The 72,089-nt window shown below is 43.6% G+C and overlaps 1 protein-coding gene across 2 annotated transcripts; it reads right to left on the bottom strand.

Annotated features, from left to right (window-relative positions):
• Window positions 1-38,623: 38,623 nt before the first annotated feature.
• On the bottom strand, window positions 38,624-69,069 carry LOC106561846 (cholesterol side-chain cleavage enzyme, mitochondrial). 2 transcript variants are annotated; one of them, XM_082957491.1, is made up of 9 exons: window positions 68,693-69,068; window positions 56,183-56,338; window positions 55,105-55,304; window positions 52,600-52,803; window positions 51,133-51,293; window positions 50,654-50,820; window positions 46,574-46,652; window positions 46,274-46,465; window positions 38,624-41,993 (listed from the first exon to the last, which is right to left on the bottom strand). In XM_082957491.1, exons 1-9 carry the CDS (start codon window positions 68,953-68,955, stop codon window positions 41,871-41,873), a joined length of 1,545 nt encoding a protein of 514 aa, XP_082813617.1. In that variant the 5' UTR covers window positions 68,956-69,068; the 3' UTR covers window positions 38,624-41,870. The 2 variants fall into 2 exon arrangements, with proteins under 2 accessions (XP_082813617.1, XP_082813618.1); XM_082957492.1 differs by lacking the exon at window positions 56,183-56,338 and having other exon boundaries at window positions 68,693-69,069.
• Between the last annotated feature and the right edge of the window lie 3,020 nt (window positions 69,070-72,089).

The following is a 72,089-nucleotide window of genomic DNA, read 5'->3' as shown; positions in this document are numbered from 1 at the left end:
TTAAACGTTTAATATTAACTACTTTAGAACACATTTCGTTGATCAATATTTTTCGACACATTGAATATTAACTTTTTTTTTTTATAGCTAATCACATTTATATGCTCCTTTGCCGTTTTGTGCTGTATCTGCCATGTTTTAAACTGAAATTGTTTTGAAACTCTGCCCATTTTCTGAAGAATTGCTTTGTGGGGCGAAATAGTATGGAAATAGTGTCCATCGCTTGTATATTTCATATAAAAGATATATAAAAGTAGTACATCATCCGGGCACTTTTGCACAATAAACATACCTCTGAGGCTCCTCAGATGAGGAAGGGCAGGACCATCCTCCTCAGTGAATTTCAGAAAAATAAAATAGCTAAACATTTAAAAAGTTATCCTTTTTTGATAAAACTATACTAAATATGTTCATGTCACCAGATAATTGATTAAAATAAACTGTTTTGCTTTGAAGGTCTACAGTATCTTCAGTAGCACTCTGTAGGGTAGCACCATGATGCAGCTGGAGGACAGCTAGATTCCGTCCTCTTCTTGGTACATTAACTTCAATACAAAACCTAGGAGGCTCATGGTTCTAACCACCTTCCATAGACTTACACAGTAATTATGACAACTTCCGGAGGATGTCCTCCAACCTATCAGAGCTCATGCAGCATGAACTGACACATTGTCCACCCAATCAAAGGATCAGAGAATGAATCTAGTACTGAAAGCTTAAGCTACAGCTAGCTAACACTGCAGTGCATAAAATGTGGTGAGTAGTTGACTCAAAGAGAGAGAAAGACAATAGTTGAACAGTTTTGAACAAATTAATTTAATCAAAAATGAAGGAGAAGCAAGAGATAAAGAGAGACAGCTGGCTATATTTGTACAAAATTTTTCACTTTTACTTTCACTTACAAAGCTAGCGAATGCAGCTAGTTAGTTTATACCTGGCTCAAATAGAGAGGGATGCTATGTTAGCTAGCTGGCTATGACGATCAACAAAAGGTAAGCTTTTGGTTTTATTAATTTATTGCCACCAGGGCCAGCCGGTGTAACTGCTAAACTGCTTGCTAACTGTACACTGTACTGCATGATTGTAGAGGGTTTACTAAAGCGTTATTTCTAGTAGCTATGTTGTTGAATTAGCGTTAGCTAATATGGTGACAATGATGTAGGCTGTGTGTATCAGTTAGTGGTTATGATATGAAGGTTTGGCTTGGAAAGGTTATTTCGCCTGGTCACAGACAGCTGATGTGTTGTGCGCTGAAGTCCACAAGCGATGTGAAAAGGTGAGAGGAATCAAGCGCTTAGATGCGAGAAGGAATTATACAACAACGAGGCTGCTATGAAAGTAAACTGTGTTTGCATGTGATCAGGGGTGTATTCATTCAGGCGATTCTGTTGACTAATATTTCTTAAACATAGGCAAACGGAACGAAATGGGGATAAACATACCTGAATTTGTCCAATAGAAACTTTGATTTGCAACTGTTGGACTAATGATTACACCCTACATCAGCTAGATGCAGGCAAGAGTGTACAAGGAGGTATTGAACGTGTCACTGTCTGTCACTCAACATTCTCTTAACCTGTGTGCACCTACGTTGTAATCTTTCATTCATAGGTTGTAGCAACCTCATGATGGGTAAAGGGAGAATTAGAGTATCATGTAGTAGCCTAAACCCATCACTGTTACATTGAACTGGGTGAATGGAATATGAATGACAGTCATCCAATATGTTGTAATAGAAATAAGGCCATGCTCATAAAAAAATGTTTAAAAAAAAAAATCCTCCCTCATCTTACACGCCACGCCACCTAGCGCTACTGCTACACAGTCAAATGATGTCACAAATAGTAAGGTTAGTATGAGAAGTATACCATTTTGAACACAGGTTTTGTTTTGACTGCATGGGGTCAAAAAAGGACAGAGGGTTTTAAATCATTACTGGCTCTGAATTATTCCTCTCTTTCTTTCTTTCTTTCTACCTCTCTCACTCTCTCTTTAGTTGAGTCTCTCATTCTGTTGAAGTCATCACTGATTGGCTGTCTGTCCAGAGCAGTAATGAGCTGATTGGTTATCTGTCTGTTCCTGATTGAGTTCTAATAAGGTGGACAGAGTCGTGGTTCTGGGGGAGAAGCTTTGATTGGTTGATCTGATTGAAGAATCCTCCTTAGATAAGGAACGCTAGCTCTGCTAAAAATGTGTTAAAACAGTACAATATTCCCATTTTAATATGGAAGGCCTAATTCACTGTTTGGGACATTCATTGGATTATTTATAGGATAAAGCAAAAGAAAAGTGAAAATATTTAAATGAATGCTTTTTACATCTCATGTACAACACCAAAACATTACAAAATAGAGGATTCCACAGACAGAGAAACAATGCTTTTTGAGAGTGATTGAATGTCACTGGCATATTACTCAGAGTGAAGCAAATTTAAGGGTTGGTGTGACATCAGCCCCTTGCTGTAGGTAGTGATGGCAACAACTACTCTCTGAGGGAAACAACAGGACAGACAACAGGACAGACAGCAGCAAATCCCCTAGACCTGGTAACCAGCAGCCAGTCAGTCCCTAGCAGCTTGTCTCCTAGACCTGGTAACCAGCAGCCAGTCAGTCCCTAGCAGCTTGTCTCCTAGACCTGGTAACCAGCAGCCAGTCAGTCCCTAGCAGCTTGTCTCCTAGACCTGGTAACCAGCAGCCAGTCAGTCCCTAGCAGCTTGTCTCCTAGACCTGGAAACCAGCAGCCAGTCAGTCCCTAGCAGCTTGTCTCCTAGACCTGGTAACCAGCAGCCAGTCAGTCCCTAGCAGCTTGTCTCCTAGACCTGGTAACCAGCAGCCAGTCAGTCCCTAGCAGCCAGTCAGCAAGTCAGTCAGTCCCCTAGGCCTAGATATCACCAGTCAGTCAGTCAGTCCCCTAGGCCTAGATATCACCAGTCAGTCAGTCAGTCCCCTAGGCCTAGATATCACCAGTCAGTCAGTCAGTCCCCTAGGCCTAGATATCACCAGTCAGTCAGTCAGTCCCCTAGGCCTAGACATCACCAGTCAGTCAGTCAGACTATAACTTCAACTGTAGTGGACTAGAACTATGGTGGACTAGAACTATAACTATAATGAACTAGAACTATGGTGGACTAGAACTATGATGGACTGGAACTATGGTGGACTAGAACTATGGTGGACTAGAACTATAACTATAATGAACTAGAACTATGGTGGACTAGAACAATGGTGGACTGGAACTATGGTGGACTAGAACTATGGTGGACTATAACTATAACTATAATGAACTAGAACTATGGTGGACTGGAACTATGGTGGACTAGAACTATGGTGGACTAGAACTATGGTGGACTATAACTATAACTATAATGAACTAGAACTATGGTGGACTGGAACTATGGTGGACTAGAACTATGGTGGACTAGAACTAGAACTATGGTGGACTAGAACTATGGTGGACTGGAACTATGGTGGACTGGAACTATGGTGGACTAGAACTATGGTGGACTAGAACTCTGGTGGACTAGAACTCTGGTGGACTAGAACTCTGGTGGACTAGAACTCTGGTGGACTAGAACTATGGTGGGCTAGAACTATGGTGGACTAGAACTGTGGTGGACTAGAAGTATGGTGGACTAGAACTATGGTGGACTAGAACTATAGTGGGCTAGAACTGTGGTGGACTAGAACTATTGTGGACTAGAACTGCGGTGGACTAGAACTATGGTGGGCTAGAACTAGGGTGGACTAGAACTGTAGTGGACTAGAACTACGGTGGACTAGAACTATGGTGGACTAGAACTGTAGTGGGCTAGAACTATGGTGGGCTAGAACTATGGTGGGCTAGAACTATGGTGGACTAAAACTATGGTGGACTAGAACTATGGTGGACTAGAACTATGGTGGATTGGAACTATGGTGGACTTGAACTATGGTGGACTAGAAATACAACAATAATGGACTAGAACTATGGTGGACTAGAACTAGAACTATGGTGGACTAGAACTATGGTGGACTAGAACTATGGTGGACTAGAACTAGAAATATGGTGGACTAGAACTATGGTGGACTAGAACTTTGGTGGACTAGAACTTTGGTGGACTAGAAGTGTGGTTGACTAGAACTGTGGTGGACTAGAACTATTGTGGACTAGAACTGTGGTGGACTAGAACAATGGTGGACTAGAACTATTGTGGACTAGAACTGTGGTGGACTAGAACTAGAACTATGGTGGACTAGAACTATAGTGGACTAGAACTATGGTGGACTAGTACTATGGTGGACTAGAACTATGGTGGACTGGAACTATGGTGGACTGGAACTATGGTGGACTGGAACTATGGTGGACTAGAACTATGGTGGACTAGAACTGTGGTGGACTAGAACTGTGGTGGACTAGAACTGTGGTGGACTATTACTATGGTGGACTATTACTATGGTGGACTAGAACTAAGGTGGACTAGAACTATGGTGGACTAGAACTGTAACTATAGTGGACTATAACAATGGTGGACTGGAACTATGGTGGACTAGAACTATGGTGGACTAGAACTGTGGTGGACTAGAACTGTGGTGGACTAGAACTGTAACTATAGTGGACTATAACTATGGTGGACTGGAACTATGGTGGACTAGAACTATGGTGGACTAGAACTATGGTGGACTAGAACTATGGTGGACTAGAAATATGGTGGACTAGAACAATGGTGGACTAGAACTAGAACTATAGTGGACTAGAAATGTGGTGGGCTAGAACTATGGTGGACTGGAACTATGGTAGACTAGAACTATGGTGGACTAGAACTATGGTGGACTAGAACTGTGGTGGACTAGAACTGTGGTGGACTAGAACTATGGTGGACTAGAACTGTAACTATAGTGGACTAGAACTATGGTGGACTAGAACTATGGTGGACTCGAACTAGAACTATAGTGGACTAGAACTGTGGTGGGCTAGAACTATGTTGGACTGGAACTATGGTGGACTAGAACTATTGTGGACTAGAACTATTGTGGACTAGAACTATTGTGGACTAGAACTAGAACTATAGTGGACTAGAACTATAGTGGACTAGAACTATGGTGGACTAGAACTATGGTGGACTAGAACTATGGTGGACTGGAACTATGGTGGACTAGAGCTATGGTGGACTAGAACTATGGTGGACTAGAACTGTGGTGGACTAGAACTATGGTGGACTAGAACTATGGTGGACTAGAACTATTGTGGACTAGAACTGTGGTGGACTAGAACTATGGTGGAATAGAACTATGGTGGACTAGAATTATTGTGGACTAGAACTGTGGTGGACTAGAACTATGGTGGACTAGAACTAGAACTATAATGGACTAGAACTATGGTGGACTAGAACAATGGTGGACTAGTACTGTGGTGGACTAGAACTATGGTGGACTAGAACTAGAACTATAGTGGACTAGAACTATGGTGGACTAGTACTATGGTGGACTAGAACTATGGTGGACTAGAACTGTAGTGGACTAGAACTATGGTGGACTAGAACTATGGTGGACTAGAACTGTGGTGGACTAGAACTGTGGTGGACTAGAACTATGGTGGACTAGAACTATGGTGGACTAGAACTATTGTGGACTAGAACTATGGTGGACTAGAACTATGGTGGACTAGAACTATGGTGGACTAGAACTATTGTGGACTAGAACTATGGTGGACTAGAACTATGGTGGACTGGAACTATGGTGGACTAGAACTATGGTGGACTAGAACTATGGTGGACTAGAACTATGGTGGACTAGAACTATGGTGGACTGGAACTATGGTGGACTAGAACTGTGGTGGACTAGAACTATGGTGGACTAGAACTATGGCGGACTAGAACTGTGGTGGACTAGAACTATGGTGGACTAGAACTGTGGTGGACTAGAACTATGGTGGACTAGAACTATGGTGGACTAGAACAATGGTGGACTGGAACTATGACTATAGTGGACTATAACTATGGTGGACTATAACTATAGTGGACTAGAACTATGGTGGACTGGAACTATGGTGAACTAGAACTATGGTGGACTAGAAGTATGGTGGACTGGAACTATGGTGGACTAGAACTGTGGTGGACTAGAACTATGGTAGACTAGAACTATGGTGGACTAGAACTATGGTGGACTAGAACTGTGTTGAACTAGAATTATGGTGGACTAGAACTATGGTAGACTAGAACTATGGTGGACTAGAACTATGGTGGACTAGAACTAGAACTATGGTGGACTAGAACTATGGTGGACTGGAACTATGGTGGACTAGAACTATGGTGGACTAGAACTATGGTGGACTAGAACTATGGTGGACTGGAACTATGGTGGACTAGAACTATGGTGGACTAGAACTAGAACTATGGTGGACTAGAACTATGGTGGACTGGAACTATGGTGGACTAGAACTATGGTGGACTAGAACTATGGTGGACTAGAACTCTGGTGGACTAGAACTCTGGTGGACTAGAACTATGGTGGACTAGAACTATGGTGGATTAGAACTATGGTGGACTAGTACTATAGTGGGCTAGAACTCTGGTGGACTAGAACTATGGTGGGCTAGAACTGTCGTGGGCTAGAACTAAGGTGGACTAGAACTGTAGTGGACTAGAACTGTAGTGGACTAGAACTACGGTGGACTAGAACTGTATTGGGCTAGAACTATGATGGGCTAGAACTATGGTGGGCTAGAACTATGGTGGACTAAAACTATGGTGGACTAGAACTATGCTGGACTAGAACTATGGTGGACTGGAACTATGGTGGACTAGAACTATGGTGGACTAGAAATACAACAATAATGGACTAGAACTATGGTGGACTAGAACTAGAACTATGGTGGACTAGAACTATGGTGGACTAGAACTATGGTGGACTAGAACTAGAACTATGGTGGACTAGAACTATGGTGGACTAGAACTTTGGTGGACTAGAACTTTGGTGGACTAGAAGTGTGGTGGACTAGAACTGTGGTGGACTAGAACTATTGTGGACTAGAACTGTGGTGGACTAGAACAATGGTGGACTAGAACTATTGTGGACTAGAACTGTGGTGGACTAGAACAATGGTGGACTTGAACTAGAACTAAAGTGGACTAGAACTGTGGTGGACTAGAACTGTGGTGGACTAGAACTAGAACTATGGTGGACTAGAACTATAGTGGACTAGAACTATGGTGGACTAGTACAATGGTGGACTAGAACTATGGTGGACTGGAACTATGGTAGACTGGAACTATGGTAGACTGGAACTATGGTGGACTGGAACTATGGTGGACTAGAACTATTGTGGACTAGAACTGTGGTGGACTAGAACTGTGGTGGACTAGAACTGTGGTGGACTATTACTATGGTGGACTATTACTATGGTGGACTAGAACTATGGTGGACTAGAACTAAGGTCGACTAGAACTATGGTGGACTAGAACTGTAACTATAGTGGACTATAACAATGGTGGACTGGAACTATGGTGGACTAGAACTATGGTGGACTAGAACTATGGTGGACTAGAACTGTGGTGGACTAGAACTCTGGTGGACTAGAACTGTAACTATAGTGGACTATAACTATGGTGGACTGGAACTATGGTGGACTAGAACTATGGTGGACTAGAACTATGGTGGGCTAGAACTGTGGTAGACTAGAACTATGGTAGACTAGAACTATGGTGGACTAGAACTATGGTGGACTAGAACTGTGGTGGACTAGAACTGTGGTGGACTAGAACTGTGGTGGACTAGAATTATGGTGGACTAGAACTATGGTGGACTAGAACTATGGTGGACTAGAACTATGGTGGACTAGAACTATTGTGGACTAGAACTAGAACTATTGTGGACGAGAACTATAGTGGACTAGAACTATAGTGGACTAGAACTATAGTGGACTAGAACTATGGTGGACTAGAACTATGGTGGACTAGAACTATGGTGGACTAGAACTGTGGTGGACTAGAACTATGGTGGAATAGAACTATGGTGGACTAGAACTATTTTGGAATAGAACTGTTGTGGACTAGAACTATGGTGGACTAGAACTATAACTATAGTGGACTAGAACTATAGTGGACTAGAACTATGGTGAACTAGAACTATGGTGGACTAGAACTGTGGTGGACTAGAACTATGGTGGACTAGAACTATGGTGGACTAGAACTATGGTGGATTAGAACTATGGTGGACTAGTACTATAGTGGGCTAGAACTCTGGTGGACTAGAACTATGGTGGGCTAGAACTGTCGTGGGCTAGAACTAAGGTGGACTAGAACTGTAGTGGACTAGAACTGTAGTGGACTAGAACTACGGTGGACTAGAACTGTATTGGGCTAGAACTATGATGGGCTAGAACTATGGTGGGCTAGAACTATGGTGGACTAAAACTATGGTGGACTAGAACTATGCTGGACTAGAACTATGGTGGACTGGAACTATGGTGGACTAGAACTATGGTGGACTAGAAATACAACAATAATGGACTAGAACTATGGTGGACTAGAACTAGAACTATGGTGGACTAGAACTATGGTGGACTAGAACTATGGTGGACTAGAACTAGAACTATGGTGGACTAGAACTATGGTGGACTAGAACTTTGGTGGACTAGAACTTTGGTGGACTAGAAGTGTGGTGGACTAGAACTGTGGTGGACTAGAACTATTGTGGACTAGAACTGTGGTGGACTAGAACAATGGTGGACTAGAACTATTGTGGACTAGAACTGTGGTGGACTAGAACAATGGTGGACTTGAACTAGAACTAAAGTGGACTAGAACTGTGGTGGACTAGAACTGTGGTGGACTAGAACTAGAACTATGGTGGACTAGAACTATAGTGGACTAGAACTATGGTGGACTAGTACAATGGTGGACTAGAACTATGGTGGACTGGAACTATGGTAGACTGGAACTATGGTAGACTGGAACTATGGTGGACTGGAACTATGGTGGACTAGAACTATTGTGGACTAGAACTGTGGTGGACTAGAACTGTGGTGGACTAGAACTGTGGTGGACTATTACTATGGTGGACTATTACTATGGTGGACTAGAACTATGGTGGACTAGAACTAAGGTCGACTAGAACTATGGTGGACTAGAACTGTAACTATAGTGGACTATAACAATGGTGGACTGGAACTATGGTGGACTAGAACTATGGTGGACTAGAACTATGGTGGACTAGAACTGTGGTGGACTAGAACTCTGGTGGACTAGAACTGTAACTATAGTGGACTATAACTATGGTGGACTGGAACTATGGTGGACTAGAACTATGGTGGACTAGAACTATGGTGGGCTAGAACTGTGGTAGACTAGAACTATGGTAGACTAGAACTATGGTGGACTAGAACTATGGTGGACTAGAACTGTGGTGGACTAGAACTGTGGTGGACTAGAACTGTGGTGGACTAGAATTATGGTGGACTAGAACTATGGTGGACTAGAACTATGGTGGACTAGAACTATGGTGGACTAGAACTATTGTGGACTAGAACTAGAACTATTGTGGACGAGAACTATAGTGGACTAGAACTATAGTGGACTAGAACTATAGTGGACTAGAACTATGGTGGACTAGAACTATGGTGGACTAGAACTATGGTGGACTAGAACTGTGGTGGACTAGAACTATGGTGGAATAGAACTATGGTGGACTAGAACTATTTTGGAATAGAACTGTTGTGGACTAGAACTATGGTGGACTAGAACTATAACTATAGTGGACTAGAACTATAGTGGACTAGAACTATGGTGAACTAGAACTATGGTGGACTAGAACTGTGGTGGACTAGAACTATGGTGGACTAGAACTATGGTGGACTGGAACTATGGTGGACTAGAACTATGGTGGACTGGAACTATGGTGGACTGGAACTATGGTGTACTATTACTATGGTGGACTAGAACTATGGTGGACTAGAACTATGGTGGACTATAACTATGGTGGACTATAACTGTGGTGGACTATAACTGTGGTGGACTAGAACTATGGTGGACTATAACTGTGTTGGACTAGAACTGTGTTGGACTAGAACTGTGGTGGACTAGAACTATTTTGGACTAGAACTATTGTGGACTAGAACTGTGGTGGACTAGAACTAGAACTATAGTGGACTAGAACTGTGGTGGACTAGAACTATGGTGGACTAGAACTATGGTGGACTAGAACTATTGTGGACTAGAACTGTGGTGGAGTAGAACTAGAACTATAGTGGACTAGAACTATGGTGGACTAGAACTATGGTGGACTAGAACTGTGGTGGAGTAGAACTATGGTGGACTAGAACTATGGTGGACTAGAACTATGGTGGACTAGAACTATGGTGGACTGGAACTATTGTGGACTAGAACTATGTTGGACAAGAACTATGGTGGACTAGAACTATGGTGGACTAGAACTATGGTGGACTGGAACTATGGTGGACTAGAACTGTGGTGGACTAGAACTATGGTGGACTAGAACTGTGGTGGACTAGAACTATGGCGGACTAGAACTATGGTGGACTAGAACTATGGTGGACTAGAACTATGGTGGACTGGAACTATGACTATAGTGGACTATAACTATGGTGGACTACAACTATAGTGGACTAGAACTATGGTGGACTGGAACTATGGTGAACTAGAACTATGGTGAACTAGAACTATGGTGGACTGGAACTATGGTGGACTTGAACTATGGTGGACTAGAACTGTGGTGGACTAGAACTGTGGTGGACTAGAACTATGGTAGACTAGAACTATGGTGGACTAGAACTATGGTGGACTAGAACTGTGTTGAACTAGAATTATAGTGGACTAGAACTATGGTAGACTAGAACTATGGTAGACTAGAACTATGGTAGACTAGAACTATGGTGGACTAGAACTGTGGTGGACTAAAATTATGGTGGACTAGAACTATGGTAGACTAGAACTATGGTAGACTAGATCTATGGTGGACTAGAACTGTGGTGGACTAGAACTGTGGTGGACTAGAACTATTGTGGACTAGAATTTTGGTGGACTAGAATTTTGGTGGACTAGAACTATGGTGGACTAGAACTATGGTGGACTGGAATTATGACTATAGTGGACTAGGACTATGGTGGACTGGAACTATGGTGGACTGAAACTATGGTGGAATGAAACTATGGTGGACTAGAACTATGGTGGACTAGAACTATGGTGGGCTAAAACTATGGTGGACTAAAACTATGGTGGACTAGATCTATGGTGGACTAGAACTGTGGTGGACTAGAACTGTGGTGGACTAGAACTGTGGTGGACTATTACTATGGTGGACTATTACTATGGTGGACTAGAACTATGGTGGACTAGAACTATGGTGGACTAGAACTAAGGTGGACTAGATCTATGGTGGACTAGAACTGTGGTGGACTAGAACTCTGGTGGACTAAAACTGTAACTATAGTGGACTATAACAATGGTGGACTGGAACTATGGTGGACTAGAACTATGGTGGACTAGAACTGTGGTGGACTAGAACTGTGGTGGACTAGAACTGTGGTGGACTAGAACTGTGGTGGACGAGAACTGTGGTGGACTAGAACTGTAACTATAGTGGACTGGAATTATGGTGGACTAGAACTATGGTGGACTAGAACTATGGTGGGCTAGAGCTGTGGTGGGCTAGAACTATGGTGGGCTAGAACTATGGTAGACTAGAACTATGGTAGACTAGAACTATGGTGGACTAGAACTATGGTGGACTAGAACTGTAACTATGGTGGACTATAACTATGGTGGACTAGAACTGTGTTGTACTAGAACTGTGTTGGACTAGAACTGTGTTGGACTAGAACTATGGTGGACTAGAACTATGGTGGACTAGAACGATGGTGGACTAGAACGATGGTGGACTAGAACGATGGTGGACTCGAACTGGGTTGGACTAGAACTATGGTGGACTAGAACTGTGTTGATCTGGAACTATGGTGGACTAGAACTATGGTGGACTAGAACTGTGTTGGACTAGAACTATGGTGGACTAGAACTATGGTGGACTAGAACTGTGTTGGACTAGAACTGTGTTGGTATAGAACTATGGTGGACTAGAACTATAGTGGACTAGGACTATGGTGGACTAGAACTCTGGTGGACTAGAACTATGGTGGACTAGAACTATTGTTGCCTTACTGATTAATATTCTCACATTGTGTTTCTTACTAGCCTGTCCAGTTCCGTTGAAAAAAGCTTGATAAAAATGTAGGCTATATAATGTTGCTCCTCCAGTCCTGTTGAAGCTTTAGGGAGACTCTCCTCTTAGGCCCCTGGCATAATGTAACTATAGACTGGTGTTCCAGTCAGCTGTCCTGTTGAAACAACAAGGAGACTCTCCTCTTAGGGCCCTGGCATAACGTAAGAGATGCCACTGGGTTGCCTAGAGACCCTGTGTTTGCTCTGTAGAGACAGTGAAGAGTTCAAAGCGAGTTCACATGGTGAGCCAACTCTCTCTCTGCCTCTGTCTCCATCTTTGTCTGGTATGAGAAGTCTCTCTGTCTCCATCTGAGGCTGGTATGAGAAGTATTTCTGTCTCCATCTGAGGCTGGTATTAGAAGTCTCTCTGTCTCCATCTGAGGCTGGTATTAGAAGTCTCTCTGTCTCCATCTGAGGCTGGTATGAGAAGTCTCTGGCTCCATCTGAGGCTGGTATGAGAAGTCTCTGTCTCCATCTGAGGCTGGTATGAGAAGTCTCTCTGTCTCCATCTGAGGCTGGTATGAGAAGTCTCTGGCTCCATCTGAGGCTGGTATGAGAAGTCTCTGTCTCCATCTGAGGCTGGTATGAGAAGTATTGTGACTCGTGGGTTCACACCTTTTTTTTAAATCTCCATTTGTCTTGCCTTGATTCCTTACCTCCTCCAACCGCATTGGAGGAGAACAGCCAAAGTCCCTACCCTCAGACTTTCTCATCCAATGTATGTTGAAAAGGAGGGCAGGAGTGTGGATGCTTCCTCTGTGAATATTTAACCTTTATTTTAACACGGATGCCAGATTGAGACCCAGGTCTCTTTAACAGGGATGCCAGATTGAGACCCAGGTCTATTTAACAGGGATGCCAGATTGAGACCCAGGTCTCTTTAACAGGGATGCCAGATTGAGACCCAGGTCTCTTTAACAGGGATGCCAGATTGAGACTCAGGTCTCTTTAACAGGGAAGACATATTTAGTCCCAGGTCTCTTTTTCAAATGTGCCCTGTATAATACAACATAAAAATACACATTATACATAATATATATACATAATATAGAGACCTGGGTCACAGTATACATATATATATATACACTGAAGCAGGTGTGGCAGAATGTAAAGGACAGTGGCGGCTCAGGTGAGACATTATCAAGGACCATCCACTTTGAACACGTGCCATTAAAAGGACAAACTGAAACACGATCTGAAGAAGAACATGAAGGAACGCCAGGAAAGGAGGAGCGAGTGCCGGGAGGGAGGGAGGGAGGGGGCGGCTAACCGTGCCCGTAATTGATTTAGGCTTATCCAAGTTTATTTGGGGTATCAGGTTGATTGTGGAGTGTCTGCACACTGCAAAATGTATAGTAATTTAGACTAAGAATGCATTGAGATACCAATCTGTCATTACCACAAAGTGATGAGACAAGTTCATGCTAGAAATGATAAGATGATACTGTATGTAAATGTAAATATTCATTCTGCCAGTATCGGTGTTTGCTAAGTTGAGGGTCTTCAATTAAAGTGATAGAACTAATGTGAAGCACTAAGGACCTTCATTCTAAATTTAGGTTGGATAACTTATCAACGGTTGTAATTATGATTTGGAAAAGCGAGGCTTCTGGAGACTGAGATATACATTGCCAATGTCGCTAAGAATAATTCCCAGCAACCAGAGTGGACGCCTGCAACTGAGCTGGAATGTCACAAACCTCTTCGTCAGAAGATATGTTGAAATCGCTGTCGGACAAAGTGGACCAATATGCAGAGGATTGCGTGCTCATCATCATTTATTTTAAATGTGACCACGAGGAAAAAACAATAAACAAAACTCACGACAGGATAACAGGCTACTTACGAACGAACAAACAAACAGCAGTGTTAACTCAACTACCCACAAACAACAAGACCAAACACACCCTAATATATAGGACTCCCAATCAAAGGCAACTAGAAAACACCTGCCTTCAATTGAGAGTCCATACCCCAATTAACTAACATAGAAACAGAACAGAGAGAAAACCCATAGAAACACAAACATAGAAAAGAAACCCAAAACCCCGGAATACATAAACTAACTACTCTCTGCCACGTCCTGACCAAACTACAATAACAAATAATCATCTATACTGGTCAGGACGTGACATGGAATCCCCATTTGGAAGTTGGGAATCCCAAATGGTCAAATGGGCTGCAGCGTGTGTTTTTTTCTTCGTTTGTCTAAATTTTGTTATTTAACATGCTGTTTATGTGTGTGTATTTTTGATAAATTCACTCTCATTAATAGAAGTATAAAATGTATTATGATGATACTAATTAGATTGTATAACCCAGAATGAAGGGCTTGACATTATGAAGTGTCGGGTTTTTTCTGTGTTGATCCATAGCACGTTGGGTGAGGCGGGTTGCAGGAAGCTATATTTCATTCCAAAATGGAAAAAAGAGATTGAAATATATTGTAACGCCCTGGCCATAGAGAGGGGTTTTTGTTCTTTATTTTGGTTAGGCCAGGGTGTTACAATGGGTGGGCGTTCTATGTTCATTTTTCTATGTTGGTTTGTTTCATTGATTTTGGCCGTGTGGCTTCCAATCAGGCACAGCTGTAGAGTGTTGTTGCTGATTGGGAGTCACACATAAGGAGCATGTTTTTCCGTTGTGTTTTTGTGGGTAATTGTTTGTGTTTAGTGTTTTGCACCTGACAGGACTGTTTGGCTGTTCGGTTTTCTTGTTTTGTTTCGTATATTGTGTTCTTTCTGTTATTAAATTCAATGATGAACACTAACTCCGCTGCGCCTTGGTCTACTCTCCCTCCCGACAGCCGTTACATATATACAAAAACCCCCCAAAAACAGAATATTTACATGGGACAAAACAACACACGTCTTACTGTTACGCCATCTTGGATCATCATGGGAGTATAGAATATGATGATATAGAAGCTCAAATCTAAATGCGTACATTAAAATGTAATAATTGTTATCACACAAGTGATAAGAGTGTGATGGAAATGTTATGTTTGTGTTTTTCTATAAACCAATTTCTGTGTTCATGCAATTGACTGATTGAACGAATCCTCACTGTCAGTCCAGGGATATCTCAGTTTCAAGGTCTCAGCTTAGAGAGAAGAAGCCTTGTGAGCTATTGGTCTGTTACATGTTATGAACCAGTATTGGTCTGTTATGAACCAGTATTGGTCTGTTATGACCCAGTATTGGTCTGTTACATGTATGACCCAGTATTGGTCTGTTACATGTTATGACCCAGTATTGGTCGTCACATGAATGAAGCAAACATTAATGATGAATAAGCTAAAATCCTGCTAATATAACTTGGCAGTATATAAGGGAACTAACGGGACTGCCCCGGTAGAGCTCCTGATCAACATGCGCTGACAATAAACAAATGACTCATTTAAGATCGACTTCAAATGGCCCTTTGTAAAAATGTCCAGGACAATTCATTGTTTTTTTTGTTGTTTTTTTTACGTACTTTTAGACTTATATTGGAACGATCAAATATTATTAAACTTTAAAGCTTTAGGGATAATGAGTTGAAAATAATATATTGTTTTACACACACATACACACTAACACCCTACTCACACCATCACACACACTCACTAACACCCTACTCACACCATCACACACACACACACACACACACACACACACTCACTAACACCCTACTCACACCATCACACACACACACACACACACACACACACACACTAACACTCTACTCACACCATCACCATCACACACCCACTAACACCCTACTCACACCATCACACACCCACTAACACCCTACTCACACCATCACACATTTCACACACACACGATAACATACGCACTATACACACACGTACACATGGATTTAGTACTGTAGATATGTGGTAGTAGAGTAGGGGCCTGAGGGAACACAGTGTATTGTAGATATGTGGTAGTAGAGTAGGGGCCTGAGGGAACACAGTGTATTGTAGATATGTGGTAGTGGTGGAGTAGGGGCCTGAGGGAACACAGTGTATTGTAGATATATGGTAGTAGAGTAGGGGCCTGAGGGAACACAGTGTATTGTAGATATGTGGTAGTGGTGGAGTAGGGGCCTGAGGGAACACAGTGTATTGTAGATATATGGTAGTAGAGTAGGGGCCTGAGGGAACACAGTGTATTGTAGATATGTGGTAGTGGTGGAGTAGGGGCCTGAGGGAACACAGTGTATTGTAGATATGTGGTAGTGGAGTAGGGGCCTGAGGGAACACAGTGTATTGTAGATATGTGGTAGTGGTGGAGTAGGGGCCTGAGGGATCACAGTGCATTGTAGATATGTGGTAGTGGTGGAGTAGGGGCCTGAGGGAACACAGTGTATTGTAGATATGTGGTAGTAGAGTAGGGGCCTGAGGGAACACAGTGTATTGTAGATATGTGGTAGTAGAGTAGGGGCCTGAGGGAACACAGTGTATTGTAGATATGTGGTAGTAGAGTAGGGGCCTGAGGGAACACAGTGTATTGTAGATATGTGGTAGTGGAGTAGGGGCCTGAGGGAACACAGTGTATTGTAGATATGTGGTAGTAGAGTAGGGGCCTGAGGGAACACAGTGTATTGGGAAATCTGTGAATGTATTGTAATGTTTTAAAATTGTATGAACTGCCTTAATTTTGCTGGACCCCAGAAAGATGGGGATCCATAATATATACAGATACAAATACCCTTCTTACCCCCACACACCCTGTCATCATATAGCCTCCCCCACACACCCTGTCATCATATAGCCTCCCATGGCACAGGGTGACAGCCATCTGTTTGTGATGTGATTGTCCTGGAGCTACAGAGAGGAGTGTCGCAGACAGGCCCCATCATGTCTTCAAAGATGGAGAGAGAAGAGAAGATCCCCAATAGGGGGAGGGAGAACTATAGGGGGAGATGGGAGAGAGAGAAAGGGTCAAAAAGAGCAAGGAGGGAGGGCCTCTATTTGACCCAGATGGGCATTCCAGGGTACAGGACCCCCTCCCTATCTCCCTCCCTCTACACCCCCTCCCTATCTCCCTTCCCCTGCCTCCCTCTACACCCCCTCCCTATCTCCCTTCCCCCTCCCTCCCTCCCTCTACACCCCCTCCCTATCTACCTTCCCCCTGCCTCCCTCCCTCTACACCCCCTCCCTATCTCCCTTCCCCCTGCCTCCCTCCCTCTACACCCCCTCCCTATCTCCCTTCCCCTGCCTCCCTCTACACCCCCTCCCTATCTCCCTTCCCCTGCCTCCCTCTACACCCCCTCCCTATCTCCCTTCCCCCTCCCTCCCTCTAAACCCCCTCCCTATCTCCCTTCCCCTGCCTCCCTCTACACCCCCTCCCTATCTCCCTTCCCCCTGCCTCCCTGCCTCCCTCCCTCTACACCCCCTCCCTATCTCCCTTCCCCTGCCTCCCTCTACACCCCCTCCCTATCTCCCTTCCCCCTCCCTCCCTCCCTCCCTCTAAACCCCCTCCCTATCTCCCTTCCCCCTGCCTCTCTCCCTCTACACCCCCTCCCTATCTCCCTTCCCCCTGCCCCCCTCCCTCTATACCCCCTCCCTATCTCCCTTCCCCCTACCTCCCTCCCTCTACACCCCCTCCCTATCTCCCCTCCCCCTGCCTCCCTCCCTCTACACCCCCTCCCTATCTCCCTTCCCCCTGCCTCCCTCCCTCTACACCCCCTCCCTATCTCCCTTCCCCCTGCCTACCTCCCTCTACACCCCCTCCCTATCTCCCTTCCCCCTGCCTACCTCCCTCTACACCCCCTCCCTATCTCCCTTCCCCCTGCCTCCCTCTCTCCCTCTACACCCCCTCCCTATCTCCCTTCCCCCTGCCCCCCTCCCTCTATACCCCCTCCCTATCTCCCTTCCCCCTCCCTCCCTCCCTCCCTCCCTCTACACCCCCTCCCTATCTCCCTTCCCCTGCCTCCCTCTACACCCCCTCCCTATCTCCCTTCCCCCTGCCTACCTCCCTCTACACCCCCTCCCTATCTCCCTTCCCCCTACCTCCCTCCCTCTACACCCCCTCCCTATCTCCCTTCCCCCTGCCTCCCTCCCTCTACACCCCCTCCCTATCTCCCTTCCCCCTGCCTACCTCCCTCTACACCCCCTCCCTATCTCCCTTCCCCCTGCCTCCCTCCCTCTACACCCCCTCACAATCTCCCTTCCCCCTGCCTCCCTCCCTCTACACCCCCTCACAATCTCCCTTCCCCCTACCTCCCTGCCTCCACACCCATCCTCCCATTGTCCCCTGTCTCATCTACAATATGATTGTCACCTTGTGCGTGTCCTTTCAATTAGACGCTCAATTTCATCCCCAGGTCCCAGGAGGCCACTACCTCCTCACATCTCCCCTCCCCCTAATCCCACCTCCTTCTGCCATCTCCTCGTTACTCATTGTGTATTTTTTCCTGTTGTAATTACAAAAAGGGATCCTCCCTTTGTTGCTATAACAGCCTCCACTCTTCTGGGAAGGCTTTCCACTAGATGTTGGAACATTGCAGCGAGGAATTGCTTCCATTCAGCCACAAGAGCATTAGTGAGGTCAGGCACTGATGTTGGGTGATTAGGCCAAGCTCGTAGTCGGCGTTCCAATTCATTCCAAACGAGTTCGATGGGGTTGAGGTCAAGACTCTGTGCAGACCAGTCAAGTTCTTGCACACTGATCTCGACAAACCATTTTTGTATGTCTCTCGCTTTGTGCACGGGGGCATTGAAATGCTGAAACAGGAAACAGCCTTTGCCAAACTTTTGCCACAAAGTTGGAAGCACAGAATCATCTTGAATGTCGTTGTATGCTGTAGTGTTAAGATTTCCCTTAACTGGCAATAAGGGGCCTGAACCATGAAAAACAGCCCCAGACCATTATTCATCCTCCACCAAAGTTTACAGTTGGCACTATGCATTGGGGCAGGTAGCGTTCTACTGGCATCCGCCAAACCCAGATTTGTCCGTTGGACTGCCAGATGGTGAAGCGTTATTCATCACTCCAGAGAATGCGTTTCCACTGCTCCAGAGTCCAATGGAGGCGAGCTTTACACCACTCCAGCCGACGCTTGGCATTGCGCATTGTGATCTTACGCTTGTGTGCGGCTGCTCGGCCACGGAAACCCATTTCACGAAGCTCCAGAGGAACACTTATTGTGCTGACGTTGCTTCCAGAGGCAGTTTGGACCTCGGTAGTCAGTCTTGCAACGAGGACAGATGATTTTTATGCGCTGCATGCCTCAGCACTCGGTGGTCCCAGTCTGTGAGCCTGTGTGGCCTACCACTTTGTGACTGAGCCGTTGTTGTTCATAGACATTTCCTTTCATTTTGAAAACATTTTTATTAGCTTTTTTTCTCCCCAATTTCGTGGAATCCAATTGGTAGTTACAGTCTTGACTCATCGCTGCAACTCCCGTACGGACTCGGGAGAGGCAAAGGTCGAGAGCCTTGCGTCCTCTCGAAACATAACCCAACCAAGCCGTGCTGCTTCTTCAAATCAAATCAAATCAAATTTATTTATATAGCCCTTCGTACATCAGCTGATATCTCAAAGTGCTGTACAGAAACCCAGCCTAAAACCCCAAACAGCAAGCAATGCATGTGAAAGAAGCACGGTGGCTAGGAAAAACTCCCTAGGAAAAACTCCCTAGAAAGGCCAAAAACCTAGGAAGAAACCTAGAGAGGAACCAGGCTATGAGGGGTGGCCAGTCCTCTTCTGGCTGTGCAGGGTGGATATTATAACAGAACATGGTCAAGATGTTAAAATGTTCATAAATGACCAGCATGGTCAAATAATAATAATCATAGTAGTTGTCGAGGGTGCAACAAGCACGTCCGGTGAACAGGTCAGGGTTCCATAGCCGCAGGCAGAACAGTTTAAACTGGAGCAGCAGCACGGCCAGGTGGACTGAGGACAGCAAGGAGTCATCATGCCAGGTAGTCCTGAGGCATGGTCCTAGGGCTCAGGTCCTCTGAGAGAAAGAAAGAAAGAGAGAAAGAGAGAATTAGAGAGAGCATATTTAAATTCACATAGGACACCGGATAAGACAAGAGAAATACTCCAGATGTAACAGACTGACCCTAGCCCCCCGACACATAAACTACTGCATCATAAATACTGGAGGCTGAGACAGGAGGGATCAGAAGACACTGTGGCCCCATCCGATGATACCCCCAGACAGGGCCAAACAGGCAGGATATAACCCCACCCACTTTGCCAAAGCACAGCCCCCACACCACTAGAGGGATGTCTCCAACCACCAACTTACCGTCCTAAGACAAGGCCGAGTATAGCCCACAAAGATCTCCGCCACGGCACAACCCAAGGGGGTTGTGATCACAATTCCCACGTAACCCGGAAGCCAGCCGCACCAATGTGTCAGAAGAAACACTGTACACCTGGGGTCCGTGTCAAAGTGCACTGCGCCCGGCCTGCCACAGGAGTCGCTAGTGAGTGATGGGACAAGGACAACCGTGCCGGCCAAACCCTCCCCTAACCCGGACGACACTGGGCGAATAGTGCGCCGCCCCATGGGTCTCCTGGCTGCGACAGAGCCTGGACTCGAACCCAGAGTTTCTAGTAGCACTGTGACGCAGTGCCTTAGACCACTTCGCCGCTCGGTAGGCCCGTTCCTAGGCGTTTCCACTTCACAATAACAGCACTTCCAGTTGACTGGGGCAGCTGCTATAGCAGGGCAGAAATGGGACGAACTGACTTGTTGGAAAGGTGGCATCCTATGACGGTGTCAAGGTGAAAGTCACTGAACTCTTCACTAAGGCCATTCTACTAACAATGTTTGTCTATGGAGATTGCATGGCTGTGTTCTCGATTTTATGCAACGGGTGTGGCTGAAATAGCCGAATCCACAAATTTTAAGGGGTGTCCGCATACTTTTCTCTATGTAGTGTATTTCTTATCGCAGAGACACACTGCTACAACAATAGACAGATGCATGTCACAGGGACACTCTGCTACAACAATGAGAGACACATGGGCCAACAACAATGGCCCAGTGTTAATGCGGCTGAATGCGGCTGAATGCGGCTGAATGCAGAGGCCATGGCAACAGTATTAGTCTGGTCGTAGACATGCTGCATTCACACTAACAGAGGAAAGACATGCTGCATTCACACTAACAGAGGAAAGACATGCTGCATTCACTCTAACAGAGGAAAGACATGCTGCATTCACTCTAACAGAGGAAAGACATGCTGCATTCACACTAACAGAGGAAAGACATGCTGCATTCACTCTAACAGAGGAAAGACAGAATAATATAATAGTATTAGAAACAGTGAAGATAATCTGCTACAGTCAATCTGTTTGTATTGTATTCATACTTAGATTGGAGAAGTGTAGCTCTGACAGAAAAGGAAGGAAACCTTACATTCAATGAAATCTTCATTTTCTTTTCAGCTCTTTGACATGCTCAGACTAAATGACCATTACAGTGTTCTGAATGAGGCTCGTTAAGGAAAGACATGTGTGTGACTGGGCTTGAGTGTGTGACTGTGCTTGAGTGTGTGACTGGGCTTGAGTGTGTGACTGTGTTTGAGTGTGTGACTGTGCTTGAGTGTGTGACTGTGCTTGAGTGTGTGACTGTGCTTGCCATGTGAACTGAGGTAGAGAAGGGTGATTATTTTGTGTCTGCCATGTGAACTGAGGTGGAGAAGGGTGATTATTTTGTGTCTGCCATGTGAACTGAGATGGAGAAGGGTGATTATTTTGTGTCTGCCATGTGAGCTGAGGTGGAGAAGGGTGATTATTTTGTGTCTGCCATGTGAACTGAGATGGAGAAGGGTGATTATTTTGTGTCTGCCATGTGAGCTGAGGTGGAGAAGGGTGATTATTTTGTGTCTGCCATGTGAGCTGTGTCTCTCTCTCTGGTTTTGAGAGGCTCCATGCATGATGCAACATGAGGGTTTATCTCAACGCACAAAAGGTACAGGGTGGGGTTTAACAATCAGAGGTGTAACGGGGAGGGTTACATTGTACCTCAGCCAGACTGGCATTTAACACAATTCTCCATGCGTAAAGACATCAAGGACTCTGAGAAAAGTGATATTAATTATGCAGAACTTATGCCTTGTGACAAATTGTTTTTCTGTCTGTAGCTGGTCTGGTTGGTTTGTTTGGTGCAGTGAGACCAGAGAACACAGAGAGACTTGCTGATACTTCATACTGTAGGCCTGTTGCAGTCTGACAGCAGAAACCAGTGCTCTGGTTACATCTAGTGGTGGTCAATGGCATTACACATAGCAACATGGAACTCTGATGACATCTAGTGGTGGTGAATGGCATTACACATAGCAACATGGAACTCTGATGACATCTAGTGGTGGTGAATGGCATTACACATAGCAACATGGTACTCTGATGACATCTAGTGGTGGTGAATAGCATTACACATATAGATTATGATGACATTCAGAACACCAGCTTCTCCTTCACCCAAATCCATATCGCAGATGTTCTGAAAGAGCTGCAAAACCTGGACCCGTACAAATCAGCTGGGCTAGAAAATCTGGACCTTCTCTTCCTAAAATTATCCGCCTCCATTGTTGCAACCCCTATTACTAGCCTGTTCAACCTCTCTTTCATTTCATCCGAGATCCCTAAAGATTGGAAAGCTGCCGCGGGTCATCCCTTCTTCAAAGGGGGTGACACTCTAGACCCAAACTGTTATAGACCTATATCCATCCTGCCCTGCCTTTCTAAAGTCTTTGAAAGCCAAGTTAATAAACAGATCACTGACCATTTAGAATCCCACCGTACCTTCTCCGCTGTGAAATCCGGTTTCAGAGCTGGTCACGGGTGCACCTCAGCCACTCTCAAGGTCCTAAACGATATCATAACCGCCATCGATAAAAGACAGTACTGTGCAGCCGTCTTCATCGACCTGGCCAAGGCTTTCGACTCTATCAATCACCACATTCTTATTGGCAGACTCAATAGCCTTGGTTTCTCAAATGACTGCCTCGCCTGGTTCACCAACTACTTCGCAGACAGAATTCAGTGTGTAAAATCGGAGGGCCTGTTGGCCGGACCTCTGGCAGTCTCTATGGGGGTACCACAGGGTTCAATTCTCGGGCCGACTCTTTTCTCTGTATATATCAACGATGTCGCTCTTGCTGCGGGTGATTCCCTGATCCACCTCTACGCAGACGACACCATTCTGTATACATCTGGCCCTTCTTTGGACACTGTGTTAACTAACCTCCAAACGAGCTTCAATGCCATACAACACTCCTTCCGTGGCCTCCAACTGCTCTAAAATGCTAGTAAAACCAAATGCATGCTTTTCAACCGTTCGCTGCCCGCACCAGCCCCCCCGACTAGCATCACTACTCTGGACGGTTCTGACCAAGAATACGTGGACAACTACAAATACCTAGGTGTCTGGTTAGACTGTAAACTCTCCTTCCAGACTCATATCAAACATCTCCAATCCAAAATCAAATCTAGAATCGGCTTTCTATTTCGCAACAAAGCCTCCTGCACTCACACCGCCAAACTTACCCTCGTAAAACTGACTATCTTACCGATCCTCGACTTCTTCGATGTCATCTATAAAATAGTTTCCAATACTCTACTCAGCAAATTGGATGCAGTCTATCACAGTGCCATCCGTTTTGTTACCAAAGCGCCTTATACCATCCACCACTGCGACCTGTATGCTCTCGTCGGCTGGCCCTCGCTACATATTCGTCGCCAGACCCACTGTCTCCAGGTCATCTATAAGTCTATGCTAGGTAAAGCTCCGCCTTATCTCAGCTCACTGGTCACGATAACAACACCCATGTTTTGGGTGTTGTTAGCTCCAGCAACATAGCTCCAGCACGTATATCTCACTGGTCATCCCCAAAGCCAACAACTCCTTTGCCTGCCTTTCCTTCCAGTTCTCTGCTGCCAGTGACTGGAACGAATTGCAAAAATCACTGAAGCTGGAGAATTACATTTCCCTCAATATCTGAGCAGCTAACCAATCGCTGCAGCTGTACATAATCCATCTGTAAATAGCCCACCCAATCTACCTACCTCATCCCCATATTGTTTTTATTTACGTTGCTGCTCTTTTGCACACCAGTATTTCTACTTGCACACCATCATCTGCTCATCAATCACTCCAGTGTTAATCTGCTTAATTGTAATTACTTTGCTACTATGGCCTATTTATTACCTTACCTCCTCATGCCATTTGCACACACTGTATATAGACTTTCTTTTTTATCTATTGTGTTATTGACTAAATGTTTGTTTATTCCATGTGTAACTCTGTGTTGTTGTTTCTGTCTCACTGCTTTGCTTTATCTTGGCCAGGTCACAGTTGTAAATGAGAACTTGTTCTCAACTAGCCTACCTGGTTAAATAAAGGTGAAATAAAAATAATACAAATGTAAAAAAATGTGTAGACACCTGGCTAGAGTGGCTATGGCAAGGTTTGGAACCAGTTCAGGGAACTGAACCGAAAACCAGAAAATAACAAAATTACCTGAGCAACAGAACTGAACCTGAAACTAAAGTGATCTATGCTATTCCGGGAACAGAACAGTTATGTTAAAACCATGGGAACTGGTTAATAACATCAGCCAGCAGCATATCACCCTGCATCCCACTGCTAGCTTGCTTCTGAAGCTAAGCAGTGTTGGTCCTGGTTGGTCCCTAGATGGGAGACCAGATGCTGCTGGAAGTGGTGATGGAGGGCCAGTAGGAGGCACTCTTTCCTCTGGTCTAAAAAAATATCCCAATACCCCAGGGCAGTGATTGGGGACATTGCCCTGTGTAGGGTGCTGTCTTTCAGATGGGATGTTAAACAGGTGTCCTGACTCTCTGTGGTCACTGATGGCACTTATTAAAAGAGTAGAGGTGTTAACTCTGGTGTCCTGGCTAAATTACCAAGCTGTCCCTCATACCATCATGGCCACCTAGTCATCCCCAGCTTACAATTGGCTCATTCATCCCCCCATCCTCTCCACTGAAACTATTCCCCAGGTTGTTGCTGTAAATGAGAATGTGTTCTCAATCAACTTACCTGGTAAAATGATGTCCTGGTCATTTTTTCCCAGTCCCACAAAAATTTAAACGAAAAGTCTATGCAAAGCCTTCACTCTGTCACTCAGAAAGTGTCTCTCTACTTGCTGGAAATCTTTACCAGTGGGTGTGTAGGCTACCTGCCCCTCCCCTCTGAAGCATAAGTTACTGTAGCCTACTGAACATGTTGAAGCATGGTTCATAAATTAGGGAGAGATGTTTAATTAGAGAATAGGTCACCTTTTCAATGCTAGTTAAGGATACTAAAGTTAGCATGTTTCACATTGTATTTATCTGCACACACAAGCTTGTTAGTTAGCTAGCTAGCTAACATTTGCTCTGGTAAAATGTTAAACCAACACGGAAGTTCAAAGTTTCTCCATAGAAGCCGCACCTCCCTAGCTATAGTTCTGTGGGCCTAATGTCATAACAAGATGCCCAGGCTTCAACGCAAGTTTCCTCCATCCTCTTTCACTCTCTCCTCACCTGCAACATTTCAGTTGCATCTCGTGCCCTACATTGTGACTGGCAGTACAGTGTGTGTTTGTCTTTCATTATGATTAAACCATGCTATTACGGCAAAATACAATTTGCTCTTAACGACTTTCCTTTCTATATACAGTTGACCACGTCAAACCGTTAAACCACGTTGCACATGACTGACTGACATGAGAAAGATGCTGGCACCCGGAAAGGACTTTTTTTTCCCGATCATGGATAACTACAAAAATACTCGGATCATAATGGTATCCAGAAAATTGCCACATTCATCGTAGGAAGGCAAAGTTCAGCGTGAGTATCGTTCCACATCTGTTATTTTAATGTGAAACTTTGCAAAATAAACAATAAACTACAAACAAAACACAAACTGTGACAACAGAGGTGCAACATGAACTAACTCAAAATAATCTCCCACAAACACAGGTGGGGAAAACAACTACTTAAATATGATCCCCAATTAGAGACAACGATGACCAGCTGCCTCTAATTGGGAATCATACAAAAACCCCAACATAGATAAAATTAACTAGAACACAACATAGAAATAAATAAACTAGATAAACCCCCCCCCCCCCCCCCCCAGTCACGCCCTGACCTACTCTACCATAGAAAATAAGAGCTCTCTATGGTCAGGACGTGACACACATTCTAGCATGCATTTGCATATTGTCACACCCTGATCTGTTTCACCTGTCCTTATGATTGGATTGGATATTGACAAGGACCTCTGAGTTGGACCACAGAGTGAAGGTAAAGCAGCCAACAAGTGCTCAATATATGTGGGAACTCCTTCAAGACTGTTGCAAAAGCATTCCTCATGAAGCTGGTTGAGAGAATGCCAAGAGTGTCACACCCTGATCTGTTTCACCTGTCCTTGTGATTGTCTCCACCTCCTCCAGGTGTCGCTTATTATCCCCGATGTATATATCCCTGTGTTTCCTGTCTCGCTGTGCCAGTTCATCTTGTTTGACAAGTCAACCAGTGGTTTTCCTTGCTCCTATTTTTTCCCCCAGTCTCTGTTTGGTTCTAGTCGTCCTGGTTTCGACCCTTGTCTGTCCTGACTCCGAACCCGCCTGCCTGACCCCTCTGCCTGTTCTGACTACCAGCCTGCCTATCCCCTTGTACTGTTTTGGACTCAGATCTGGTTTCTGACCCGCCTGGCCTGACCTCGAGACTGCCTATCATCTGGTACTGTATGGACTGACCTGGTTTATGAACTCTCGCCTGTCCCCGACCTACCTTTATTTACCTACCCCTTGGATTAATAAATATCGGAGCTCTACCATCTGCTTCCTGTGTCTGCATTTGGGTCTCACCTTGTGCCCTTATACATATTTGCTTTAGGGAACGCATACTCTGTGAAGTGCCCGTGTGCAGTAACTCAATTCACCTTTGCAGTAGCTCGCCAAAAAAATTCTGAAAAGTACATGCACGCATGCACATGTTCCACCGCAAAATCTCATAAACAAATCTCTCAAGTGTCAGAAACCTCAAGCTCCCAGCCACTATGTAAACAACACAACACTGTAATTATCCCACAACTGGTTATACACTACTGGCTTCAAAAGCCAAACCCAACAGACACAATATCTGACAGTTCATTTCCAGCAATATTGCCCCCCGTCTGTCTGTGTGGTGCATGAGTTTGTCTATCACTCTGTGTGTAGACAGTTGATGTGACAACAGTCTTGTTGGTTGACAGAAATGCTTTCCCCAAAACCTTCTCAATTAAACGTTAAGACCGAAGTATGCTTACTTGGCAGAAGTAGATCATGAGGAAGTATATCATTTGTATTTATTATTTGTTATTTGCAAACTTTGCTATGAAATGAGCATCAGCAGTAGAGAACCATTAACAATAGACAGGACATTCCTCACTTGCAATTAAAGGGTAGATGCAGAAATTACACTAAAAAATATATTTTTTTATTTGATCAGAAGCATGTAAACATGTGCACGAGCTAGGCATGCGTATGTTCATCTAGTGCTTCAGGTGCTAGGAATCTGAACGTACTACCAGCGCTTTGAACATGTGATGTAATTATACTTCCTGTGGTTAACCGGTACCATGGAAGTGGCTCACTTTTTAGCTAGGTACATTTCTATGGCAACGAATCCTTCAGCACTAACCTGCTCTGGGGCAGGCTCACTAAGGGCTAACACCATTTATCCTACATTCAGAACTGACCTGCTCTGGGGCAGGCTAACTAAGGGCTAACACCATTATCCTGTATTCAGAACTAACCTGCTCTGGGGCAGGCTCACTAAGGGCTAACACCATTTATCCTACATTCAGAACTAACCTGCTCTGGGGCAGGCTAACTAAGGGCTAACTCCATTTATCCTAAATGAAGTGCCTGAGCCACAAGGACCAATAAAATCAGATTTCCTCCAACTCGCAAAGATTGAGTCATCCTTCATTTGAAGAAGACAATGTTTTTTGTGTGTAAATGTTTTTAAATTCTAAAATACCTATAACATTACACATTCAGTAAGGACAGCACTTACTTTCCAAACTGAATATTTTTTTTGCTCGGGTTGTATTTAGAAATTTGCATAAGGCAAACTGACAGCCGCAACCAACCATAGACATATAACCCATAGATGGCAGTTCCCATTGAAGTCAAGACTGGCAGCCATAGAAATATAACCCATAGATGGCAGTTCCCATTGAAGTCAAGACTGGCAGCCATAGAAATATAACCCATAGATGGCAGGTCCCATTGAAGTCAAGACTGGCTAGTGTACCCATGAGTGTAGCCCTTTCCTGCAGTCTATGACCAAAAGCGCTGTCTTTGGCCTCATGGGTGGAATGTTATTAACACTTGAGCGCAACGTATGTTTATTGTTGAACGCCGAACGCTGAACGATAGACCTCGGTTTATTGTTTTTGTAAAGCTGACAGTGTTTATATATACTTTTATTTTATTTTGAATCCTGCGGCTCTGTTGGGCTAAATTAGTTAGTTGCTGTGAGCGCTGCTGTCTGTCCCGGGATCCCTCCAGATTCCGCATACGGGGAGAGACATGGAAGCCCAGCTAGCCTAGCTGGCTCGGCTATCTCAAATGGAATCAAAATCAAATCAAATTTTATTTGTCACATACACATGGTTAGCAGATGTTAATGCGAGTGAAGCGAAATGCTTGTGCTTCTAGTTCCGACCATGCAGTAATATCTAACAAGTAATCTAACAATTCCACAACAACTACCTAATACACACTAAAGGGATGGAATAAGAATATGCACATATAAATATATGGATGATCGATGGCCGAGCGGCATAGGCAAGATGCAATAGATGGTATAAAATGGAGGTCGCTTTTGGAAATGGAGATTTCTATTGAACATTTCCAGAGCTGCTGGAGCTGTGTTTACTTCGGTTTGTTCTGGGACGATGTGGACCGCACTGCCTTTCAATGTAGCAACTGCTTGCTGCAGAGGACTACAGGGGCGAAGTGGCTACTCTTAGCAAGCAAGTAGCAAACCAACACAAGCTACTGGGGAACCCACACCTGCCTACTTATTCCTTTTTCTTCCACTCCAGTAGCCAGATGCACCCCTGGTCTGGTGGAAGTGTTGCCGCCGCTCTCAGCAGCGAACTGGTCGGTGCTCAACAAGTTGGGACATTCTGAATGCACCGAGTTGTCTGTTTGAACTACTGGCACACAGCTCTGACACCCATGCATACCCCACTAAAGGTCTCTTCACAGAACAGACTATGGAAAGTGCATGGTATTAAATAGAGCCAACACTACATGGAACTCTATTCCACATCAAGTAACTCATGCAAGCAGTAAAATTTGATTTAGAAAACAGACTAAATGACACCTAATGGAACAGCGGGGAAGCAACACAAACATACACACACACACACACACACACACACACACGATAACATACGCACTATACACACACGTGCACATGGATTTAGTACTGTATATACAGTTGAAGTCGGAAGTTTACATACACCTCAGCCAAATACATTTAAACTCAGTTTTTCACAATTCCTGACATTTAATCCTAGTAAAAATTCCCTGTTTTAGGTCAGTTAGGATCACCACTTTATTTTAAGAATGTGAAATGTCAGAATAATAGTAGAGAGAATTATTTATTTCAGCTTTTATTTCTTTCATCACATTCCCAGTGGGTCAGAAGTTTACATACACTCAATTAGTATTTGGTAGCATTGCCTTTAAATTGTTTAACTTGGGTCAAATGTTTCGGGTAGCCTTCCACAAGCTTCCCACAATAAGTTGGGTGAATTTTGGCCCATTCCTCCTGACAGAGCTGGTGTAACTGGGTCAGGTTTGTAGGCCTCCTTGCTCGCACATGCTTTTTCAGTACTGCCCACAAATTGTCTATAGGATTGAGGTCATGGCTTTGTGATGGCCACTCCGAATCCTTGACTTTGTTGTCCATAAGACATTTTGCCACAACTTTGGAAGTATGCGTGGGGTCATTGTCCGTTTGGAAGACCCATTTGCGACCAAGCTTTAACTTCCTGACTGATGTCTAGAGACGTTGCTTCAATATATCCACGTAATAAAGCCTCCCTCTTTTTCCTCCAAACATAACAATGGTCATTATGGCCAAACAGTTCTAATATTGTTTCATCAGAACAGAGGACATTTCTCCAAAAAGTAAGATTTTTATCCCCATGTGCAGTTGCAAACCGTAGTCTGGCTTATTTTATGGCGATTTTGTAGCAGTGGCTTCTTCCTTGCTGAGCGGCCTTTCAGGTTATGTCGATAAAGGACTGGTTTTACTGTGGATGTAGATACTTTTGTACATGTTTCCTCCAGCATCTTCACAAGGTCCTTTTCTGTTGTTCTGGGATTGATTTGCACTTTTCGCACCAAAGTACGTTCATCTCTAGGAGACAGAACGTGTCTCCTTCCTGAGCGGTATGACGGCTGCGTGGTCCCATGGTGTTTATACTTGCGTACTATTGTTTGTGCAGATGAACGTGGTACCTTCAGGCGTTTGGAAATTGCTCCCAAGGATGAACCAGACACGTGGAGGTCTACAATTTTTTTTCTGAGGTCTTGGCTGATTTCTTTTGATTTTCCCATGATGTCAAGCAAAGAGGCACTGAGTTTGAAGGTAGGCCTTGAAATACATCCACAGGTACACGTCCAATTGGCTCAAATTATGTCAATTAGCTTATCAGAAGCTTCTAAAGCCATGACATAATTTTCTGGAATTTTCCAAGCTGTTTAAAGGCACAGTCAACTTAGTGTATGTAAACTTCTGACCCACTGGAATTGTGATACAGTGAATTATAAGTGAAATAATCTGTTTGTAAACAATTGTTGTAAAAATTACTTGTGTCATGCACAAAGTAGATGTCCTAACCGACTTGCCAAAACTATAGTTTGTTAACAAGAAGTGTATGTAAACTTCCGACTTCAACTGTATATAGTCCCGTTGGCTGGGAGTCTCAGACTACCAGAAGGGCCCAACATTGGCTGCTATTTGTATATAATTATTATATTATATTATTATATATATATTCTCCAGAAACTCCCTTTTTACCTCCCTTATTGAGTTATTGGATCCCTAGCGCATGGAATTACCTACAGGCCACTATGAGACTCTGTGGTCTCCAACTGCACTTGTTTTGATTGATGTTTTGATTGATGTGTAATATTATCTGTTGCTTTTGAATTTGATTTGTTGAAATGTGTTGTATTGAGACTGCTTATGTTGATTTATTGTTGTAAATGAGGGTTAAATAAAGGTACACACTAGGCCTTGGACCTGATATGGGACGGTCAGCCACTGCGTTTATCATCTGAAGGACAGTCTGTAACCCTCACTAAAGGACAACTGACTGGAAGGCCACATAGATAGACACACACACACACACACACACACACACACACACACACACACACACACACACACACACACCACACACACACACACACACTCTCCACTGGAAGGACGCTTCAAACGCCCGATTTGTTTCCTTTCAGTAATAAGAATGGTCTGCATCCCAAATGGCACCGTACTACTACAGTCAGTCAGTGGGCTTAGATAATACAGATTTATTCTGCATTTTTGTAATGTGTTTCTCAGTCTTGACATTTGTTGAAAACCTTTCCTTTAGATTAAACAGCGACTTTGTAGATGTCATGTGTCCGTGACAGGGACTCAGCAGAAACTTGTGTTTAATGTTAAAATGACATAGTTATGGATGTTTTGCTGTAGCGCAGTGTGTGTTGACAGTTTGTGTTGTGTATCTCCAGCCCCTATGAAGTTTACGCTAGCCAGTAATTTGCTCCAGGGGGCAGCATACTACTATGACTGACCCTGTAAAACAACACATTTCACTGCACCTATCCGGTGTGTGACAAAACATTTATAACTTGTTTTTGCATGTGATGGCGACTGTGTAGTGTGTGACTGTGTGTTTGACCGCTCACCCTAATCAGATCATTCTGTAGTTGTTGTAACTTGTCTTTCTGAGATACACAACACACACTCAATCTGAACCATGGCCTTCCCCTGGTCAGTACACCAGGGGAATTTAATTTCCATTTTATATCAACATCTGGAATCCAATCATGGATGGAAATCACACAGTGATGTCTGCCTGCCCGTTTGTCTGTCTGTTGGGTCTGTCTGTCTCTCCTTCAGGAGAGTGAGTCTGACTCCCTATTGGACTGTAGCCTGAAGCCCATGAAGAAGTGACCTTGACCTCACGCTTTCACCAACACCATCCCGACAGCATTTTAAACTCCTTTAAACCCCCAATATACTTTATATTAGTTATTTAAATAATAAAAGCACCAGAGGTATCTTCTGTTGTTCTAATTGTATTGTTGTGGAACGTAGGATAACATATATTTAGTATTCAGTTGTTAACCTGTTGGGTCTAGGGGGCAGCATTTGCACGTCTGGATAAAAAAAATGTACCCGATTTAATCTGGTTACTAATCCTACCCAGTAACTAGAATATGCATATACTTATTATATATGGATAGAAAACACTCTAAAGTTTCCAAAACTGTTTGAATGGTGTCTGTGAGTATAACAGAACTCATTTGGCAGGCAAAACCCTGAGACATTTTCTGACAGGAAGTGGATACCTGATGTGTTGTATTGATTTTAAACCTATCCCATTGAAAAACACAGGGGTTTAGGAATATTTTGGCACTTCCTATTGCTTCCACTAGATGTCACCAGCCTTTACAAAGTGTTTTGAGTCTTCTGGAGGGAGATCTGACCGAACAAGAGCCATGGAACGGTGATGTCCCATTAGACACCTGGCGCGCTACTTCATGTTGGGTACCCTCGTTCCAATACGTTATAAAAGGCTATGCATTCGTCCACCTTGAATATTATTCATGTTCTGGTTAAAAAAGGCCCTAATGATTTATGCTATACAACGTTTGACATGTTTGAACGAACGGAAATATATTTTTTCCCCTCGTTCATGACGAGAAGTCCGGCTGGCTTACATCATGTGCTAACGAGACGGAGATTTTTGGACATAAATGATGAGCTTTTTTGAACAAAACTACATTCGTTATGGACCTGTGATACCTGGAAGTGACATCTGATGAAGAGAATCAAAGGTAATGGATTATTTACATAGTATTTTCGATTTTAGATCTCCCCAACATGACGTCTAGTCTGTATCGCAACGCGTATTTTTCTGGGCACAGTGCTCAGATTATTGCAAAGTGTGATTTCCCAGTAAGGTTATTTTTAAATCTGGCAAGTTGATTGCGTTCAAAAGATGTAAATCTATAATTCTTTAAATGACAATATAATATTTTACCAATGTTTTCTAATTTTAATTATTTAATTTGTGACGCTGACTTGACTGCCGGTTATTGGAGGGAAACGATTTCCTCAACATCAATGCCATAGTAAAACGCTGTTTTTGTATATAAATATGAACTTGATAGAACTAAAAATGCATGCATTGTCTAACATAATGTCCTAGGAGTGTCATCTGATGGAGATTGTAAAAGGTTAGTGTATCATTTTAGCTGGTTTTATGGTTTTGGTGACCCTGTCTTTGACTTGACAAAACATTACACACAACTCTTGTAAATGTACTGTCCTAACATACTCTAAATTTATGCTTTCGCCGTAAAACCTTTTTGAAATCGTAAAACGTGGTTAGATTAAGGAGATGTTTATCTTTCAAATGGTGTAACATAGTTGTATTTTTGAAAAATTTGAATTTTGACATTTATTTGGATTCAAATTTGCCGCTCTTGAAATGCACCTGCTGTTGATGGAGTGCACCACAGGTGGCACGCTAGCGTCCCACCTAGCCCCAAGAGGTTAACTGCACAGTATTTTTATTTTTTTATGTATTATTTCTTACATTGCAAGCCCATAATCTGTTTTGTGTTATTACATACAGCTGGAAAGAACTATTGGAGATCAGAGTGGCGGTAACTCACCAGCACTACCAGCATTACGACCAGGAATATGACTTTCCCGAAGCAGATCCTTTGTTCGCAGAATAATATGGACGAATATACTGATACGGTGAGTTAATCAGGAAGTGTTTAGGAGATGTTGTTCCCACTGTGACTATTAAAACCCACCCCAACCAGAAACCGTGGATAGATGGCAGCATTCGCCAAATCTGAAAGCGCGAACTACCGCATTTAACCATGGAAAGGTAACTGGGAATATGGCAGAATACAAACAGAGTAGCCATTCCCACCGCAAAGCAATCAAACAGGCAAAACATCAGTATAGACAAAGTGGAGTTGCATTTCAGCGGCTCAGACATGGGACGTATGTGGCAGGGTCTACAGACAATCATGGACTACAAAAGGTAAACCAGCCATGTTGTAGACACCGACATCTTGCTCCCGGACAAGCTAAACACCTTCTTTGCCCACTTTGAGAATAACACAGAGCATGCGCAGACCAGCTGGCTGGAGTGTTTACGGACATATTCAATCTCTCCCTATCCCAGTCTGCTGTCCCCACATGCTTCAAGATGGCCATCATTGTTCCTGTACCCAAGAAAGCAAATGTATCTGAACTAAATGACTATCGCCCCGTAGCACTCACCTCTGTCATCATGAAGTGCTTTGAGAGACTATTTAAGGATCATATCACCTCCACCTTACCTGTCACCCTAGACTCACTTCAATTTGCTTACCACCCCAATAGATCCACAGACGATGCTATCGCCATAGTACCCTCCAAGCTCATCATTAAGCTTGAGGCCCTGGGTCTGAACCATGCCCTGTGCAACTGTGTCCTGACCAGGTGGTGAAGGTACGTAACAACACCTCCACTTCGCTAATCCTCAACACTGGGCCCCCACAAGGGTGCGTGCTCAGCCCCCTCCTGTACTCCCTGTTCACCCATGACTTCATGGCCAAATAACGACACGGTAGTAGGCTTGATTATCAACAATGACGAGACAGCCTACAGGGAGGAGGTGAGGGCTCTGGGAGTGTGGTGCCAGGAAAATAACCTGTCACTCAACGTCAACAAAACAACCGCAGGGCTCTCCAGAGGGTGGTGCGTTCTGCCCAACGCATCACCAGGGACAACCTACCGAGCGGGAGACTATCCTGACGCTTATAAGAAATCCCACAATGCCCTCAGACGAACCATAAAACAAGCAAAGCGCCAATACAGGATTAAGATTGAATCCTACTACACCGGCTCTCTATTATGGACTACAAAGGGAAACCAAGATGCGAGCTGCCCAGACGAGCTAAATGCCTTTCATGCTCGCTTCGTGGCAAGCAACACTGAAGCATGCACGAGAGCACCAGCTGTTCTGGATGACTGTGTGATAACGCTCTCTGTAGACGATGCATGCGTGGACCAACTGTCAAGTGTCTTCACTGACATTTTCAACCTCTCCCTGACTGAGTATTTAACTTCTTTGGGATAGGGGGCAGTATTTTCACGGCCGGATAAAAAACGTATCCAATTTAATCTGGTTACTACTCCTGCCCAGAAATGAGAATATGCATATAAATAGTAGATTTGGATAGAAAACACTCTAAAGTTTCTAAAACTGTTTGAATGGTGTCTGAGTATAACAGAACTCATATGGCAGGCCAAAACCTGAGAAGATTCCATACAGGAAGTGCGCTGTCTGACAATTTGTTGTCCTTCTGTTGCATCTCTATCGACATTACAGCATCTGTGCTGTAACGTAACACTTTCTAAGGCTTCCATTGGCTCTCTAAAGCCGCCAGAAAGTGGAATGGGGTGTCTGCTGTCTCTGGGCAAAGTACAACAGCAGAGATTGTAAGTGGTCAGGCTGGAGAACAGTGACACTGGAGACACTGGAGATATATATATATATATAAAAAAATGCATGAAATGAAATGTATAAAATGTATTCATTCACTACTGTAAGTCGCTCTGGATAAGAGCGTCTGCTAAATGACTAAAATGTAAATGTAAATGTAAACAAAAATAGAACTGTTTGGCCATAATGAACATCGTTATGTTTGGAGGAAAAAGGGAGGCTTGCAAGCCAAAGATCACCATCCAAACAGTGAAGCACGGGGGTGGCAGCATCATGTTGTGGGGGTGCTTTGCTGCAGGAGGGACTGGTGCACTTCACAAAATAGATGGTAATCATGAGGGAAGAAAATTCTGTGGATATATTGAAGCAGCATCTCAAGACATCAGTCAGGAAGATAAATCATGGTCGGAAATGGGTCTTCCAAATGGACAATGACCTCAAGTATACTTCGAAAGTTGTGGCAAAACGGCAGAACTGAAAAAGCGTGTGCGAGCAAGGAGGCCTACCAACCTGACTCAATTACACCAGCTCTGTCAGGAGGAATGGGACAAAATTCACCCAACTAACTGTGGGAAGCTTGTGGAAGGCTACCCGAAACGTTTGACACAAGTTAACCAATTTAAAGGCAATGCTACCAAATACTAATTGAGTGTATGTAAACTTCTGACCAACTGGGAATGTGATGAAAGAAATAAAAGCTGAAATAAATCATTCTCTCTACTATTATTCTGACATTTCACATTCTTAAAATAAGTGGTGATCCAAACTGACCTAAGACAGGAAATCTCTATTAGGATTAAATGTCAGGAATTGTGAAAAGCTGAGTTTAAATGTATTTGGCTAAGGTGTATGTAAACTTCCGACTTCAACTGTAAATAAGAATTTCACGGTACAAATTACCTCAACTAACTGCCCCCTGTATATAGCCTTGTTATTGTTATTATGTTACTTTTTATTATTACTTTTTTACTTTAGTGGTAAATATTTTCTTAGCTCTTCTTGAACTGCAATGTTGGTTAAGGGCTTGTAAGTAAGAATTTCACGGTGAGGTCTACACTTCTTGTATTCGGCACATGTGACAAATACAGTTTGATTTGATTTAGCAGCTGGTGCTTGTTGAATTGAGAGGGAGCTGTTGTTCAAGGCAACTAGTTAAGTGTTACATTCAAGTCTGGTCCTTTCTCCTGAATTTTTGTTAATTGTTATGTCTGTGCAACATGGAAACTGACAGTCGCAGCAACAGTCTACAGACATTCCACCAGAGTATAAATTGAATGACGTGGTTTTGACCAGCGACACTTGTTTAAATATTTTTTTTTTGGTCATTGGCCTACACACACTACCCCATAATGTCAAAGTGGAATTATGTTTTTACAAATGTTTACAAATGAATACAGAATGAAAAGGTGAAATGTCTTGACTTATTAACTATTCAACCCCGTTGTTATGGCAAGCCTAAATAAGTTCAGGAGTAAAAATGTGCTTAGCAAGTCACATAATAAGTTGCATGGACTCACTTTGTGTGCAATAATAGTTTTTAATATGATTTTCTAATGACTACACCATCTCTGTACCCCACACATACAATTATCAATTATCTTTAAGGTCCCACAATCGAGTAGTGCATTTCATGCACAGATTCAACCACAAAGACCAGGGAGGTTTTGAAAGGGTTTGAAAAGAAGGGCACCTATTGGTAGATTGGTAAAAAAAAACAGACATTTAATATCCCTTTTTGGATGGTGAAGTTATTAATTACACTTTGGATGGTGTATCAATACACCCAGTCACTACAAAGATACAGGCGCCCTACCCAACTCAGTTGCCGGAGAAGAAGGAAACCGCTCAGGGATTTCACCATGAGGCCAATGATGATTTAACTGAGGATGGATCAACAACATTGTAGTTACTACACAACATTAACATAAATGACAGAGTGAAAAGAAGGAAGCCTGTACAGGATAAAAAATATTCCAGACTTTTTTGGGGGCAAAGAAATTAACTTTTTGTCTTGAATGCAAAGCGTTATGTTTGGGGCAAATCCAATACAACACATGTCACATTGACTCTGTACCGGTACCCCCTGTATATAGCCACGCTATTGTTATTTATTGCTGCTCTTTAATTATTTGTTTTTCTTATCTCTTAGTGTTTTTAATATATCTTTTGGGGGTATTTTCTTAAAACTGCATTGTTGGTTAAGGGCTTGTAGTAAGCATTTCACTGTAAGGTCTAAACCTGTTGTATTCGGCGCATGTGACAAATAAAATTTGATTTGATACCGAGGACCACTCCCCATATTTTCAAGCATGGTGGTGGCTGCATCATGTTATGGGTATGCTTGTCATTGGCGAGGACTAGGGAGTTTTGTAAGGATAAAAAACTAATGGAATGGAGCTAAGCATGAGCAAAATCCTAGAGGAAAACCTGGTTCAGTCTGCTTTCCAACAGACACTGGGTGACAAATTCACCTTTCAGCAGGGCAATTACCTAAAACACAAGGCCAAATAGACAATGGAGTTGCTTACCGAGATGACATTGAATGTTCCTGAGTGGCCTAGTTACAGTTTTGACTTAAATTGGCTTGAAAGTCTGTGGCAAGACTTGAAAATGTCTGTCTAGCAATGATCAACAACCAAGATGACAGAACTTGAAGATTTTTATTTTATGAAAAATTGGCAAATAATGTACAGTCCATGTGTAGAAAGTAGGGTTGAATGGAGGGAACCCAGTTACAGAGATTTCCAGCCCAAAACCACTCCCTTTCCCCGCTATAAATAACAGCATTAGAATGATTAGAATGATGAAGATAAGGACACTGGATAAGGTCCTCCAGAACTTTAGTTTTTATACCAGCAGCCCTGTTGTGTAATCTTGCACAGAGTCACTCAACAGGAGGGGAGGGCTGAGCCAGCAGGCAGGAAAGGGTACAGTGCGGAGAGAGAGGAGACTCCGGTCAATGAGGCAGAATCAGGAGATAGGAAGGAGAAGGATTTAGCAGAAGGGAGAATAGTGGGAGAGAGAGAGTGAAGATTGTGAAGGCACATGACCATCTGGGTAGTGGCTGAGGGGTTAGAGAGAGAGAGACCATCTGGGTAGGGGCTGAGTGGTTAGAGAGAGAGAGAGACCATCTGGGTAGTGGCTGAGTGGTTAGAGAGAGAGAGACCATCTGGGTAGGGGCTGAGTGGTTAGAGAGAGAGAGACCATCTGGGTAGGGACTGAGTGGTTAGAGAGAGAGAGAGAGAGACCATCTGGGTAGGGGCTGAGTGGTTAGAGATGATAGGATAGAAGAGGAGAGAGTAGTGGGAGAGAGAGAGACCATCTGGGTAGGGACTGAGTGGTTAGAGAGACCATCTGGGTAGTGGCTGAGGGGTTAGAGATGATAGGATAGAAGAGGAGAGAGTAGTGGGAGAGAGAGAGACCATCTGGGTAGGGACTGAGTGGTTAGAGAGAGAGAGACCATCTGGGTAGGGGCTGAGTGGTTAGAGAGAGAGACCATCTGGGTAGGGGCTGAGTGGTTAGAGAGAGAGAGAGACCATCTGGGTAGGGGCTGAGCGGTTAGAGAGAGAGACCATCTGGGTAGGGGCTGAGTGGTTAGAGAGAGAGACCATCTGGGTAGGGGCTGAGTGGTTAGAGAGAGAGACCATCTGGGTAGGGGCTGAGTGGTTAGAGAGAGAGACCATCTGGGTAGGGGCTGAGTGGTTAGAGAGAGACCATCTGGGTAGGGGCTGAGTGGTTAGAGAGAGAGAGACCATCTGGGTAGGGGCTGAGTGGTTAGAGAGAGAGAGAGACCATCTGGGTAGGGGCTGAGTGGTTAGAGAGAGAGAGACCATCTGGGTAGGGGCTGAGTGGTTAGAGAGGGAGACCATCTGGGTAGGGGCTGAGTGGTTAGAGAGAGAGACCATCTGGGTAGGGGCTGAGTGGTTAGAGAGAGAGAGACCATCTGGGTAGGGGCTGAGTGGTTAGAGAGACCATCTGGGTAGGGGCTGAGCGGTTAGAGAGAGAGACCATCTGGGTAGGGGCTGAGTGGTTAGAGAGAGAGACCATCTGGGTAGGGCCTGAGTGGTTAGAGAGAGAGACCATCTGGGTAGGGGCTGAGTGGTTAGAGAGAGAGAGAGACCATCTGGGTAGGGGCTGAGTGGTTAGAAGGAGAGACCATCTGGGTAGGGGCTGAGTGGTTAGAGAAAGAGAGAGACCATCTGGGTAGGGGCTGAGTGGTTAGAGATGGAGGAAAGGGAGACAGAAAAGGAAAGAGGGGGGTTACAGTGAGATTAGTAGGAGAACAGAGACCTGGAGGGGGGTTACAGTGAGATTAGTAGGAGAACAGAGACCTGGAGGGGGGTTACAGTAGGATTAGTAGGAGAACAGACCTGGAGGGGGGTTACAGTAGGATTAGTAGGAGAACAGACCTGGAGGGGGGTTACAGTGAGATTAGTAGGAGAACAGACCTGGAGGGGGGTTACAGTGAGATTAGTAGGAGAACAGAGATCTGGAGGGGGGTTACAGTGAGATTAGTAGGAGAACAGAGACCTGGAGGGGGGTTACAGTAGGATTAGTAGGAGAACAGTCTCCAGTAAAGATGAGGTAAAGCATATTGCCTGCCTTGTGAGTGGGATTGGACTGGGAAAGGGCTAGGAGGGAAAAGATAGAGTTGGAAATAAATTAATCGAAGGCAGACATTGGGAGGTTGAAGTCACCAAGTACGAAGAGCAGTGAGCTATTGCCAGGGAATTAGATTATCAAGGTGTCAAGCTCATTGAGGATCTCTCTAAGGACACTTGGGGGTGATAGATGACAATAATGTTAAGCTTGAGTGGTCAAGTGACAGTGAAAGCATGGAATTCAAATGAGAAGATGGACAGGCGAGCGAGAGGGATAAAATACAAAATCTCCACTTAGGAGAAATGAGTAGACCTGTGCCACCACCGCAATGACCAGATTCTCTTGGACTATGAGAGAAAACATAGTTTGATGAAAATAATATTACTTTTGCTACGAGACCGCCACTGACATCAGCCTACGACTATTTTCAATGGCTATCACTTTTATTATAAGACCAAGTCCTCCCAGATTGCAGTTCCTAGGGCTTCCACTAGATGTCAACAGTCTTTAGAAAGAGTTTCAGGCTGGTTTTTGGAAAAATGAGCCAGAAATGGTCGTTTTTCTAGGTGGCTCCCATTTTGGCTCTAGTGTTTCCAAGCGCATGGAAGAGAGCGCGTTCTTTGGTATTTTTCTCTGTTAAAGACAATAACAATTCTCCGTCTTAAATTGTATCATTTATTTACGTATTAGGGTACCTAAGGTTTGATTATAAACGTTGTTTGACTTCTTTGGAAAAGTTTATTAGTAATGTTTGGGATTAATTTTGTATATATTTTGATGGAGGGAAACTGGGTGGATTATTGACTGAAGCGCACCAGGTAAACTGAGTTTTTATGGATATAAAGAAGGACATTTTCGAAAAAAAAAGGACCATTTGTGATGTAACTGGGACCTTTTGGAGTGCCAACAGAAGAAGATCATCAAAGGTAAGGCATTTATTATATCGCTATTTCTGACTTTCGTGCGCACCTGCCTGGTTGAAATATGTTTTTCATGTGTTTGTATGCGGGGCGCTGTCCTCAGATAATTGCATGGTATGCTTTCGCCGTAAAGCCTTTTTGAAATCTGACACAGCGGCTGGATTAACAAGAAGTTAAGCTTTATTTTGATGAATAACACTTGTGATTTTATGAAAGTCACCGGCTGCTGTGTAGAGGCTTCATGATGTCACCGGCTGCTGTCTAGAGACTTCATGATGTCACCAGCTGCTGTGTAGAGGCTTCATGATGTCACCGGCTGCTGTGTAGAGGCTTCATGATGTCACCGGCTGCTGTGTAGAGGCTTCATGATTTCACTGGCTGCTCTTTAGAGGCTTCAGGGTCAGAAGAATGGGCTTCTCTGGCAACAAGATCAACTCAAAGGTACTGTGCACCTCCACCTGACGCTGTTTATCTACTCTGAAGTTCTCCAGCATCTGCAGTGACAGAGAAAAAGGTACAGTGTTACAACCATATGCCTGTTCTGTCTTCCTGTGACATTGTTCTATTGGAAGGAAAAATTCTAGCTGAATAAAAAAAGTTGTTTAAACTAAATGAAAGTTAAATCAAAACGAAATAAGTTGTTTGAACTAAAGTAGTCCCAAGTCTTCAAGCTAAAATGTTTTTTTAAAATTGTTTTAAGATGGTCATACCATGGATCATTTAGCTATTTGATTTTGAATTTTAGGACCCCTTTAAGTATAAAAAATGTAAACAATTATTTGATAAAATATAGAATTTGTCTTTTACTACTATAGCCCATAGAAACGCATTGAATAACACATTCATAAATGTCAAAAAAGACGTAATAAAATATACATCATAAGGAATAAGGTTTTTTAGGTGTCTGTCCTACCTATGTGACTCGTTTCAGGAAACTAGGACTATGTCGCACATCACTTCACAGGAGAGGCATTTGAACGTAAACATACATTTTTTTATCAAAATGCATTTTTTGGCAGAAATTACTTCTGGAACATGTCAACTTTCATCTGCCTTAACCTCTTAATATTATTTGGGGACCCTTTTAGATTTGCATTTATTTAATTCAGTCTTCTATGAGAACGGTAGCCCCTATCTGCAAAAGCAGGGTGTCTGCAGAAAGCTGAGTATCTTGGCTATTGATCGGTGCCTTCAACTATTTGGTGTGACTTACTACCATATATGGGCATATGAATTTATAAAAGGGCAGGTCTGTGCTGAAACTGGCATACGGTCCTTGAAGATGACGAGGAGCCAGAAAAATGTAGGTTTAAACCAAACGACCTGAAGGCCCACAGTTGGTTAGTGATGAAACACACAACCCCTTACAGCTGTTTCAGCTCTACTTTGCCACCTCTGTACTGGGAACACTAATTAGTAATACCAGCAGGTATGGGGACAAGAATCAGCAGGGGGGAAGGAAGATGGAAACCTGTCACCATGGTGACATGCTCTACTACCTGTCCTTGGTGATTTACATGGGACTGGTGACGGTATCAAGACTTGTTGACAACTGGAGCAAGTCCCCACTCTATCGGTTTGAGGGAAGTAAGCATGCTCACCACACAGCATAAGGCATTCAATAGCGACTATGTCTCAAGGAGGGTGAAAAATGCCAATGTGGCATGGGTGAGAAAGAATGTCCCCATTCCTGTTTCTGTTAGAGACTACAATGCCAGCATGGGGGTTGTCGAGCAGTCTGATGCTCTGATAGGCTTCTACCAGGTCCTCCACAAGACCAGGAAGTGGTATAAGACTTATTTTTACCATTTTGTGGTCATTGCCACAGTAAATGCTTTCATTCTCAACAAGTAGATGGCCAAAGCAAAAGGACAAACCCCTCTCTCCCAGTTAGCCTTCTGAGAGCAGCTGGTGTTGGAAATGACTGAATTGGGGCCCCAATGCAACCTCACAACCATCACAAGACTCCCCCATTCAAGGTGAGCGTCACTATCCAACACACATGCCAAAAGACAAAAGGAAGAACTGCAAGCATTGCACAAAACACGGGGGGACAAAAGGGTGAAATGACAGATCTTCTCGGGGAGGTAGTGACGAAAAATAACAATACAGGACTCTTTCGAGGCCCTGTAATTGGAATGAGTACACTTTAAATCCTTTAACGAGGATCCATTGGAGGGCAAGTCTGGTGCCAGCAGCCGCGGTAATTCCAGCTCCAATAGCGTATCTTAAAGTTGCTGCAGTTAAAAAGCTCGTAGTTTGATCTCGGGATTGAGCTGGCGGTCCGCCGCGAGGCGAGCTACCGCCTGTCCCAGCCCCTGCCTCTCGGCGCCCCCTCGATGCTCTTAACCTGTTGGGGCTAGGGGGCAGTATTTTCACGGCTGGATAAAAAAACGTACCCGATTTAATCTGGTTACTAATCCTACCCAGTAACTAGAATATGCATATACTTATTATATATGGATAGAAAACACCCTAAAGTTTCTAAAACTGTTTGAATGGTGTCTGTGAGTATAACAGTTCACTTTTTGTTTCCTGGCAGAGAGGGGCTGCTTCAAAGACTATTACAACATGCACAAGCTATGGTGAAATTGCAATCTAATCATCTACACCTGGGATGTAAAAAGAACACCAATGCCATTTGTAAATAGTTCAGCTTATTAATATTTTAGCACTTTTTTTGTGAGGACACGTGTCTAACCAAGTTTGTGGTTCATAAGACATTTTTATATATGTTTTAATAGTAAACTTGTATTCCGTCTGTAAATACAAATAAAATGGTTAAATTACGAGCCTATTTTGGAAAAAGGCAGGAAACTTCCCGCTAGCCTGGATTGGCTGAGATAATGGATGGGCTGGACATGCCGAGAGATGAGTTTGGATTGGTCTGCCAGGTAGAACGCTTCTCTCTATAACCTCAGCTGTTCAGTGTGTGTTGATAGTTCTTTCTACCGCACCATTTTTGAAAGATATAACGTCAGCCAATCAGAACTACAAAAGTTTTGATACTTTTCTAAACAACATTTATGTCCTGAATTTAGCAGGTGCTGTCGACAGATCAGTTGAAAAAAGTGATTTGCTTCTTTCTGCACACGCCACGGTCAGTGTGAACCGGAGTGACTTGAGACAACGCTGGCGGAACAAGATGCAGCTACAATCAGAACAGATTTAAATGGTTCCAGTCTGTAGTGAAGCATTTATCCGTAGTCCAGCTACATTTTCAGATATTAAATATTTCTAAGTTTGTCAGAAAATCGTTTTTCATTGCAAGTTAGAGTGTACTGTTAGCTAGCTAGCGAACGTTAGCTTGCCAGCTCGCTAGCTAACGTTACGTGTTTGATCTGTGTAGTAATATTATTCAAATCGGATATTAATTTGCATTCTTCATTATAGCCTAATGTTATCTAGCTAACATTGAACCTGGTAGATTAGCTTTAGCTACCTGGACATTTAGACTACAGCTATGACAATGTTTGTATTGGTTGGTAGTAGTATGAGTTGGGACTATGCCATTTCATTGTTTAGCTAGCTAGCTACATGTCTAAACAAAACACTTTCCCAGATGACGACATGACCCATCAAGTTAGCCAGGTGTATCTGGGGGTGATTACAGCCATCTATTGTATTTCATGAACATGTGAACAGGTCTAGATAATAGTGACCCATCCACTTAGCTAGATGTGGATGTTGGGGTGGTTTTAGCATTTCTTTCACATGACCCATCAATTTAGACAAGTGTGTCTGGTAAGTGTCATCTAATATTTATAACATATGTTTAACTGGACATTTTCTGCTTTTGATATTGCTACTATAGTAACAATTTCACTGTACTGTTTACATCTTCTGTATCCTGTGCATGTGACAAATCAACTTTTTATTTTATTTGGTATTGTGTGTGTTTACCAGAGACGGTAATGTGAAGAACAACATGACCTGCACCAAAAGTCAGATTAGGATATAGGCCAAGATAAAGTTTATATTTACCTGGAGTTTTTCCTTATTGTAGGCTACTACTCTTACCACTTTTAGTCTTGAAATCTTTGGTTGATTACTAAACTAATCACTCTGTTTTGCAAATATCTTAAAGAAATGGGTGGGGCTAAGGTTTAAGAGGGTGTGAATGATGCTGAATGGGTGTAGACAAAGTAAGGCTCTCCAGTAGGTACCTAAACATTCAAGGGCCATTTTCTCAAAAGTGGGGTTACAAGTTTATCAACTTTCAAAGCAGAATTACTTTCCCATTGTACTTCAACTGTAGTGTATGATATACCATTTTCTAGCTCTGAGTCTCTACTTTTATCCAATGAAAAAAAACACAATTTCCAATTGTGCTACATAAGACCAAATCCAGGTGGCCAGTTACATATTTAACCCCTTACTTCTGTTGTTTCAAAATGACCTCCATATTTCCATGTGTTTGTATGATCTTCAGACGAGTCCCCTGACACTTGTGGGGGTCGTAGAGAGCACAACTGTGTTTGTGAGAGTCTCCCCTTTCCATAGATGGGTCATATTAGTATTCGGACACTACAAACATTTTCGTGAGAAGACAGATTTTCGGGATGTCTCATGGTCTGACAAACATCGCTGTAGCTCGGCCACCTTCCACCGCAGATGCGGAAGGCCGACATGGATTGAGATGCAGCCCATGCAAAAAAAACTGATTTCTCTAGCTTAAACTGACAGACTTTGATATAATTATTTTTAATATGTTACTTAGATTGACTCTTAAGGATTTTAATCAGTCATTCAAACGTTGAGCTGTGATCCTCACATGTATAAGGAAGAGCTGCATTTCCGTCTCAGCAATGCGCCGTCCGAGACACTGTCTGGGTCCAAACCCGAAGCCCAAGCTCCTGAAGTACTGGTTCTCTGTCCGCAGCCAGCGGGACGGGAGGTACTTCTCAGGTCTGGGGAACACATCTGGGTCTCTACCCATCGCATAGAGACCCAACTGGACCAGAGTCTAGAGAGAGTGAGAACACACCACATAACATACTGCCCTCCCAAACCAAAGTCTCTGATCAAATGTAAATACAGTAGCTACTGTATGTCATAGGTTGTCTCCTCTTACCCCACAAGGTATGTGATAGTTCTGAATGACGATGTCCTCTGTAATGTATCTCTGTAAGCTGACTGCAACCGGATGAAGCCTGACGGACAGAAGAAGATGGTGACTTGACATTCTTAATGCTTAACCAGTAGGTGGCCCAGGCATCTCAACAGACGAAGAGTATAGATGTTTAAGCGATATCTGAAATGTATCTCTAAAAGTGATCATTGTTACTTGACTTCTGTCTAACCACCATTAGGTGGTTGCACCATTGCAATGACGTAAAAACATATTCAGTAATGACATGATATATACTTTGACTAACGTCAATATGCCTTGTCCATTGCTGTTTTGGTTAGTGATTATTGCCTTGTTTCACTGTAGAGCCTCTAGCCCTGCTCAACACGCCTTAGCTAAACCTTTAGTTCCACCTCCCACACATGCGGCGACCTCACATGGTTTAAATTATGTTTCTAGAGACAATATCTCTCTCATCGTCACTCAATGCCTAGGTTTACCTCCACTGTATTCACATCCTACCATACTTTTGTCTGTACATTATGCCTTGAATCTATTCTATTGTGCCCAGAAACCTGCTCCTTTTACTCTCTGTTCCGAACGTACTAGACGACCAGTTCTTATAGCCTTTAGCCGTACCCTTATCCTGCTCCTCCTCTGTTCCTCTGGTGATGTAGAGGTTAACCCAGGCCCTGCAGTGCCTAGCTCCACTCCCATTCCCCAGGCGCTCTCATTTGTTGACTTCTGTAACCGTAAAAGCCTTGGTTTCATGCATGTTAACATTAGAAGCCTCCCTAAGTTTGTTTTATTCACTGCTTTAGCACACTCCGCCAACCCGGATGTCCTAGCCGTGTCTGAATCCTGGCTTAGGAAGACCACCAAAAACCCTGAAATTTCCATCCCTAACTATAACATTTTCTTACAAGATAGAACTGCCAAAGGGGGCGGAGTTGCAATCTATTGCAGAGAGAACCTGCAGAGTTCTGTCCTACTATCCAGGTCTGTGCCCAAACAATTTGAGCTTCTACTTTAAAAATCCACCTTTCCAGAAACAAGTCTCTCACCGTTGCCGCTTGCTAAAGACCACCCTCTGCCCCCAGCTGTGCCCTGGATACCATATGTGAATTGATTGCCCCCCATCTATCTTCAGAGTTTGTTCTGTTGGGTGACCTAAACTGGGACATGCTTAACACCCCGGCCATCCTACAATCTATGCTTGATGCCCTCAATCTCACACAAATGATCAATGAACCTTCCAGGTACAACCCCAAATTCGTAAACACGGGCACTCTCATAGATGTCAACATAACCAACCTACCCTCCAAATACACTTCTGCTGTTTTCAACCAGGATCTCAGCCTCATTGCCTGCGTCCGTAATGGTTCTGCGGTCAAACGACCACCCCTCATCACTGTCAAACTCTCCCTAAAACACTTCAGTGAGCAGGCCTTTCTAATCGACCTGGCCCGGGTATCCTGGAAGGATATTGACCTCATTCTGTCAGTAGAGGATGCCTGGTTATTGTTTAAAAGTGCTTCCCTTGCCATCTTAAATAAGTTTGCCCCATTCCAAAAAAAATTGGAACCAGGAACAGATATAGTCCTGGTTCACTCCAGACCTGACTGCCCTTGACCAGCACAAAAACATCCTGTGGCGTTCTGCATTAGCATCGAATAGACCCGCGATATGCAACTTTTCAGGGAAGATAGGAACCAATATACGCAGGCAGTTAAGAAAGCAAAGGCTAGCTTTTTCAAAGAGAAATTTGCATCCTGTAGCACAAACTCCAAAAAGTTCTGGGACACTCTAAAGTCCATGGAGAATAAGAGCACTTCCTCCCAGCTGCCCACTGCACTGAGGCTAGAAAACACTGTCACCACCGATAAATCCACGATAATTGAGAATTTCAATAAGCATTTTTCTACGGCTGGCCATGTTTTCCACCTGGCTACCACTACCCCGGTCAACAGCCCTGCACCCCCCACAGCAACTTGACCAAGCCTTCCCCATTTCTTCTTCACCCAAATTCAGATAGCTGATGTTCTGAAAGAGCTGCAAAATCTGGACCCCTACAAATCGGCAGGGCTAAAAAATCTGGACCCTCACTTCCTAAAAATATCCGCTGAAATTGTTGCAACCCCTATTACTAGCCTGTGCAATCTCTCTTTTGTATCATCTGATACAAAAGATGATACAAAAGAGATGCCGCGGTCATCCCCCTCTTCAAAGGGGGAGACACTCTAGACCCAAACTGCTACAGACCTATATCTATCCTACCCTGCCTTTCTAAGGGCTTCGAAAGCCAAGCAGATCATATCACAAACAGATCACCGACCATTTCAAATCCCTCCGTACCTTCTCCGCTATGCAATCTGGTTTCCGAGCTGGTCATGGATGCACCTCAGCCACGCTCAAGGTCATAAACAATATCATAACCGCCATCGATAAGAGACATTACTGTGCAGCTGTATTCATCAACCTGGCCAAGGCTTTCGACTCTCTCAATCACCACATTCCTATTGGCAGACTCAACAGCCTTGGCTTCTCAAATGACTGCCTCGCCTGGTTCACCAACTACTTCTCAGAGAGAGTTCAGTGTGTCAAATCTGAGGGCCTGTTGTCTGGACCGCTGGCAGTCTATGGGGGTGCCACAAGGTTCAATTCTTGGGCCGACTCTCTTCTCTGTATACATCAATGATGTCGCTCTTGCTGCTGGTGATTTTCTGATACACCTCTACGCAGACGACACCATTCTGTATACCTCTGGCCCTTCTTTGGACACTGTGTTAACTAACCTCCAGATGAGCTTCAATGCCATACAACTCTCCTTCCGTGGCCTCCAGCTGCTCTTTAATGCAAGTAAAACTAAATGCATGCTCTTCAACCGATCGCTGTCCGCACCTGCCCGCCCGTTCAGCATCACTACTCTAGACGGTTCTGACTTAGAATATGTGGACAACTACAAATACCTACGTGTCTGGTTAGACTGTAAACTCTCTTTCCAGACTCACATTAAGCATCTCCAATCCAAAATGAAATATAGAATCGGCTTCCTATTTCGCAACAAAGCATCCTTCACTCATGCTGCCAAACATACCCTCGTAAAACTGACTATCCTACCAATCCTTGACTTCGGCAATGTCATCTACAAAATAGCCTCCAACACTCTACTCAGCAAACTGGATGCAGTCTATCACAGTGCCATCCGTTTTGTCACCAAAGCCCCATATACTGCCCACCACTGCGACCTGTATGTTCTCGTTGGCTGGCCCTCGCTTCATACTCGTCGCCAAACCCACTGGCTCCAGGTCATCTATAAGTGTTTGCTAGGTAAAGCCCCACCTGATCTCAGCTCACTGGTCACCATAGCAGCACCCACCCATAGCACGCGCTCCAGCAGGTATATTTCACTGGTCACCCCCAAAGCTAATTCCTCCTTTGGCCACCTTTCCTTCCAGTTCTCTGCTGCCAATGACTGGAACGAACTGCAAAAATGACTGAAGCTGGAGACTCATATCTCCCTCACTAGCTTTAAGCACCAGCTGTCAGAGCAGCTCACAGATCACTGCACCTGTACATATCCCATCTGTAAATAGCCCATCCAACTACCTCATCCCATACTGTATTTATTCATGTATCTTGCACCTTTGCACCCCAGTATCTCTACTTGCACATTCATCTTCTGCACATCAATCACTCCAGTGTTAAATTGGTATATTGTAATTATTTCGCAACTATGGCCTATTTGCCTTACCTCCTTTATCTCATCTCATTTGCGCACACTGTATATAGACTTTTTATCCTACTGTATTATTGACTGTATGTTTGTTTATTCCATTTGTAACTCTGTGTTGTTGTATGTGTCGAACTGCTTTCCTTTATCTTGGCCAGGTCACAGTTATAAATGAGAACTTGTTCTCAACTAGCCTACCTGGTTAAATAAAGTTGAAATAATTTTTTTTTAAATGGTATACTGTTGTTGTGGGTTTATAATAATTGGTATTGTAGTTATTGTCTTGTTTAGGTAGTCATTGTAGTTAACATCAGCTATCGTTGGTCAATCATCTTGTCTGTCTGTCCGACCTCAGAGTTTCCTTCAGCGCTCCTTTGACCAGCGGTATCATCTTCAGCATCTGTAGCATGTCTCCCTGGGTAGACTGTCTGGCTACAGCCACCTCAGCCCTCAACTCCTCCTGGAGGTCAGGGTGTCTGGCCAGCTCATATAGAGTCCACAGCAGGGTGATAGACGTCTGAAATACATTACAGAGTAGAATGCTAACTACTAGAGACAACGGTTCATGAACTGATTCCAGAGGGCTGAAATACGGCTGGTTGTCTACCCTATCTGGTAGTTAACTAATCAGTTGACTTGGATATCTCTCGTACAGCCTCACAGAACCAGGTCTAAACAACAGGATAAGGTGATTACTGTTGGAAGTCATTATCAACTTTGTTATAGTGTCTACCCCTTCAGCCTTACAGTTCGGCGACGCTGGCCTTGATGTCCTCTAAAGACAGCTTGTTATAGATGTTTTCTAGAGAGGTTATATACAAGTTATTACCGTGTCTACCCCTCCAGCCATCAGTTCAGTGACGCTGGCCTTGATATCCTCTATAGACAGCTTGTCTAACATCAGAAGGCTGGCCAGGACTCCTGGATACTTCCCGTGGGTGTTGGTGTCCTGACGCATCGTCCTGTAGATGTTCTGGATGCAGCGGTCCGCTGGGAGAACATGTAATCAGGACAGTTTAACAGTGAACCAACATAGCTACTGATACAGACACAGCACCAGCACAGTGTTATTTGTGATCTTAAATGCATCATACGGATCACAGACAACTGTCTTTTTCCTGGCTTTACTTTTTTTTGTTTCCTTAAATAGATTACAGCCCTAACACTTCCCACTGGCCCTAACCCTTGTCCTTAACCCTTCAGTGTTTGCTCCCTAACTCTTCCCCTCAGCCCTAAACATTCCATGTTTGGCCCTAATCCTTCCCTTTTGCCCTAATCCTTCAATGTTTGGCACTACCCCTTGGCCCTAAACTTTCAATGTTTCCTCCCTAACCATTCCCCTTGGCTTTATCCCTTCCCTTTGGCCCCATCCCTTCCCCTTGTTCCTAACCCTTCCCTTGGCCCAAACCCTTCCCTGTGGCCCTTCCCCTTGATCTTAAGTCTTCCCCTTGACCCTATCCCATCCCGTGGCCCTGATCCTTCCCCTTGGCCCTGATCTTTGGCCCTGATCCTTCCCCGTGGCCCTGATCCTTCCCCTTGGCCCTGATCTTTGGCCCTGATCCTTCCCCGTGGCCCTGATCCTTCCCCCTGGCCCTGATCCTTCCCCCTGGCCCTGACCCTTCCCCTTGGCCCTGATCCTTCCCCGTGGCCCTGGTCCTTCCCCCTGGCCCTGACCCTGATCCTTCCCCTTGGCCCTGACCCTTCCCCGTGGCCCTGATCCTTCCCCCTGGCCCTGACCCTTCTCCTTGGCCCTGATCCTCCCCCCCTGGCCCTGACCCTTCCCCTTGGCCCTGATCCTTCCCCTTGGCCCTGATCCTTCCCCGTGGCCCTGATCCTTCCCCGTGGCCCTGATCCTTCCCCCTGGCCCTGATCCTTCCCCCTGGCCCTGACCCTTCCCCTTGGCCCTGATCCTTCCCCGTGGCCCTGGTCCTTCCCCCTGGCCCTGACCCTGATCCTTCCCCTTGGCCCTGACCCTTCCCCGTGGCCCTGATCCTTCCCCCTGGCCCTGACCCTTCCCCTTGGCCCTGATCCTTCCCCCTGGCCCTGATCCTTCCCCCTGGCCCTGATCCTTCCCCTTGGCCCTGATCCTTCTCCTTGGCCCTGATCCTTCCCCGTGGCCCTGATCCTTCCCCCTGGCCCTGGCCCTGACCCTTCCCCTTGGCCCTGATCCTTCCCCCCTGGCCCTGATCCTTCCCCCTGGCCCTGACCCTTCTCCTTGGCCCTGATCCTCCCCCCCTGGCCCTGATCCTTCAATGTTTGCAGATATCACAGGGATATGCTATGAGCATTGTCCTACCCTGGTTGAAGATGCCATCCCAGGCCTCTACGTGATCTCTCCAGATCTTGGCTCCTACCCTCCTCAGCATGGCCGGGGGGATGTACAGCATGGGAGAGGTAGTCTTGAACATCAGAGAGATGCAGTCAATGAAGTGTTGGGCCTCAGGGTTGATGTAGTCCAACATCAGGCCCAGACGCTCCCCATACAGAACTGAACCCACCGCTGGAGAGAAGAGAACACAGGTTAGACACAAACATTCACATACAGCATCGAACCCACTGCTGTAGAGGAGAGAACACAAGTGAGACACAGACGGCTTCCATACAGAACAGAACCTACCGCATTACAGCACAGCACATGTGAGACATTGTACCATACTGAACTTAGTGTACATACAACAATATCAGGTATATATAGTATAATATACAGTAGAGGACAGTATATTCCGCCAGCCTAAGACACCAGTTGTCGATGTACTATGACCTCGAAGGAGTGATGAGCCTAAGTAAGTAAGTAAGATATTAGTTGCCATCGTCGATGGCCTATGACCCCTAAGGAGTGATGGGCCTAAGTAAGTAAGATATTAGCTGTCATCGTAAATGGCCTATGACCCCTAAGGACCTAAGTAAGTAAGACACTATTAGTTGTCATCGTCGATGTCCTATGACCCCTAAGGAATGATGGGCCTAAGTAAGTAAGATATTAGTTGTCATCGTCGATGTCCTATGACCCCTAAGGAGCGATGGACCTAAGTAAGATATTAGCAGAAATATAAGATGTTAACCTTACAGTATTTGAGACAATCTGGTACAGTGGCTTGCGAAAGTAGTCACCCCCCCTTTGGCATTTTTCCTATTTTATTGCCTTACAACCTGGAATTAAAATGGATTTTTGGGGGGGTTGTATCATTTGATTTACACAACATGCCTACCACTCTGAAGATGCAAAAATATTTTTTATTGTGAAACAAACAAGAAATAACACAAAAAAACAGAAAACTTGAGCATGCATAACTATTCACCCCCTCAAAGTCAATACTTTGTAGACTCACCTTTGGCAGCAATTACAGCTGCAAGTCTCTTGGGATACATCTCTATAAACTTGGCACATCTAGACACTGGGATTTTTGCCCATTCTTCAAGGCAAAACTGCTCCAGCTCCTTCAAGTTGGATGGGTTCCGCTGGTGTACAGAAATCTTTAAGTTATACCACAGATGCTCAATTGGATTGAGGTCTGGGCTTTGACTAGGCCATTCCAAGACATTTAAATGTTTCCCCTTAAACCACTCGAGTGTTGCTTTAGCAGTATGCTTAGGGTCATTGTCCTGCTGGAAGGTGAACCTACGTCCCAGTCTCAAATCTCTGGAAGACTGAAAAAGGTTTCCTCAAGGATTTTCCTGTATTTAGTGACATCCATCATTCCTTCAATTTCCCAGTCTCCGCCGATGGAAAAACATCCCCACAGCATGATGCTGCCACCACCATGCTTCACTATGGGGATGATATTCATGGGGTGATGAGAGGTGTTGGGTTTGCGCCAGACATTTTCCTTGATGGCCAAAATGCTCAATTTTAGTATCATCTGACCAGAGTTCCTTCTTCCATATACTTGGGGAGTCTCCCACATACCTTTTGGCGAACACCAAATGTATTTTCTTATTTTTTTCTTTAAGCAATGGCTCTTTCTGGCCACTCTTCCATAAAGCCCAGCTCTGTGGAGTGAACGGCTTAAAGTGGTCCTATGGACAGATACTCCAAACTCCAATGTGGAGCTTTGCAGCTCCTTCAGGGTTATCTTTGGTCTCTTTGTTGCCTTTCTGATTAATGCCCTCTTTGCCTAGTCCGTGAGTTTTGGTGGGCGGCCCTCTCTTGGCAGGTTTGTTGCGGTGCCATATTCTTACAATTTTTTAATAATGGTGCTCCATGGGATGTTCAAAGTTTTGGATATTTTTTATAACCCAACCCTGATCTGTACTTCTCCACAACTTTGTCCTTGACCTGTTTGGAGAGCTATTTTGTCTTCATTGTGCCACTTGCTTGGTGGTGCCTCTTGCTTAGTGGTGTTGCAGACTCTAGGGCCTTTCAGAACAGGTGTATATATACCGAGATCATGTGACATATCATGTGACACTTAGATTTCACACAGGTGGACTTTATTTGACTAATTATGTGACTTCTGAAGGTAATTGGCTGCACCAGATCTTATTTAAGGGCTTCATAGCAAAGGGGGTGAATATATATGCACTCACCACTTTTCCGATGTAATTCTTTTTAAATCCTTTGAAACAAATAATTTTTGTTCATTTCACTTCACCAATTTGGACTATTTTGTGTATGTCCATTACATGAAATCCAAATAAAAAATCTATTTAATTTACAGGTTATAATGCAACAAAATAGGAAAAATGCCAAGGGAGATGAATACTTTTGCAAGGCACTGTACTGGTATGAGTCAGTGTATAAAACATGGTCATCACAGGTTTCAAGACAGCCACAAGTAAATATTAGGTGAAACGGACTTACATTCCAGAGCGTATTTGAAGAGTTCTTGAGAAAGATCGGTGGTCCATTTGCCCTGTCCACTCCTTTCTATCTTCTTATGTACCCGGGCCACAAAGTCCTGTCCAACTTCATCCAACAGAGGAACAAAGTTCCCCAACACCTTGGGAGAGATCACCTCTCTATTCAGAATCACCCTGTTGGAACGCCAGTCCTCGCCATTCCTACAGGGAGAGAAAAAGACCAAACCTTGTGAATTGTTTTGGAATGTCACAGAACCAGCAAAACTAAATTTCATTAACTAAGTGTCAATAACTAAGTGTCAATAACTAAATCTCAATAACTAAATCTCAATAACAAAGTCTGTCAATAATGCCTGATTCACACTACAGGGCCACACCTGGCCTGGTTACCATCTACCACGCTACAGGGCTACACCTGGCCTGGTTACCATCTACCACGCTATAGGGCCACACCTGGCCTGGTTACCATCTACCACGCTACAGGGCTACACCTGGCCTGGTTACCATCTACCAAGCTACAGGGCTACACCTGGCCTGGTTACCATCTACCACGCTACAGGGCTACACCTGGCCTGGTTACCATCTACCACGCTACAGGGCCACACCTGGCCTGGTTACCATCTACCATGCTATAGGGCCACACCTGGCCTGGTTACCATCTACCACACTATAGGACTACACCTGGCCTGGTTACCATCTACCGTACTATAGGGCCATACCTGGCCTGGTTACCATCTACCACGCTATAGGGCCATACCAAGCCAAGCTGTACTGGGCTGGCCTGTAGATATGGCAATGTGAAAAGATATCTGAGATAACAGAGTCGAGTTTGGGTAAACCCTAAACTGTTAGCCAGGGTACCTGTCTCTTTAGCTAACATTTCACTTCTTGTCATTGCCAAATGCATGACAAGGAGTGGCAAGGAGTGGAATGATGGGTAAAGAGACTGTTTCCCAGGCTACAATACTGTGGTGTGAATAGTCAAAACATCACAAAAAGGAAAGCTTATGATGACGTTGATTTGAAAGTCCTTATTTTTAAACGACTGTTTGACCGATATAACAGAACAGTGTACGTACTTGAGCAGGACTCCATATTTCCTGTTCCTGTAGTCTCTGTATGAGGTCCATGCCTCCACCGTTAACCTCTTGGGGTAATGTCCTTCTGCCTTGAACAGGATGGCCGCATCCTCCGGCTTTATAATGTTTACACTATCATAGTAGCCTATCTTCTCCCTGTCAGGTACAATGACAGAGGACAGCAGATCATGTAATTTATGTTCAAAGGTTTTGTTGGTAAAATGCACTTATTTTTGTTTTGTTCACACTCATAATAGTCCATCTTCTCCCTGCAGGACAATGAAGCATGTTTGAACCACATGGGCAGCAGTAAATATAGCAGACTGTACCTTTGTTACAATCAAACATATTTTGCTAGTAGAAATCCCCTTCTAAATTGTTTTAATATTTATATATGGCTAGTTTCATATTGTATTTGTCTGATAGAAAAGATTGCTCCTCTCAACAAAGCTAATTCCAGAATTTAGTGTTTTGTCTGCAGCAACAACACAAACCGTGTTGTAGCAATATGTTGAAGTGGGCTCTAGCTATAACTATTGTTCACTGCATAGCTGAAACTTTTAGTTGTGAATAATAGTAATACAGAACTTGTATTCACTGCTTCAGTACTTTGGTATTTGGTATTTTATTAGGATCCCTAGTAGCTGTTGCAAAAGCAGCAGCTACTCGTCCTGGGGTAGACAATGGTTAATACTATATTATAACTTTGTCTCCTTTGACATCATAACTGAATGACATTTTGTTTCTTACTGAAGGCCTATCCTATTTTATGTAATTTGACAGATGCTTTTAGCCAAAGCCACATAGTCATTAGTGCATACATGTTTACATATATGTGGTCCCGAGTATTGAACCCACTATCCTGGCGTTGCAAGGCCCATGTTCAACTAACTGAACTACAGAGAACCATGTTCTATTAACTGATCTACAGAGGACCATGTTCTACAGAGGACCATGTTCTACTAACTGAACTACAGAGGACCATGTTCTACTAACTGAACTACAGAGGACCATGTTCTACTAACTGAACTACAGAGGACCATGTTCTACAGAGGACCATGTTCTACTAACTGATCTACAGAGGACCATGTTCTACAGAGGACCACGTTCTACTAACTACAGAGGACCATGTTCTACTAACTGAACTACAGAGGACCATGTTCTACTGACTGAACTACAGAGGACCATGTTCTACTAACTGAACTACAGAGGACCATGTTCTACTAACTGAACTACAGAGGACCATGTTCTACTAACTGAACTACAGAGGACCATGTTCTACTAACTACAGAGGACCATGTTCTACTAACTGATCTACAGAGGACCATGTTCTACAGAGGACCATGTTCTACTAACTGATCTACAGAGGACCATGTTCTACTAACTGAACTACAGAGGACCATGTTCTACAAACTGAACTACAGAGGACCATGTTCTACTAACTGAACTACAGAGGACCATGTTCTACTAACTGAACTACAGAGGACCTGGAGCCATGTTCTACTAACTGAACTACAAAGGACCATGTTCTACAGAGGACCATGTTCTACTAACTGATCTACAGAGGACCATGTTCTACTAACTGAACTACAGAGGACCATGTTCTACTAACTGATCTACAGAGGACCATGTTCTACTAACTGAACTACAGAGGACAATGTTCTACTAACTGATCTACAGAGGACCATGTTCTACTAACTGATCTGCAGAGGACCATGTTCTACTAACTGAACTACAGAGGTCCATGTTCTACTAACTGATCTACAGAGGACCATGTTCTACAAACTGAACTACAGAGGACCATGTTCTACTAACTGAACTACAGAGGACCATGTTCTACTAACTGATCTACAGAGGACCATGTTCTACTAACTACAGAGGACCATGTTCTACTAACTGATCTGCAGAGGAACATGTTCTACTAACTGAACTACAGAGGACCATGTTCTACTAACTGATCTACAGAGGACCATGTTCTACTAACTGAACTAAAGAGGACCATGTTCTACAGAGGACCATGTTCTACTAACTGATCTACAGAGGACCATGTTCTAATACCTGAACTACAGAGGACCATGTCCTACAGAGGACCATGTTCTACTAAATGAACTACAGAGGACCATGTTCTACAGAGGACCATGTTCTACTAACTGAACTACAGAGGACCATGTTCTACTAACTGAACTACAGAGGACCATGTTCTACTGACTGAACTACAGAGGACCATGTTCTATAGAGGACCATGTTCTACTAACTGATCTACAGAGGACCATGTTCTACTAACTGAACTACAGAGGACCATGTTCTACTAACTGAACTACAGAGAAACATGTTCTACTAACTGATCTACAGAGGAACATGTTCTACTAACTGAGCTACAGAGGACCATGTTCTACTAACTGAACTACAGAGGACCATGTTCTACTAACTGAACTACAGAGGACCATGTTCTACTAACTGAACTACAGAGGACCATGTTCTACTAACTGAACTACAGAGGACCATGTTCTACTAACTGAACTACAGAGGACCATGTTCTACTAACTGAACTACAGAGGACCATGTTCTACTAACTGAACTACAGAGAAACATGTTCTACTAACTGATCTACAGAGGACCATGTTCTACTAACTGAACTACAGAGGGCCATGTTCTACTAACTGAGCTACAGAGGACCATGTTCTACAGATGACCATGTTCTACTAACTGAACTACAGAGAACCATGTTCTACTAACTGAACTACAGAGGACCATGTTCTACTAACTGAACTACAGAGGACCATGTTCTACTAACTGATCTACAGAGGACCATGTTCTACTAACTGAACTACAGAGAACCATGTTCTACTAACTGAACTACAGAGGGCCATGTTCTACTAACTGAGCTACAGAGGACCATGTTCTACAGATGACCATGTTCTACTAACTGAACTACAGAGAACCATGTTCTACTAACTGATCTACAGAGGACCATCTTCTACTAACTGAGCTACAGAGGACCATGTTCTACAGAGGACCATGTTCTACTAACTGATCTACAGAGAACCATGTTCTACTAATTGATCTACAGAGGACCATGTTCTACTAACTGAACTACAGAGGACCATGTTCTACAGAGGACCACGTTCTACTAACTACAGAGGACCATGTTCTACTAACTGAACTACAGAGGACCTGGAGCCATGTTCTACTAACTGAACTACAGAGGACCATGTTCTACAGAGGACCATGTTCTACTAACTGATCTACAGAGGACCATGTTCTACTAACTGAACTACAGAGGACCATGTTCTACTAACTGAACTACAGAGGACCATGTTCTACTAACTGATCTACAGAGGACCATGTTCTACTAACTGATCTACAGAGGACCATGTTCTACTAACTGAACTACAGAGGACAATGTTCTACTAACTGAACTACAGAGGACCATGTTCTACTAACTGAACTACAGAGGACAATGTTCTACTAACTGAACTACAGAGGACCATGTTCTACTAACTGATCTACAGAGGACCATGTTCTACTAACTGATCTGCAGAGGACCATGTTCTACTAACTGAACTACAGAGGTCCATGTTCTACTAACTGATCTACAGAGGACCATGTTCTACAAACTGAACTACAGAGGACCATGTTCTACTAACTGAACTACAGAGGACCATGTTCTACTAATTGAACTACAGAGGACCATGTTCTACTAACTGAACTACAGAGGACCATGTTCTACTAACTGAACTACAGAGGACCATGTTCTACAGAGGACCATATTCTACTAACTGAACTACAGAGGACCATGTTCTACTAACTGAACTACAGAGGACCATGTTCTACTAACTGAACTACAGAGGACCATGTTCTACTAACTACAGAGGACCATGTTCTACTAACTGAACTACAGAGGACCATGTTCTACAGAGGACCATGTTCTACTAACTGAACTACAGAGGACCATATTCTACTAACTGAACTACAGAGGACCATATTCTACTAACTGAACTACAGAGGACCATGTTCTACTAACTGAACTACAGAGGACCATGTTCTACTAACTGAACTTCAGAGGACCATGTTCTACTAACTGAACTGAAGAGGACCATGTTCTACTAACTGATCTACAGAGGACCATTTTCTACTAACTACAGAGGACCATGTTCTACTAACTGATCTGCAGAGGACCATGTTCTACTAACTACAGAGGACCATGTTCTACTAACTGATCTGCAGAGGACCATGTTCTACTAACTGAACTGCAGAGGACCATGTTCTACTAACTGATCTACAGAGGACCATGTTCTACTAACTACAGAGGACCATGTTCTACTAACTGATCTGCAGAGGACCATGTTCTACTAACTGAACTACAGAGGACCATTTTCTACTAACTGAACTACAGAGGACCATGTTCTACAGGGGACCATGTTCTACTAACTGAACTACAGAGAACCATGTTCTACTAACTGATCTACAGAGGACCATCTTCTACTAACTGAGCTACAGAGGACCATGTTCTACAGAGGACCATGTTCTACTAACTGATCTACAGAGGACCATGTTCTACTAACTGAGCTACAAAGGACCATGTTCTACTAACTGAACTACAGAGGACCATGTTCTACAGAGGACCACGTTCTACTAACTACAGAGGACCATGTTCTACTAACTGAACTACAGAGGACCTGGAGCCATGTTCTACTAACTGAACTACAGAGGACCATGTTCTACAGAGGACCATGTTCTACTAACTGAACTACAGAGGACCATGTTCTACAGAGGACCATGTTCTACTAACTGATCTACAGAGGACCATGTTCTACTAACTGAACTACAGAGGACCATGTTCTACTAACTGAACTACAGAGGACCATGTTCTACTAACTGATCTACAGAGGACCATGATCTACTAACTGATCTACAGAGGACCATTTTCTACTAACTGAACTACAGAGGACCATGTTCTACTAACTGATCTACAGAGGACCATGTTCTACTAACTGAACTACAGAGGACAATGTTCTACTAACTGAACTACAGAGGACCATGTTCTACTAACTGATCTACAGAGGACCATGTTCTACTAACTGATCTGCAGAGGACCATGTTCTACTAACTGAACTACAGAGGTCCATGTTCTACTAACTGATCTACAGAGGACCATGTTCTACAAACTGAACTACAGAGGACCATGTTCTACTAACTGAACTACAGAGGACCATGTTCTACTAATTGAACTACAGAGGACCATGTTCTACTAACTACAGAGGACCATGTTCTACTAACTGAACTACAGAGGACCATGTTCTACAGAGGACCATGTTCTACTAACTGAACTACAGAGGACCATATTCTACTAACTGAACTACAGAGGACCATGTTCTACTAACTGAACTACAGAGGACCATGTTCTACTAAGTGAACTACAGAAGACCATGTTCTACTAACTACAGAGGACCATGTTCTACTAACTGAACTACAGAGGACCATGTTCTACAGAGGACCATGTTCTACTAACTGAACTACAGAGGACCATATTCTACTAACTGAACTACAGAGGACCATATTCTACTAACTGAACTACAGAGGACCATGTTCTACTAACTGAACTACAGAGGACCATGTTCTACTAACTGAACTTCAGAGGACCATGTTCTACTAACTGAACTGCAGAGGACCATGTTCTACTAACTGATCTACAGAGGACCATGTTCTACTAACTACAGAGGACCATGTTCTACTAACTGATCTGCAGAGGACCATGTTCTACTAACTGAACTACAGAGGACCATTTTCTACTAACTGAACTACAGAGGACCATGTTCTACAGGGGACCATGTTCTACTAACTGATCTACAGAGGACCATGTTCTAATACCTGAACTACAGAGGACCATGTTCTACAGAGGACCATGTTATACTAACTGATCTAGAGAGGACCATGTTCTACTAACTGAGCTACAGAGGACCATGTTCTACTACCTGAACTACAGAGGACCAGGTTCTACAAACTGATCTACAGAGGACCATGTTCTACTAACTGAACTACAGAGGACCATGTTCTACTAACTGAACTACAGAGAACCATGTTCTACTAACTGAACTACAGATGACAATGTTCTACTAACTGAACTACAGAGAACCATGTTCTACTAACTGATCTACAGAGGACCATGTTCTACTAACTGAGCTACAGAGGACCATGTTCTACAGAGGGCCATGTTCTACTAACTGAACTACAGAGGACCATGTTCTACTAACTGATCTACAGAGAACCATGTTCTACTAACTGATCTACAGAGGACCATGTTCTACTAACTGAACTACAGAGGACCATGTTCTACTAACTGAACTTCAGAGAAACATGTTCTACTAACTGATCTACAGAGGACCATGTTCTACTGACTGAGCTACAGAGGACCATGTTCTACTAACTGAACTACAGAGGACCTGGAGCCATGTTCTACTAACTGAACTACAGAGGACCATGTTCTACTAACTGAACTACAGAGGACCATGTTCTATAGAGGACCATGTTCTACTAACTGATCTACAGAGGACCATGTTCTACTAACTGAACTACAGAGGACCATGTTCTACTGACTGAACTACAGAGGACCATGTTCTACAGAGGACCATGTTCTACTAACTGAACTACAGAGAACCATGTTCTACTAACTGAACTACAGAGGGCCATGTTCAACTAACTGAACTACAGAGAACCATGTTCTACTAACTGAACTACAGAGGGCCATGTTCTACTAACTGAGCTACAGAGGACCATGTTCTACAGATGACCATGTTCTACTAACTGAACTACAGAGAACCATGTTCTACTAACTGATCTACAGAGAACCATGTTCTACTAACTGAACTACAGAGGGCCATGTTCAACTAACTGAACTACAGAGAACCATGTTCTACTAACTGAACTACAGAGGACCATGTTCTACTAACTGAGCTACAGAGGACCATGTTCTACAGAGGACCATGTTCTACTAACTGAACTACAGAGGACCATGTTCTACAGAGGACCATGTTCTACTAACTGAACTACAGAGGACCATATTCTACTAACTGAACTACAGAGGACCATGTTCTACTAACTGATCTACAGAGGACCATGTTCTACTAACTGAACTACAGAGGACCATGTTCTACTGACTGAACTACAGAGGACCATGTTCTATAAAGGACCATGTTCTACTAACTGAACTACAGAGGACCTGGAGCCATGTTCTACTAACTGAACTACAGAGGACCAAGTTCTACAGAGGACCATGTTCTACTAACTGATCTACAGAGGACCATGTTCTACAGAGGACCACGTTATACTAACTACAGAGGACCATGTTCTACTAACTGAACTACAGAGGAACATGTTCTACAGAGGACCATCTTCTACTAACTGATCTACAGAGGACCATGTTCTACTAACTGAACTACAGAGGACCATGTTCTACTAACTGATCTACAGATGACCATGTTCTACAAACTGAACTACAGAGGACCATGTTCTACTAACTGAACTACAGAGGACCATGTTCTACTAACTGAACTACAGAGGACCATGTTCTACTAACTGAACTACAGAGGACCATGTTCTACTAACTACAGAGGACCATGTTCTACTAACTGAACTACAGAGGACCATGTTCTACAGAGGACCATCTTCTACTAACTGATCTACAGAGGACCATGTCCTACTAACTGAACTACAGAGGACCATGTTCTACTAACTGATCTACAGAGAACCATGTTCTACAAACTGAACTACAGAGGACCATGTTCTACTAACTGAACTACAGAGGACCATGTTCTACTAACTGAACTACAGAGGACCATGTTCTACTAACTGAACTACAGAGGACCATGTTCTATAGAGGACCATGTTCTACTAACTGATCTAAAGAGGACCATGTTCTACTAACTGAACTACAGAGGACCATGTTCTACTGACTGAACTACAGAGGACCATGTTCTACAGAGGACCATGTTCTACTAACTGAACTACAGAGGACCATGTTCTACTAACTAAACTACAGAGAAACATGTTCTACTAACTGATCTACAGAGGACCATGTTCTACTAACTGAGCTACAGAGGACCATGTTCTACTAACTGAACTACAGAGGACCATGTTCTACTAACTGAACTACAGAGAACCATGTTCTACTAACTGAACTACAGAGGGCCATGTTCTACTAACTGAGCTACAGAGGACCATGTTCTACAGATGACCATGTTCTACTAACTGAACTACAGAGAACCATGTTCTACTAACTGATCTACAGAGGACCATGTTCTACTAATTGAGCTACAGAGGACCATGTTCTACAGAGGACCATGTTCTACTAACTGAACTACAGAGGACCATGTTCTACAGAGGACCATGTTCTACTAACTGATCTACAGAGGACCATGTTCTACTAACTGATCTACAGAGGACCATGTTCTAATACCTGAACTACAGAGGACCATGTTCTACAGAGGACCATGTTCTACTAACTGAACTACAGAGGACCATGTTCTACAGAGGACCATGTTCTACTAACTGAACTACAGAGGACCATGTTCTACTAACTGAACTACAGAGGACCATGTTCTACTGACTGAACTACAGAGGACCATGTTCTATAAAGGACCATGTTCTACTAACTGAACTACAGAGGACCTGGAGCCATGTTCTACTAACTGAACTACAGAGGACCATGTTCTACAGTTGACCATGTTCTACTAACTGATCTACAGAGGACCATGTTCTACAGAGGACCACGTTCTACTAACTACAGAGGACCATGTTCTACTAACTGAACTACAGAGGACCTGGAGCCATGTTCTACTAACTGAACTACAGAGGAACATGTTCTACAGAGGACCATCTTCTACTAACTGATCTACAGAGGACCATGTTCTACTAACTGAACGACAGAGGACCATGTTCTACTAACTGATCTACAGATGACCATGTTCTACAAACTGAACTACAGAGGACCATGTTCTACTAACTGAACTACAGAGGACCATGTTCTACTAACTGAACTACAGAGGACCATGTTCTACTAACTGAACTACAGAGGACCATGTTCTACTAACTACAGAGGACCATGTTCTACTAACTGAACTACAGAGGACCATGTTCTACAGAGGACCATGTTCTACTAATTGAACTACAGAGGACCATGTTCTACTAACTGAACTACAGAGGACCATGTTCTACTAACTGAACTCCAGAGGACCATGTTCTACTAACTGAACTACAGAGGACCATGTTCTACTAACTACAGAGGACCATGTTCTACTAACTGAACTACAGAGGACCATGTTCTACTAACTGATCTACAGAGGACCATGTTCTACTAACTACAGAGGACCATGTTCTACTAACTGATCTGCAGAGGACCATGTTCTACTAACTGAACTACAGAGGACCATGTTCTACTAACTGATCTACAGAGGACCATGTTCTACTAACTGAACTACAGAGGACCATGTTCTACAGAGGACCATGTTCTACTAACTGATCTACAGAGGACCATGTTCTACTAACTGATCTACAGAGGACCATGTTCTAATACCTGAACTACAGAGGACCATGTTCTACAAAGGACCATGTTCTACTAACTGAACTACAGAGGACCATGTTCTACTAACTGAACTACAGAGGACCATGTTCTACTGACTGAACTACAGAGGACCATGTTCTATAGAGGACCATGTTCTACTAACTGAACTACAGAGGACCATGTTCTACAAAGGACCATGTTCTACTAACTGAACTACAGAGGACCATGTTCTACTAACTGATCTACAGAGGACCATGTTCTACTAACTGAACTACAGAGGACCATGTTCTACTAACTGAACTACAGAGAAACATGTTCTACTAACTGATCTACAGAGGACCATGTTCTACTAACTGAGCTACAGAGGACCATGTTCTACTAACTGAACTACAGAGGACCATGTTCTACTAACTGAAGTACAGAGAACCATGTTCTACTAACTGAACTACAGAGGGCCATGTTCTACTAACTGAGCTACAGAGGACCATGTTCTACAGATGACCATGTTCTACTAACTGAACTACAGAGAACCATGTTCTACTAACTGATCTACAGAGGACCATGTTCTACTAACTGAGCTACAGAGGACCATGTTCTACAGAGGACCATGTTCTACTAACTGAACTACAGAGGACCATGTTCTACAGAGGACCATGTTCTACTAACTGATCTACAGAGGACCATGTTCTAATACCTGAACTACAGAGGACCATGTTCTACAGAGGACCATGTTCTACTAAATGAAGTACAGAGGACCATGTTCTACAGAGGACCATGTTCTACTAACTGAACTACAGAGGACCATGTTCTACTAACTGAACTACAGAGGACCATGTTCTACTGACTGAACTACAGAGGACCATGTTCTATAAAGGACCATGTTCTACTAACTGAACTACAGAGGACCTGGAGCCATGTTCTACTAACTGAACTACAGAGGTCCAAGTTCTACGGAGGACCATGTTCTACTAACTGATCTACAGAGGACCATGTTCTACAGAGGACCACGTTCTACTAACTACAGAGGACCATGTTCTACTAACTGAACTACAGAGGACCTGGAGCCATGTTCTACTAACTGAACTACAGAGGAACATGTTCTACAGAGGACCATCTTCTACTAACTGATCTACAGAGGACCATGTTCTACTAACTGAACTACAGAGGACCATGTTCTACTAACTGATCTACAGAGGACCATGTTCTACAAACTGAACTACAGAGGACCATGTTCTACTAACTGAACTACAGAGGACCATGTTCTACTAACTGAACTACAGAGGACCATGTTCTACTAACTGAACTACAGAGGACCATGTTCTACTAACTACAGAGGACCATGTTCTACTAACTGAACTACAGAGGACCATGTTCTACTAACTGATCTACAGAGGACCATGTTCTACTAACTACAGAGGACCATGTTCTACTAACTGATCTGCAGAGGACCATGTTCTACTAACTGAACTACAGAGGACCATGTTCTACTGACTGATCTACAGAGGACCATGTTCTACTAACTGAACTACAGAGGACCATGTTCTACAGAGGACCATGTTCTACTAAATGAACTACAGAGGACCATGTTCTACAGAGGACCATGTTCTACTAACTGATCTACAGAGGACCATGTTCTATAGAGGACCATGTTCTACTAACTGATCTACAGAGGACCATGTTCTACTAACTGAACTACAGAGGACCATGTTCTACTAACTGAACTACAGAGGACCATGTTCTATAGAGGACCATGTTCTACTAACTGATCTACAGAGGACCATGTTCTACTAACTGAACTACAGAGGACCATGTTCTACTAACTGAACTACAGAGAAACATGTTCTACTAACTGATCTACAGAGGACCATGTTCTACTAACTGAGCTACAGAGGACCATGTTCTACTAACTGAACTACAGAGGACCATGTTCTACTAACTGAAGTACAGAGAACCATGTTCTACTAACTGAACTACAGAGGGCCATGTTCTACTAACTGAGCTACAGAGGACCATGTTCTACAGATGACCATGTTCTACTAACTGAACTACAGAGAACCATGTTCTACTAACTGATCTACAGAGGACCATGTTCTACTAACTGAGCTACAGAGGACCATGTTCTACAGAGGACCATGTTCTACTAACTGAACTGCAGAGGACCATGTTCTACTAACTGAACTACAGAGAAACATGTTCTACTAACTGATCTACAGAGGACCATGTTCTACTAACTGAGCTACAGAGGACCATGTTCTACTAACTGAACTACAGAGGACCATGTTCTACTAACTGAACTACAGAGGACCATGTTCTACTAACTACAGAGGACCATGTTCTACTAACTACAGAGGACCATGTTCTACTAACTGAACTACAGAGGACCATGTTCTACTAACTGAACTACAGAGAACCATGTTCTACTAACTGATCTACAGAGAACCATGTTCTACTAACTGAACTACAGAGGACCTGGAGCCATGTTCTACTAACTGATCTACAGAGGACCATGTTCTACTAACTGAACTACAGAGGACCATGTTCTACAGAGGACCATGTTCTACTAACTGATCTACAGAGAACCATGCACTGATTGGCCACCTATAATAATGGGGCGGCAGGTATCTTTGTGGTTAGAGCGTTGTTCCAGTAACCGACAGGTCCCTGAGCTGACAATGTAACAATCTGTCGTTCTTCCCCTGAACATGGCCGTTAACACACTGGTCCCCGGTAGGCTGTCATTGTAAATAAGAATTTGTTCTTAACTGACTAGCCTCGTTAAATACAAAATGCTAATACAGTTGTAGATCATATCATTACTAACCTACTAATCTGTCTGCGGTCTGACTGTGACTGACGGTGTTGAAGTGGTACTGTCTTATACCCATCTATGGGTCTGATGGTGTTGAAGTGGTACTGTGTCTTACTGGTGAATGGATCTGACTGTATCATACCTGTATATTGGTCCGAAGGTGTTGAAGTTGTGCACCATGACTCTGTGGATGTTCCTGAATCCGTCTAGTTTCCAGAAACTGTAGAGGTTGGCAAGTCCGTTTCTCCAGAGACCTGGGATCTCACCGAAGGCCTGGACCGTGCTGCTGTTGTCTGGGGACAGAGCCTGGCGCACCACCGGCATACTGGAGTTGTGGCGGGCACTGGGTAGTCCACATGCTGGCAGACCCAGAGAAATGCGACACACACTCCACTTCACCATCATAGCAGCGTCTCTCTCCACCCTCACTTCTTCTAACTCTTCTTCTGTCTGTTTCTGTTTCTCATCCGGCTCTATGCTCTCTCTGTCTATCTGTCCACTGTGTCTCTCCTCCCCCGTATCCTTGAATGTTTCTTTCAGGGACAGCTTGTGTGTTGTGATGGTGTCAGCCTATTGCAAGTCAAGGCCCCCTTCATCCAGACACACACTTTGGGTTAGTCTTCTGTTTACTGTGGGACTTTCTTAGAGTGCTGAAATATCCATCCTCCTAACATAAGATGCTACAGCTGGGGATTTAATTGTTGGACTGTGTGTTAGTTTAATACTCTGTTTAATCTCGTTTCTGAGAAAATACCCACAAAATACTAAGTTGGTTGTTCTTGAATGGCATTTGGGCATAGCATTTTGGAGAAAAAAATGTATCACTTTTCTTGTCACGACTTCTGCCGAAGTCGATGCCCCTCCATGTTCGGGCGGTGCTCGGCGGTCGACGTCACCGGTCTTCTAGCCACCATTGATCCATTTTCCATTGGTTTTGTCTTGTCTTCCTACACACCTGGTTCCAATTCCTATTCGTTACATGTTGTGTATTTAACCCTTTGTTTCCCCTCATGTCCTTGTCAGAGATTGTTTGTTGTTTTGCGCGTGTTGTCATTTTTGCTGCGCAACAGGGTTTTGTTTATCTATGTTTCCTTTTTTATTGTACTTTGGTTTTTGGAGTTTGTTTTACTTAATAAACTCCTCCAGTTCCACCGAGCTTGTTCCTCCTGCGCTTGACTTCCCTGCCACCTACACACACGTCTTAACATTTCGAGATTTGTATTGATTGAAATGGATGTGGGTATATCTTCCCATTGTAAATAATATGGTAGCTTAATGACTTTAAATCTTTTTTACCATTATGAAAGTAGCGAGCCATCAGTAGAAGTAGTAACATTAATGATGTTTACACCAATGACACATTTTAGGTAAATGAGGAGTTTTTGAAATGGAGACCACAGATTCTCAAATCTAAGGTCATCAATCATTGAAAAAGTGCTTACAATGTTATTTCCTGTAGCTCAGTTGGTAGAGCATGGTGTTTGCAATGCCAGGGTTGTGGGTTCGATTCCCACGGGGGGCCAGCACAGAAAAAAATGTATGAAATTGTATGAAATGTATGCATTCACTACTGTAAGTCGCTCTGGATAAGAGCGTCTGCTAAATGACTAAAATGTAAATGTCTAACACTAAGTGACATTTTGAATTTAGACACACCAAATGAACAATAAATCCTTGAATGTATGACCTACTAAAAGGTTGTTATTAGCTAATAATGTTGTGTAATATAAGATCTCTCCCCAGATAAAAGTTAGCCACTGGACAGAATGCTCAAGGTCCTTGTGTATCTTTGTAATCAGTGATTTTTCAAGGTGGTAACACCAATGACAAACTGAGGGTCACACATTATACTGTTAAAACCAAATTGTATTTTAATACCCTTCCTTGTTTTTATTGACCGATGCAATATATTAAATACTTTTGTTCACCATCTAGCATTAAAAATAATAAATAGATATTTCTATATAGATACCCCCTCAGTACACCTCTTAGCATCACCAGTGGGACAATGCAATTTGCCCCCAGTAGTTTCTGCAATGCATACAGATGCAGTATAAAGGATTCTCATATGTTTTCGTGTTAAATAATAGTTCAATAAAATAGAAAATGTATTATTTGTCATGTTGTTGTCATTTTAATATTTTTTATATGGTGCCAATGTCAAGAGACAACATTTACAAACGCAATTCAAGAATAACCCAAATGCCAAGTCAAAAATGTTTGAATTCTCACATTGCTCTACATCTCATCTGAGTGTAATCTTTAAGATGATTCCATTGTTAGATCCTCGTGTCCTAGCCCTGAGACCTTGGGAGTGATTTCTCTCTAAACAGATGTAGAGGAGGCAGGCTACAGGAACACTTCGTTCTCACATAATCACTAAGCTAAACAAAACTTACAACACAAATTGCAAAAAAATCTATTAACTTTTAAGAAGAACATGTCAACATTCAATACATTCTACATGATTATAATCCAGAAATGTTACTTTTATATCATAAAACATTCACAACACATCAATAAATAGTTGAAATGTCAACATAAAACAGACCACATCATAGTCACTGTTGGACTGATATAAATTAAACGTACAAAACAGTGGAAGGCAGGATGAGCTTGGCCTTGTGTCATGTGTCAATGGAAGGCAGGATCAGCTTTCAAACTCATTCCATGAGTGCATGCCGGTTTTCGCTCCTCCCTTTTACTTGATTGAATAATTAAGGTCACTGATTAGTTTTAAGAACTCCCCTCACCTGGTTGTCTAGGTCTTAATTGGTTAGCCAGGAACTCCCCTCACCTGGTTGTCTAGGACTTAATTGGTTAGCCAGGAACTCCCCTCACCTGGTTGTCTAAATCTTAATTGGTTAGCCAGGAACTCCCCTCACCTGGTTGTCTAAATCTTAATTGGTTAGCCAGGAACTCCCCTCACCTGGTTGTCTAAATCTTAATTGGTTAGCCAGGAACTCCCCTCACCTGGTTGTCTAGGTCTTAATTGGTTAGTTAGGAACTCCCCTCACCTGGTTGTCTAGGTCTTAATTGGTTAGCTAGGAACTCCTCTCACCTGGTTGTCTAGGTCTTAATTGGTTAGTTAGGAATTCCCCTCACCTGGTTGTCTAGGTCTTAATTGAACACAAATTGAATGTATGAGTATTTGTATTTATTATGGATCCCCATTAGCAGCAGCTACACGGCAGCAGCTACTGTTCATTTGGTCCAGTAAAATGAAGGTCGTTTTTAGGGATGCACGATATCGTTAAGTATATCGGAATCGGCCGATATTAGATAAAAATGCCAACATCAGCATCGGCCTGATGTCTAGTTTAACGCTGATGTGCAAAACCGATGTCAAAGCTGCCGTGCGTACGTCTATAACGTAGGTAGATGAGGTCCATACCTCTATAACGTAGGTAGATGAGGTCCACCTCTATAACGGAGGTAGATGAGGTCCATACCTCTATAACGGAGGTAGATGAGGTCCATACCTCTATAACGGAGGTAGATGAGGTCCATACCTCTATAACGGAGGTAGATGAGGTCCG

This window comes from Salmo salar, chromosome 10, assembly GCF_965601325.2.
Source record: "Salmo salar chromosome 10, fSalSal1, whole genome shotgun sequence".
In the NCBI taxonomy this organism is placed as follows: Eukaryota; Metazoa; Chordata; class Actinopteri; order Salmoniformes; family Salmonidae; genus Salmo; species Salmo salar.
Note: the sequence above shows the minus strand (reverse complement) of the source record. Positions and strands in the feature narration are given on the sequence as shown.

Excerpts from the sequence above, each read along its gene's own strand:
- LOC106561846 (XM_082957491.1), bottom strand. The coding sequence starts at position 68,955 with ATGATGGTGAAGTGGAGTGTGTGTCGCATTTCTCTGGGTCTGCCAGCA. Across the intron at positions 55,305-56,182 it reads AAATATGGAGTCCTGCTCAA|GAATGGCGAGGACTGGCGTT; the intron begins GTACGTACACTG and ends CTCTCCCTGTAG. Across the intron at positions 46,466-46,573 it reads ACTATCACATACCTTGTGGG|ACTCTGGTCCAGTTGGGTCT; the intron begins GTAAGAGGAGAC and ends CACTCTCTCTAG.